At 43.2% G+C, this 55,794-nt stretch overlaps 2 protein-coding genes across 6 annotated transcripts; one reads left to right on the top strand and one right to left on the bottom strand.

Annotated features, from left to right (window-relative positions):
* Positions 1–6,528: 6,528 nt before the first annotated feature.
* Positions 6,529–20,720, bottom strand: LOC133382423 (zinc finger protein ZFP2-like). Of its 2 annotated transcripts, XM_061622131.1 has the most exons (4): positions 20,665–20,682; positions 19,234–19,359; positions 13,325–13,451; positions 6,529–9,717 (listed from the first exon to the last, which is right to left on the bottom strand). In XM_061622131.1, the coding sequence occupies exons 3-4, from the start codon at positions 13,338–13,340 to the stop codon at positions 8,042–8,044; spliced, it is 1,692 nt and encodes a 563-aa protein (XP_061478115.1). In that variant the 5' UTR covers positions 13,341–13,451; positions 19,234–19,359; positions 20,665–20,682; the 3' UTR covers positions 6,529–8,041. The 2 variants fall into 2 exon arrangements, with proteins under 2 accessions (XP_061478115.1, XP_061478116.1); XM_061622132.1 differs by lacking the exon at positions 19,234–19,359 and having other exon boundaries at positions 20,665–20,720.
* A 606-nt stretch (positions 20,721–21,326) lies between these two features.
* On the top strand, positions 21,327–54,932 carry LOC133381274 (zinc finger protein 91-like). Of its 4 annotated transcripts, none has more exons than XM_061620168.1 (5): positions 21,327–21,460; positions 22,344–22,474; positions 39,324–42,232; positions 42,313–45,222; positions 50,204–54,932. In XM_061620168.1, exons 3-4 carry the CDS (start codon positions 39,640–39,642, stop codon positions 42,321–42,323), a joined length of 2,604 nt encoding a protein of 867 aa, XP_061476152.1. In that variant the 5' UTR covers positions 21,327–21,460; positions 22,344–22,474; positions 39,324–39,639; the 3' UTR covers positions 42,324–45,222; positions 50,204–54,932. The 4 variants fall into 4 exon arrangements, with proteins under 4 accessions (XP_061476152.1, XP_061476151.1, XP_061476150.1 ...); XM_061620167.1 differs by having other exon boundaries at positions 39,324–45,222; positions 50,204–51,680; positions 53,517–54,932; XM_061620166.1 differs by having other exon boundaries at positions 39,324–45,137.
* The last annotated feature ends 862 nt before the right edge of the window (positions 54,933–55,794 follow it).

The raw sequence follows: 55,794 nt of genomic DNA, 5'->3' as shown, positions 1-55,794 counted from the left end.
AAGCAGAGCCAGCATGGCTTCTGCAAGGGAAAGTCCTGTCTCAGTAACCTATTAGAATTCTTTGAGAGTGTCAACAAGCATATAGATAGAGGTGATCCAGTGGACATAGTGTACTTAGACTTTCAAAAAGCGTTTGACAAGGTACCTCACCAAAGGCTTCTGAGGAAGCTTAGCAGTCATGGAATAAGAGGAGAGGTCCTCTTGTGGATAAGGAATTGGTTAAGAAGCAGAAAGCAGAGAGTAGGAATAAACGGACAGTTCTCCCAATGGAGGGCTGTAGAAAGTGGAGTCCCTCAAGGATCGGTATTGGGACCTGTACTTTTCAACTTGTTCATTAATGACCTAGAATTAGGAGTGAGCAGTGAAGTGGCCAAGTTTGCTGACGACACTAAATTGTTCAGGGTTGTTAAAACAAAAAGGGATTGTGAAGAGCTCCAAAAAGATCTCTCCAAACTGAGTGAATGGGCGGAAAAATTGAAAATGCAATTCAATATAAACAAGTGTAAAATTATGCATATTGGAGCAAAAAATCTGAATTTCACATATACGCTCATGGGGTCTGAACTGGCGGTGACCGACCAGGAGAGAGACCTCGGGGTTGTAGTGGACAGCACGATGAAAATGTCGACCCAGTGTGCGGCAGCTGTGAAAAAGGCAAATTCCATGCTAGCGATAATTAGGAAAGGTATTGAAAATAAAACAGCCGATATCATAATGCCGTTGTATAAATCTATGGTGCGGCCGCATTTGGAATACTGTGTACAGTTCTGGTCGCCTCATCTCAAAAAGGATATTATAGAGTTGGAAAAGGTTCAGAAGAGGGCAACCAGAATGATCTAGGGGATGGAGCGACTCCCTTACGAGGAAAGGTTGCAGCATTTGGGGCTTTTTAGTTTAGAGAAAAGGCGGGTCAGAGGAGACATGATAGAAGTGTATAAAATTATGCATGGCATTGAGAAAGTGGATAGAGAAAAGTTCTTCTCCCTCTCTCATAATACTAGAACTCGTGGACATTCAAAGAAGCTGAATGTTGGAAGATTCAGGACAGACAAAAGGAAGTACTTCTTTACTCAGCGCATAGTTAAACTATGGAATTTGCTCCCACAAGATGCAGTAATGGCCACCAGCTTAGACGGCTTTAAAAGAAGATTAGACAAATTCATGGAGGACAGGGCTATCAATGGCTACTAGCCGTGATGGCTGTGCTCTGCCAGCCTAGTCAGAGGCAGCATGCTTCTGAAAACCAGTTGCCGGAAGCCTCAGGAGGGGAGAGTGTTCTTGTACTCGGGTCCTGCTTGCGGGCTTCCCCCAGGCACCTGGTTGGCCACTGTGAGAACAGGATGCTGGACTAGATGGGCCACTGGCCTGATCCAGCAGGCTCTTCTTATGTTCTTACCCTGTCGATAACATGTTCTGAGATCATTCACCAGTTGTAATTCAGATCATGTAGTTTATATTATGATGTGTTCTTGTTCCAAATGGTATGTGGGACAGACTTCAAGATCTTTTAGAGCATAAAAGCAAAATTTGCACCCAGACTACGGAAGCTCCTCTCACCATGCATTTCATTCAACATCACCATACCATGGATCGGTTAAGATTGTTTGCATTGGAACATGTCCAATCAACTTCACTAATTTATTGCTTAAGAGAGAAGCATTTTGGAACCACAAATTAAACTCTTTATTTCCTATTGGCCTTAACGACAAACAGATTTGTCTGTTTTTCTATCAGTTAGCCTGATATGACTGAATTCCCTCTTAGTCAGTGCATCTTCTCCTAGATGATGATCCTAAGCCTTGTGAGGGTGCAGGGAGACGCACAAAGGTCTCCTTGTCAGCATTTCTGCTTCTCACACTACAGGAAGAAAAACATTTTTACCCTCAATGCAAGTATTCAGGCTCACATTAGGCATAAATTTCTTGACCGGTTTTTATCCATTCCACTCCACAGCTCTTTCGTTCCACGTCACCTTCACTATGCACACCAATTTGCCCCCAAAGCTGAGCACAGTAATAAGCTTCACTGCAGCTTTCCCAAGAGACCAAACCTTTTAATTAATTAATTTATTATTTAATTTATATCCCGCCCTTCCTCCCAGCAGGAGCCCAGGGCGGCAAACAAAAATACTGAAAACACATCAAAACGTCATAAAAACAGACCTTAAAATACATTAAAACAAAACAAATTTAAAAACATTTTTTTAAAAAGCTTTAAAAACATCTTTTAACAAAGAGTTAAAAACATATTGTATATAAAAAAAAAGTATTAAAAAGCAATTCCAACACAGACGATGATGATTCCTTAAACTGATATCTTTCATATAGGGGAGGTGTAATGAGAGATGAATGGCCAAAATTTTCACCAATTTGAACATTAACTATTAACTTTTTTGTACAGCGGTATTGATGGTTTCTTCCTTTTAATAACCTTTGAATGTGAATGAAGAATGTCATGCCGTTTCTTCCTGTAAATTATTTGATGCAAAACATAGCTGGTATGCTAAATGAAACTCCTTCCACACTCTGGACAGTTATATGGTTTCCCCCCAGTGTGCTTTTTTTTTAATGAGTAGCAAGAGTATGACACTGACTAAAGCTCTTTCCACATTCCAGACATTATAAGGCTTTCCCCCTGTATGGATCCTTTGATGTGTAAAAACTTGCACTCTCTACACTCTACATGCATTGATAAGTTTTGTACCCTCTGTGGAAGAGGAGTGGAGGCCATTATTACCTGTTCCCCCTACAGTCACCCACACAACTCTGTACCCTGTTCTAGTGGGTTCCTCAACCCTCTGCAGCCTTCTTCCATTGGCAGATGCCTCTGCTGGACCTATAGGTCTGGCAAGTCTTGATGTATAAAAATATTCCTGTTTTCTTTGTTTATTAACTCAGAATATAGCAGAGGCAAAGGAGGCACCGAGCACAAGAAGATTTCTCATAGCCACATCACACATTGTCTTCTGTTATCTGATCAAACATAAACTCCTCAGACGGACAAACAAAACTGATTTTGAAATGTTTGTAGCGTCCAGTTTGGTCCCAGGAAATCCCACTGTGGATCTTTCTGCTCTTTCCCACAGTATTTTTCCTGTTTACAAAGTGGGTTCAAAAAACTCCCCAGACTGAAAAGTCCTTGAAACAATCAACATGTCTTGGGTGTTAGTGTGCTGGCAGAAGTGAGCTAACTCCCACTCTTGACTGGAAGTACTTCCAAAAGATGCCTTAATCTTGTAAATAGGCTGTTCAGATATAACAAATGGGTCACTGCCAACAGGTTTTCTTTAAAGAATTATCAGCGTTTTGCTGCTGTTATATGCCTTCAGGTCAATTACGACTTATGGTGACCCTATGAATCAGTGACCTCCAATAGCACCTGTCATAAACCACCGTGTTTGTGGCGTAGTGGCTAGAGTGTTGGACTACGACCTGGTTCGAATCCCCACACAGCCAAGAAGCTCCCTGGTGACCTTGGGCCAGTCACTGCCTCTCAGCCTCAGAGGAAGGCAATGGTAAACCACCTCTGAATACTGCTTACCATGAAAACCCTATGAATATTAAATTCATATTAAATATTAAAATATGAATATTTTTAAAGGATCCTGGCAGACAAAATATTTAGAAAGTGAAGCTTTTCCCAAATCGGATGCAAATTGATGGGAACAACATGCTGCTCTCTCTTCATATTTGCCAGGGGGGTGTTAAAAGCACAGGGGGAAAAAGTTGTCAAAACTGATCCTTCCACACCTTTTAAAGATGTTTTTAAAGCTTTCTTTTAAAGATGTTTTTAAAGATGTTTGTTTTAATGTTTTTAAGATGTTTTAGAGGGCTTGTAGTGTTTTGTTTCCCGCCCTGGGCTACTTCTGTGAGGAAAGGTGGGAAAGAATTTTAATAAATAAAACAATGTTATCCTCACAACAACCCTGTGAGGTAGGTTAGGCTGAAAGACAACGTCCAGCCCAAAGTCACACAATGAGTTTCACGGCCAATTGTAACAATTTCCTAGGTTCTAGTCCACTAAATATCCCTCCACCTTATTCCACATACTGGACAATAAGTGTAGAAGTTATTCAGCTGGGGAAGGGTCATAATCTTTCCCCATAGGTCTGGAAATGGATGGCGTCCCTTGTGAACAGCCGTGTGTGGCACTTTTGAGACTAATCAATTCAGACTGCAATCTCATGCATACTTATCAGGGAGCGATCCCAGGGGAATTCAGTGAAGCTTGTTTCTGAGTAATGTACAGTTATTGTGACATGAACCCACATTAGAAATTGTGACAGCAGTGACCACTTCTGCACCAGGTATTTAGGTGTCCGGTTTCTTTGCAAAGGAGGAGGGTCGGGAGAGAATCAGAATGGGTGAGGGGGAGAAAACCCGAACTTGGCCATGTCCCCGTGACCTCCTAGCAGCCCAACAGGTCCAGTGGGGACAAGAAGTTACGGACAACAGCCCTCTCCTCACTGGGGATTCCCAGCAACTGGTATCTGGTGGCACGCTGCCCTTGCCAATGGAAGCAGAACATAGCCGCTCTGGCTAGTAGCCGTTGGCAGCCTTGCCCTCCATGCCTTGCACACGTCAATGAATTGGGTGTATTCTTTTTCATCATCACTTTTTATCTCCAGGCTGGGAAAAGCAGGGCCTTCGGGAAAAGTATTTACTGAGGTGGGAAACTTGGGAGAGAGCCAGGAGCAGCTCGGCTGGTGGGGCGGAGCTGCAGCAAATCCCCTGCCAGTTCATCCCCAGCCTCCCTGCCAAGTTGCCCCTGTTGGGCGGTTAGTGCTGCAGCTCCATCCACTGGGCAAACTGCTCCTGCAGATGGGGGGTAGAGAAGGTCACGTGGAGTTGTGTCCAACTAATTTATACTCAGAGTAGACCCATTGATATTAATGAACTGAAGTTAGTCATGCCTATTAATCACAATGGCTCTGCTCTGCAGAGAACTAACAGTGGATGCAGCCCATGAGCCAAAACCCCTCCATAAAGGAGACTCTCTCCACATAGAAGAAAACGAGGTGCAGGGACGTATTTATCTTAGTAGGGAAGAGTATGCCATCACACGAGCCTGAAGCTGAACACTCGGTGCCCAGACACCGCCTTACCGCCTAGACTTAAAGATACCCTGGAGATGGCTTTGGAGTCTTCCCTGTGGGGAATTTTTGAGATGTCAGAAGATCTACACTTGAATTCTGAGATTGTCCAGGGTGGCGTTTAATGTAGATTTGAAGCTGCTTGTGTCTCAATTATTGATATTTGAGGCATCCACACAAGTTCCTCCTCATCCATGTGGCATTTCCCTTCCCTAGTAAAATAAGATTTTCCCAATCTACAGATAACCCAATAAGGGCGGGGGGAGCAATCTAAAATGGCATATTACCCTACTGGGGTGGGACTGAAGGGGGTTGTATATGGGTGGAGGTAATTATGTGGTGGTGTTTCACGGGATGCCATCTATTGCCACGCACTCCGACTTCCATTTTGTTTCCCACAGCCCAAAGGAAAAGAGGCCGCCTGCCTTTTCCCACTGGCTGTTGCTGAAGGGACATTGGCGACAATTTCATTTAATTTTTTTTAAAAAGCTCTTGCAGACAACTTCTCCTACACAAAACAGCTGCAAAAATTAAAAACAGAATTTGCCCTTACAGGTACAGTAGGGCCCCACTCATACGGCGGGTTATGTTCCGGACCCCCGCTGTAAAGCGAAAACCGTTGTAATGTGGAACCCATTGAATAGAATGGTGCGCAATGCCCGAAAACCGCTGTAAAAGCGGAACAAGCACCATATGAGTGGGGCTTTAGTCTAATTGAGTCTAATTGAGACCGCTGTATTAGTGAATCGCTGTAAAGCGAATCGCTGTAAAGCAGGCTTCTACTAAAGGAAAAGGGGAGGAAATTCAAATCTTTGCCTGCTTGGAGCAACACACATAGTTTTAAAACGTTTGAATACTCTCTTATACAAATCCAGAACATCAAAAAAGGTATATTCAAACATGTTTTTAAAAAAGGCTCATGTGCACAGGTCAACAAATACCCGTTTGTTCCCATAAGGGGCCTGTTTTCCTAGCTCACAGGAGGAAATGCTTTTTTTAAAAAAAGTTGTCTTTTGTGTGAATCTAGCACATATAAAAGCTTGCGTGCACATAGGTCAATAAATACTTGCATGCATGTGCACAACGGACTTCAGGTTTCAAGAACTTATGGTGGGCAGGGAAAGTATTAATTGAGGTGAGGGGGCAACAACACACAGCACAGACACGTCCCATCAAGCACCGCCCACTAGTCCGGACAGGAAACAGCGAGATTTGGGAATCATAACATTGGAAGTGCTCATGTGAGGATGAATCACCCTTGTCTCGACACAGCCTGGAAAATGAATGCACCTTCTAAACTGTGACGGTGTCTTTCTTGACTAGGTCGTGAGGTTTATTCAACATGTTTTTAAACAACATTCAGGCACACGAGGCCAAAAGCAGCTAAAACATTATCAGCCCAGATTACCTGACAAACATAGAAACAAACATCAATGTGTTGCCAAAAAATGTTTTAATGGACCTTTAACAGACCTATCGCATGTTCAGAGCATTTTTTTACAACTTGGAAGCCAGAAATATTTGTACATGTCAATTAAGTGTGTGTATATATATATACGCATCAGTTCTATCAGGGATGGGGACCCTGTGGCACTCCAGATGTTGCTGGATTAGCCCCCCCACCAATCCTCCCTGAACACTGGCCATGCTGACAGGGCCGGCTGGAGTTTGGGGACAAACAATATCTGGAGGGCCACAGGTTACAGAATGAGGTAGGGAAGAAAGTCATCAAGCTGTGGCACTAACACTGACTAGGCCCTGTTCCTCACATCCTGGCTCTGATGGTAGCTGGATCACGTTCCCCGTTTTTTCCTGGAAACAGGCAATCCCAATCTTCCACCTGAAGATTTCCTCAGCTGGAGCAGTGACATAATTCAGCTCCTGTCCTTTGGGAATTCTTTCATCAGTTAAGAGGAGTGATCTGAAAGGCTATACTCCCTTTGGAAAGATTTACTTTAAATAAATCAGGAGAATACCAGCAAATGCATTTCAGTCAATCAAAGATAGGAGCATGATAATATCAAAGAGAAAGTCACAGCACATTATCAAATCTTGGGGAAGGGAGAAATAAGGATCAGTAGCTGCAAATAATGATTACTGGAAAAACAAAATAGAATATGGATATACAAGCTTCTCTGCTCAGAAGAACAGTGTGCAACTTAACTGTTACAATTATTATGGCAGGCAAAGCTAGTAATCATTTCAACTATTATGCAATTCTACTTTCATTTACCTCCTTCCACCAGTCCAAAGTAGGTAAACCTTTACTATTAGCTATATAAGCATTCATCCTAACTAGTAATAATAGAGAACAGAAAGAATAGGATAGCTACCTACCCAAGGAGGCATTCAAAGGACCCAGATGAATGTAGGGTCCTATGGACTGGACCCAGAAAAACAGCGATAAAGGGGAAAGGTTGGAAAAAATAAAATAGCAAAATGGAAACCTCACCTGGAATTAAGAAATGATATTAAAAAAAGAAATGTATGTATATCAACACTCGAAAAGCAATATCTGCTCAAAGTTTTTATGAGCCAGAACTCCAGCCCCAAAGGACTGACTTAGAGGAGACTGGTCATAAACAGCCTTCCACAGTCCAAGCAGCGACAAGGTTTGTGCTGATATGAGTTCTTTGATGTCTAGAAAGTGTGCCACTCTGACTGAAGCTCTTTCCACACTCCAAGCACTTATAAGGTTTGTCCCCTATATGAGTTCTTTGATGTGCAGTAAGGGTTTGCAATTGTTTGATGCAAAATAGGGCAGGTATGCTAAATTAAACTCCTTCCACACTCTGGACAGTTATATGGTTTTCCCCCAGTGTGCTTTTTTTATGAGTAGCATGGGTGTGACACTGACTAAAGCTCTTTCCACATTCCAGACATTATAACGCTATTCCCATGTATGGATCCTTTGATGTCCCAAAAGATGGCCATGCTGACGGAAGCTCTCTAAACACTCCAGGCATTAATAAGGTTTGCCCCTTTATGAATAATTAGATGTGAAGTAAGGTGGTGGCTACAACTGAAATTCTTTCCACACTCCAAGCAGCGATAAGGTTTGTTCCTGGTATGAGTTCTTTGATGTCTAGAAAATGTGCTACTCTGACTGAAGCAGTTTCCACACTCCAAGCACTTATAAGGTTTGTCCCCTGTATGAGTTCTTTGATGCACAGTAAGGGCACCATTCCAACTGAAGCTCTTTCCACACTCCAAGCATTTGTAAGGTTTCTCCCCTGTATGAATTCTTTGATGTGAACTAACAGAGGTACTCCAAGTGAAGCTCTTTCCACACTCCAAGCATTTATAAGGTTTCTCCCCTGTATGAGTTCTTTGATGTGCAGTAAGGGCACTATTCGTACTGCAACTCTTTCCACACTCCAAGCATTTGTAAGTTTTCTCCCCTGTATGAGTTCTTTGATGTACCTGAAGACCGCCATTCTGACTAAAGCTCTTTCCACACTTCATGCATTTATAAGGTTTTTCCCCTGTATGAGATCTTTGATGTAAAGTAACAGAGGTACTCCGAGTGAAGCTCTTTCCACACTCCAGGCATTTATATGGTTTCTCCCCTGTATGAGTTCTTTGATGTTTAGTAAGGGTGCTACTGTCACTGAAGCTCTTTCCACACTCCAGGCATTTATATGGTTTCTCCCCTGTATGAGTTCTTTGATGTGTACTAAGGGAGCTACTGTTACTGAAGCTCTTTCCACACTCAAAGCATTTATAAGGTTTGTCCCCTGTATGAGTTCTTTGATGCAGTGTAAGAGTATTACTGTGACTGAAGCTCTTTCCACACTCCAAGCATTTATAAGGTTTCTCCCCTGTATGAGTTCTTTGATGTGCAGTAAGGGTGCCATTCTCACTGAAGTGCTTTCCACACTCCAAGCATTTGTAAGTTTTCTCCCCTGTATGAGTTCTTTGATGTCTAAAAAGTGTGCCACTCTGACTGAAGGCTTTTCCACACTCCAAGCATATACAAGGTTTGTTTCCTGTATGAGTTCTTTGATGTACTGTAAGGGCTGCACTCTGTGCAAAGCTCCTTCCACACTCCAAGCACTGATAAGGTTTGTCCCCTGTATGGATGCGTTGATGTACCTGAAGAGCACCATTCTGTCTAAAGCTCCTTCCACACTCCAAGCATTTATAAGGTTTGTCTCCGGTATGAGTTCTTTGATGTCTAGAAAACGTGCCACTCTGACTGAAACTCTTTCCACACTCCAAACACTTATAAGGTTTGTCCCCTGTATGAGTTCTTTGATGCACAGTAAGAGTTTTACTGTCAATGAAGCTCTTTCCACACTCCAGGCATTTACAATGTTTGTCCCCTGTGTGCCCAGATTTTAAGCATTTATATGGTTTCTTTCTTGTATGCCTTCTCCAATATGTACTCAGGGGTTTCTGGCCATTTATGTTTTCACTGCGCTGAGGAGACATTCTTGTTTCCTTTACATAAAGAATACTCCCTTGAATTTTATTTTCACCACCTTCAGAAGCACTGGATTCATCCACCGGCTTTTGCATTTGTCTCCCCTCTTGTCTCTTTGCTTCATCTTGACTCCCCAATTCCCACTCCTTCTGCTCCTCAACTTTTCCCAGTGACACTTCTGTGATCCCCTGGACATCTCCTGAGGGAATAAAAAGCAAAGCTGGTAAAGCGCTATGGAATATATCTGTCTGTTTATGATTTGTACTTTGAAAAAACATTTGTTTGTTCTCTTGATGTCAGGGTGTAATTGCCAAAATTCAAGGCCTTCTACAGTTACTATGTTACAGACCTGTTTTAGCCTGGATCAGGTAAATTCATTTTGGTCGGTCTGGAAAACAACATGCTCTGATTAGCTGGAGGTTCTGGAGAGCAAAGGATGGGCAGTTAACTGTCAGTTGTGAAAGACAGTTGATGAGAGAGGAGTGAGGCAGAGGCCAGAGACAGCTGGGTTGAAAGTGGAGACCAGAGCGGTGGCAGGCTGGCTACTAGCTAGAAACCTGGAAGACACTCCACCCCGGTATGATTTTTAAAATGGCTTCAGTTTGGTTTGCTTTGCAAAGAGGCTGTTTGAGACCCAATGGGAAAAGTAGCTGAAAGAGTTATGTTTGTCACCTCAGTTGAGATGATGTCACTAGTCATATGCACAGGACATGGCCTTTGACAATCTCATCAATGCAATCCAAAAATAATTGTAAGTTTGGCTCTCAGGAGAGGAGCCCATTGTTAAAATCTAGATCTAATCAAAGTAGCTGAAGGATGAATATCACCACCTGCTTCCACAAAAAGAAATCCCAACAGCCTGATCACATGACTTAAACTAGGTATAGGAAATGCGGAAGGACACTTCCTTGAGCCCATCAATGCTGGGATTTCATTTGGGGTTTTTGTCCAGAGAATATAAAAACGGGACCCTTGGAGCCATTTTTTGGTTCTGGGTTCTGGCTATCCAGTTCCACTATGAAATCACTTGGTGAATCATTTGTGCAGGGCCTGGATCCCCAGATCCACTCTGCTGAGTATCGCTCTGCCTGAATTCACTTGCTCAATCACTTGGCCAGCCAGAACCCAGTGGTCTGACTCCCCTGCTTTTCCTCCACTATCTCTGGCCCCTACCTGCTGCAGCTGCTTCAAAAGCCCCTTTCAGGACTCCACTACTTCTCCTGCTTTCCCCTGGGTCTTTGCCAGCTGAAGCAGACATCCAAGAAGCCATTCGCAAGGCCTGCCTGCTGCCTTTGCTGTCTTCCTGACTGACCCAGGAATTTCAACGCACCCCTCTTCTACTACTTCAAGAGTGCCTACTAGGGCTGAGAAAGGTCTATCCTGCTCTCTCTGCAGTCTTCCACTTCCTAAAAGTTGTAGCCTCCGCATCTGGTCCCTGTGCCCATCTTTGTATGTGGGAGAGACTGTTTTAAGAGCAACCCTCTAGTCCTCACTGCCCAGCTGTACATGACTGAGGCCTAGTCTGCAAAGGGAGCCCGGAGACAGAACGGGCAGCCCAGTGTGCCTTCCTCAGTCATGCTGAACTCAAGTCCCCTCCTCCATCTCCTTTCATGCCTTGTGCATTTGCTCCTTCGTGTGAGTGCATGTTGAGTGTGTGTGCGTGTGTTACTTTAGTTATGTTTGTGTATATTTTTACTGAACTCTTTGTAGTTTACTCTTTTAATGTACATAATTTTGGATTCATTTTTATGAAGAAAAGCGACAAATAAAATAAATAAATAAATAAATAATAAACCTAAACAAAGCCATCTGTATGTATCTCTTGAGAAGGCTAACCAAGTATTATGTAAGAACGTAAGAACAGTCCATCTAGTCCAGCATCCTGTTCTCCAGGTTGTTCTCAACCAGATGCCCACGGGAAGCCCGCAAGTAGGACATGAGTGCAAGAGCACACTCCCCTCCTCCGGCTTCCAGCTACTGGTTTTCAGAAGCATTGATAGCCACAGATTCCACATGTGAGGGGCCCATACAGAGAAGGCCCAGTCTCTGGTATCTGTCAAGCTATTATTTTATTAAGTGCACTGCTTAGAGAGGTTTGTGACAGAGTGGTCTACAAAACTCTCTAAATAAATCAAAGTAAATAAATACAACCTCAAGCAGCACACAGGAGACCCCTTGAGCCTTCTGCTTCCAAATCAGATCATTTGGGGAAGGGGAAATCTAAGGTGTTTTCTCCTGGAAGAGGAGCCCAGAGCACCCAAAGAGGAAAGTTGTTAGAGGCTGAAGAAGTGGATGTAAAAAAACCAAGGAGGAAGGATGAAAGATGTGAGGGGATGGGAGAGAGTAAGGTACACGATGAGTGTGAAAGGAGAACTGGAGAAGGAATTACAAGAGATGGGTAAAAATTGTTTGAGAAGCATGTGGGAGTGGGAAAAGGGAAACATAAAAGAAAAAGGCTTTTCCATTTTGATCCCATGAATCAGCAAATTCTGCCTAAAACAGAGCGGCTGTTGCACTATTGCCATAGCAAATGTAAGCTTGAGGAAACTCATTGACATAATGCAAATGGAATCTAACTATTTCCAAAGATGGATTAGTTGAAACTGCCAGTAAGTGCTAACTCATTATTTATTATTATTTATTTTATTTATTACATTTATGTACCGCCCTGAAGCCAAAGGTCTCTGGGCGGTTTACAGCAATTAAAAACATCAAAACAAATAAAAATTTAAAAACACATTTTTTAAAAAACAATTTAAAAACACAATTCTAAAAAATTAAAAAGCAATTTAAAAACACATGCTAAAATGCCTGGGAGAAGAGGAAAGTCTTGACCTGGTGCCGAAAAGATAAGTGTTAGCGCCAGGCTAACACTTTATACCATGTTTTACTTCCATCTGCCACCGTTTTGTGACTGGTGGGCTTCAGTAATTATCTGGTGTTCCAAGCGGGCATTTGGGGTAGAAAGTTTGAGAACCTCTGTGCTAGGTAGTGCTGATGGGTGAAACATCTCATATTCTACAGCTAAGTCACAATTCCCAGATACGAAGTATACCAATCACACATATGAGTATCTACCTGATCTCTCCTCTTCTGCTAAACCCTGGACAAAGGGGTCATCTCCTCCATCTCCTTCCAGCCTGGAGATGAGGTTAGGTTTTGAATTCAGATGTCCGTTTTCAAACAAAAAACATGAACATAAATTTGCTTCAAAAAGCATCACTCTTTTGGGCTATCCAGGACCAGCCAACTTGGACGGGTGTCACTCACCTGTGACTTTGCCACCACTTTCCATAAGGAAGTGGAGCAAGGCAGATGCAGAAGTGCACATGCGCACTGGGGGAAGCAATCTGGTACTCCTCCTGGTGTGCCCACACAGACCCAAACTGCCAGATGCCATACCCCTACCTCTTCCTGCCGGCCACTTGTGGATCTATCTGCCTTTGTGCTGTGTACTCTGAAAGAATGGGAAGCTCCCCCTACCCCGTCTCAACACGAGAGGTGCTCGGCCAGGAGAAAGAGAATCAAGAGAAACAACTCATAGCAGATGCATCCATTTGCCACCATTATCCGAGGCAGTACAGGGATCATGAGCGAGGAGAGCGTTGCTTCCCAGGGGCATCTGGCTGGCCACTGTGAAAACAAGAATCCTGGACTACAGAGGCCTTTGGTTTGATCCACCAGGTTTCTTCATATATTCTTATGCCCTGGCTAAGTCCATCACCACCTTTCTAATTATCGCATTGGTAACACCACCAACAAGAATTCTTACCTTCCCTAGCTACTAAGGGCAAAAGGACTCTTACCCAGAGAGGTTGCCATCTCATGAATCTCCCATACGACCTCCTTGTACAGAGCTCTCTGGCCTGGATCCAGCAGGACTCACTCCTCCTCAGTGAAATGAAAGGACACCTCTCCAAAGGCCACTGGTCCCTGGAACAAGAAAACAATTGCCTTCCTCATGAATTCTCCCAGGCAAGGTGTGGACATCACCTGCCCTCAACTCACAGACTGAAGAGAGATGTGGCAAGTGGGGATTTTTCCTTCATTGTTCACAAATCATCTGAAGTCCAGATGGCATCTACCCGAGAGGTCTTAAACAACTCAAATGTCACATTGCTGATCTTCTAATAAAAATATGTAAATTCTCCAGAAGATCAGCTTCCATATCTGAGGATTGGGCCAATGTATTACAACTGATTTTTAAAAAGGGACCCAGAAGGTATATTGGAAATTCAAAGTCAATTAGCTTACTATCTGCCTCAGGGAAACTAGTAGAAAGGATTATTAAAGACCGAGATAGCATACATATAAAAGAATATAGCAATCATTGGATAAGAGGAAAGATGCTCTTATGGATCAGTAACTGCTTAAAGATCAGGAAAGAGAGAGTAGATATAAGGACAGTTCTTCCAATGGAGGGATGTAAGAAGTCCGTCCCCCCCAATCAGTATTAGGACCTGTGCTTTTTAACTTGTTATGAAATGATCTGGATTTAGGGGTGAACAACGAGGTAACCAAGTTTACTGATGATACCAAATTCTTCTGGGTGGTAAAAACAAATAGGGATTGTAAGGAGCTCTAAATTGATTTTTCCAAACAGAGTTGAGCATTACAACCGGAAATGCAAATAACTGTAAGCAAGGGTCAAGTAATGTACACTGAAGCAAAAAATCCTAACTTTGCCTATCTACTAATGAGATCTGAACTGATGGTGACTGACCAGGAAAGAGATTCCTTGGGGTCACAGTGCATGCCGCAGTGAAGATACTGATGTAGTGTGCGACAGCTCTGAAATCAGTGAATTGCATATTAGAGATCATGAAGAAAAGGACTGAGATGAAAACTGCCAAGTGAGAAAGGGCAAGTAAGAAGAGAGACACACCACACATCTCATGGCTAAACCCTGTTTCATTTTATACAATTCAGACACATAATTACAACCTGATGAACACCAGGCAAATTTCCAGTAGATTTAATTGGATCTGAATATAAGTAGTTGCTGCACCATTTTTAAACAATTCACACCAATACTGAGATGCCAAAAACAGAAACTTTTTATGTGGCACCCCTGATTTGCAGGGGGGGAGGTTGGAAGGGGGGAGGGTCATCTAAAAACTGGCGCTCCAAGGGTTTGCACTCTCTTTAATTTCTCTGCTTCTATAAATGATATCAGCTCCAGCCAAAAGGGGTTTTATTCACCATAGCCTGGATTTCATAGCCTACAGGGAGGAAGGGCGGCATATAAATTTTATAAATAATAACAATTTTATGTAGTTGTTAACTACTTTACACCAAGTACAGGGTGAGCAGTAAGCAAGTAAAAAAAGGGAAAAAAAGGTGGTTTTTGCTAAATTTGACCCCACCAAAAGGCCCTTAATTTCAGTACAGTAGGGTCCCGCTTTACAGCGCTTCATTCATGCGGCGGTTTTCAATAGGGAAAGGCCCCGATCTTACAGCGCTTGTTCCGCTAATATGGCTTTTTTCCCCATCGCACGGCATTTTGACGTCATTTTAACGCGACGCGGCCCATCAGTCTTGTCCCCCATGCTTTTTAACATCTACATGAAGCCATTGGGTGAGGTCATCAGGAGTTTTGGAGTGCGTTGTCATCAGTATGCTGATGACACGCAGCTCTACTTCTCCTTTTCATCTTCTTCAGGTGAGGCTGTCAATGTCCTGAACCAATGCCTGGCAGCGACAATGGACTGAATGAGGGTTAACAAGCTGAAGCTCAATCCAGACAAGACTGAGATGTTGTTGGTGGATTGTTTCTCTGATCAGATGGTGGATATATACCCTGTCCTGGACGGGGTTACACTCCCCCCAAAGGAGCGGGTTCGTAGTCTGGGAGTCCTTTTTGACTCTTCCCTCTCACTTGAGGCTCAAGTAGCCTCGGTGGCAAGGAATGCGTTCTACCAACTTCGGTTGGTAGCACAGCTACGCCCCTATTTGAGTAAAGAGGATCTTACATCAGCGGTACATGCTCTAGTAACCTCACGCTTAGACTACTGCAATGCGCTCTACGTAGGGCTACCTTTGAAGACTGTTCGGAAGCTACAGCTAGTGCAAAATGTGGCAGCCAGACTGCTAACAAGGACCAAGCGGTCCGAGCACATAACACCTGTTCTGGCTCGCTTGCACTGGCTGCCAATAAGCTTCCGGGCTAGATTCAAAGTGTTGGTATTAACCTATAAAGCCTTATACAGTGCAGGGCCACGATACCTGTTGGAACGCCTCTCCCGATATGAACCAACCTGTACACTGCGTTCCACAACGAAGGCCCTCCTCTGGGCCCCGACTCATAGGGAGGCCTGGAGGGTGGTGACAAGATCTAGGGCCTTCTCGGTGGTGGCCCCCAAATTGTGGAACAGTCTCCCCGTGGAGGTGCGCTTGGCGCCGACGCTGCTTTCTTTTCGGCGCCAAGTGAAAACCTTTCTTTTCACCGAAGCATTTTAACTTAGTTTAACTTAATTTTATACAAATTGCTGTAATTGATTTTTGATTGTTTTGTCCTGTGGTATTGTATTACGATTTTACTGTACTTTGTTCACCGCCCAGAGAGCTATTGCTGGTTGGGCGGTTTATAAGCTTAATTAATTAATAAATAATAATTATTATAGTCTATGGGCCCCCACTTTACGGCAATTTCCGCTTTACGGCGGGGGCCTGGTCCCTAACCCGCCGTATTAGCGGGGCCCTACTGTATCATCATTGCCATTTTTTTTTTACCATTTCGCTACCCAGAGGAGAGAACGCTAAACCCCACAGAGTTTAATTGAATTATCTTCTTCTATGGGGGAAAAAAATCCTAAAGTTGGCAGTTTTGTAAAATTGTCAGTAAGTTGAATCCTCATGTCTCAAAAGGAAGTTAATTTTAAAATTTGACATTTTGCTCACAGAAAGACTCAGTCAGTGCAAGGATCAGCACCAATTTTCATCATGGTGTCTTGACCAGGGTTTCAGCTTTTTCCCCACACACCCCATTGGCCATTGTGGCTGAGTTGTCGTAGTCAACAATGTTACTGAAAAAAATCTTAAGATGCCTGAGCCTTTAATTTTGTGTTATGTTGATAGGTGATCATGTCAAAGATGTTCACTTGTCTGTTGACACTGTTTATATTCTACGGTTTGTGAACCAGTTCTAAGGGAAAGGTTGTAGCCCAGTGGAAGAGCAGCTGCCCTGCATGCAGAAGGTCCCAGGTTCAATCCCCGGCATCTCCAGGCAGGGCTGGGAGAGACTCCGTCTGAAATCCTGGACAGCGGCTGCCAGTCAGCGCAGACCACTGCTCTTCAACCTTGCGTCCCCAGGTGTTGCTGGACTACAACTCCCATCATCCCCAGACAGCATGATCAATGGCAAGAGATGATGGGAGTTCTAGTCTCTCAACATTTGGGGACCCAAAGTTGAAGAACAGAGACGTAGAATATACTCAGCTAGATGGACGAAAGGCCTGACCCAGTATAAGGCAGCTTCCTATGTCTCCATGCAGCGGCGCTGGGCTAAATTAGCTGCCTTCCATTTCTGAGCCCACATTATTATAACTGCTGCCAGTAGATTTGTAATAAACTTCCAGTCTTTTGAGTTCAGTCATCCTTTTCCATAACTCAAGATAATAGCCTTAGGACTAACAAGCAAATTATATCTTCTTGACATATTATGATTAATTCAACAGTATCTTCTACCATAACTGAAAAAATCCCCATTGTCTTTCAAGAGAACATTAGTTTCATAGATTCATTTTGAATTAGGCTGTGTCAACAGTCACACCATACATTTAAGCACATGGCTTCCCTTAAAGAATCTTGGGATTTGGAGTTTACTGCTCACAGAGCGACAGTGCCCAGCACCCTTCATAAACTACAGCTCCCAGAATTGTTTGGGGAAAGCCATGTGCTTGAAATGTATATTAAACCGGATAGCAGGCTCTTATTCACGAGGGCTCTTACACCTGGCCTGTAGGAAGAGAGAGTGGGAAGTCGTACCCACCAATTTGCATCAGTTTCAGGAAAAGCTTCATTTGCTAAACCTTTTGTCTGCCGTGATACTTTAAAAAGCGTGAGGGCAGGGCCACCTGTTTGCTTTGTTAAATCAAGTGGCAACCTAAACTCTGGGGGGAAGGAAACTGAGGAGGGCTAGCAAGAGGGTATTTAAATAATACTCTCTTTATTAAAATATCAAGGCAGCACCAAAGAGCCAAGCAAGAATGTCAAGCTGCCTTATCATGAGTTACACCTTTTAGGTCAATGTTCTCCATTGGGATATCCAAAGCTAAGCTATATTCAACATCAAATTCCAAGCTGAAGAAAAACATGGCACTCTGCTCTCTGGGCCAGGACAAAACATACACCCCAGGAAAGGGCAAGGTGTCCTCTGTGAGATGCCAGTGCTTCCCACCTGGCCCAAAGCTATTGCTGGGCGCTGGGCACAGATAAGGACATTTACGCACAACCAAAATAGACAAAGATGTACAGAAAAAGTAAGTAACTGGGGATGCCCACCACAAAATCTGCTCTGGGCCAGGACAACTCATATACCCCAGGAAATGGAAGGGTGTCCTGTGTGAGAGTGTGTTCTATGAGATACCATCCATGCATCCTTTAGAGTGTCATCTATGAAACTACATCTTCTTCAAGAAATCATTGTTTGTTGACCCTGCCACGAGTCCTCCTCTCACGAACACCAATGCCTTTTTAAAATAATAATAACTGAGCCAGTGTGGAGTAGTGGTTAAGGTGTTTGACTATGACCTGGGAGACCAGGGTTTGAATCCCCACATAGCCATGAAGCCCACTGGGTGACCTTGGGCCAGTCACTGCCTCTCAGCCTCATGAAAATCCTATTCATAGGGTCACCATAAGTCGGAATCGACTTGAAGGCAATACTTTTTTTTTCATAACAAGATAAACAACAGGGAAGACTAATACAAAAATTAAACATTAAAAAATTCCACCAGAGATCACCGGCCATAAGCACTGGAGTGTCACAGACGACACCCTGTTATTTTCTGGGGTGTTTTTCTTGGCCAAGAGAAGATTTTGTGGTGAGCACCCCCAGATACACAATGCTGAAGTTGGCCACTAGTTCCCAGTCCCTTATTTTCTTGAATGTTCAGAATACTAAAAAAGAAAAGTTCACAGCTACAGCAACTCCAAAGCAAAGTTAACATGTATCTAAACCCAAAAATGTATGTTGGGGTACCCCATATCATATATCTCCATCATCTGGGGACTCTCCCCATCAGGAACAATAAAATTTTTGCATCAAAATGATCAGGCTTCTGAAATGCTCAAAAATGCATAATGATGTCATAAAATCACAAAAAATAAGTAACTGAGATTGCCTACTCCAAAATCCGCTCTGCAACAGGACAAATCATACACCCCAGAAAAGGGCAAGGTGTCCACTATGAGATGCCAGTGCTTCCAGCCTGGCCTAGAGCTTCTGTTGGGCGCAGGGCATGAGTAAGTGCATCTATGCGTAACCAAAATAGAGAAAAGCATGCAGAAAAAAATGGGGTGTCCACCACATAATCTGCTGTGGGCCAGGACAAATCATACACCCCCCAAAATGATAGGGTGTCCTCTATGATACTCCAGTGGTTATAGCCTGGCCTAGAGCTTCTGCTGGGTGGTAGGCATGGATAAACGCATCTATGCACAACTCAAAGAAACAAAAACATGCAGAAAACAATAAGTAACTGGGGGTGCCCACCTGGATATCTGTACTGTGCCAGGACAAGTCATACACCCCAGGAAAGGGGAGGGTGTCCTCTACAAAATGCCAGTATTTCCCCATGGCCCAGAGTTCCTGCTGGGCACAGAGCACTTGTAAGGGCATCTATGCAGAAGAAAAATAATGAAGGAATAAGTGGAGAAAAATATGTAATTTGGGGTGACCACTCCAAAACCTGCTTTGGGCCATGAAAAATCATTCACCTGAGCCAAAGCGAGAGTGTCCTCAACAAGATGCCATTGCATCCTGCCTGGCATGGATTTTCTTGTGGACACACGGAACAGATATGGGCATCTATGTTCAAAGTATATAAGGAACTGTGGGTTACAACCCCAAAACATGCTTTGGGCACTACAAGTCATACACCTATGCACACGGGAGAGGGTTCCCACCCAGATCAAAGCTTCTTTTGTATGTATGGCATATATATATATATTGGAAAAATAGCAAATATGTAGAGGAAAGAAAATAAGGAACTGGGGTGCCCATCCTAAAGATGATTTGGGGCACCACATATCATACTTCCATGCATCTGGGAGAGTGTGTTCTACGAGATGCCATCCATGTGTACTTTAGAGTTTCATCTCTGAAATGTCTTCTTTTTCAAGAAATCATTGTTTGCTGACCCTGCCACAAGCCCTTCTGTTATCAACACCACTGGCTTTTGAAAATAATAAAGACTGAGGTATAACAAGATAAGTAACAGGGAAGACCAATACATAAATTAAACATTAAAAATTCCACCAGTGATCATAAGCACATATAAATATATACATGTAGGTTTCTTGGTTTGTTTGTATATATATGCTTATGGTATTTTATGTATTTTAAATAATTGTTTATGTATTTTAATTTACTGTTTTGTCTTGTGTAATTTTATTATGTATGTGTGCGATTTTATTGTAAGCCACCCTGAGTGCCCCACTGTGGGGTAGAAGGGCAGGACAGAAATATTTTACATAAATAAATAAAAATAATAAGCATATAAAACCATACCTTTTAAGCTCAATATTGTCTACTGGGATATATTAGAACTATTCTATAGTATACATCCAAAGCTAAGCTATATTCAACATCAAATCCCAACTGAAAAAGAAAAACGCAGCGCTTGAGATTTACATCGCCATTTTATTTATCACCAAAAATAGGAGATGTTGGCAAGGGAGACTCAAACCTGACCTCAAACACGGTAGCCTTCGGGAAGGAGGCAGATGGGACCCAGCAGTAGGGCAGAGCCAGGAGCCACCGGGGTGGCTTGTGTTTCCAAACACTGGGAGTCGGATGGGGGGTGTCCCCGCTTTCCTTCAACATCCCCCTCCTCCCTCCCCACCACACCCAATTGTGCCCCTTGATCTTGGGGATCCCTCCATGCTCCCTCCCGCCTATCTCTGCAAGCACGAAGAGACTCACGTGCTCACTCGCCGCCATTCTTCCGGAGAGACCGGACAGGAAAGGGAAGTCCCTCTTTTGCAACCGTCCCTTCTGCTCTAGGAACGGCAGCTCTATTGCTGTTGTTAACCATTAACAACACGGTTCACTCTGAGAGCAAAGGGAGGTGGGCAGCAACTGACAGCAAGTTTCTGGACTGTGGTATATGGGGGTGGAAGGAAAGTAGCACCAAAGACAGCCCAGTTTGTTGACTGATTTTATTGCCGTGATATTCCACCTTTCCTCCAAGGAGCTCAAGGTGGCACACCTAGTTCTCCACTTCCTCCATATAATCCCCAAGATAACCCTGTGAGGTAGGTTAGGCTGAGAGCAGTGACTGGCCCAAGGTCACCCAGCGAGCTTCATGGCTAAATGGGGATTCGAACCCAGGTCTCTCCCAGACTGTAGTCCAACACTCTGACCACTACACTACACTGGCTCTCAATCTACTCAGAATCAAGTTCCTAGTAAGTGTCCATACGACGGAAGCCGTTAAAAATAAATTGATTGTATGGCCACAGAAGAAGAAGAAAAGAACGGTTTTTTGAACCCAGAAACTGGCTGTGTCTGCTCAGTCTATCTCAAAGTCTATACGGGAAATGACTCCGTCGCGGGAGAAGCGATGCAATCGGGGCGCTCTTTGTATGTCCAAGACACACGCGGGCAGCCCTTTGCGGTCAGTCCTACTGGCGGCAATAAAGGTTTCAGAGGCTCCGGCTGCTCCAGAAGGGTGAGGGGGCGGCAGGTGAAGAGGGGGCTTGCGAGGAAAGAAGGAAAGGTGTGTGGGAGAGGGAGAGGGAGGGGTGGTGAGTTTGGGGGCACCCCCTTTCCATCTGGTGGGGGTGGGGTGATACAGCACCACATCAATTGAGCATTGTTACACTCGCATGAACCAGGTGTTCTGTTTTATACTCTTTTCTTCCTTAATATATTCAATTTTGCACTGCGCTGGCTTTCTGCAAAAAACAAAACAAAACCAACCCCTTCCAGATGTTGGTGTGCAATAAAGTAATATTGTTTAAAAAGCAGAAAACAACCCAGCCAGTTCAGGACACCTCACTTCAAGAAGGATGCTGAGCAACTAGAACGCATTCAGACGATGACAATAAGGATGATCAGGGGAAACAGTCCTGGAAACAAATCCCGGTGAGGAGAAACTGAAAGAACTGGGCACGTTTAGCCTTGAGAAGAGATGATCGAGGGGAGCTATGATAGCACTGATCAAGTATTTGAAAGGTTGCCACAGAGAGGAGGACCAGAATCTCTTGATTGTCCCAGAGTGCAGGAGATAGAATAATGGGCTCAAGTTGCAGGAAGTCAGATTTTGACTGAACATCAGGAAAAACTTCCTAAAGACTGTGGAAGCAAATGTTAGACTTACCATGAGAAATTCCTTTTCTGCAGGAGAGGAGGGGAGTTGCCCCACTAAGTGTTTTTTGACCACTGTGGGGTGGTGGTGAGAAGGAATTTGACCAGTAGACAGGGAAAGAGATCATATTCAGGCTGTCTGGGAGGCCCCACTTACAGCCTTGCTTTTTTGTGACTTGTAACCAAATCAGCCTTTCCTGCAGCTTTATTAAACTGCCTTTTTACCACTTTAAAAAAAAGGATAGACTATGATTATGATGTAGGGTTTAATATGTGTTTTGTTTTGGTTTTAGACAACGAGCAAATCTGGGGAGGGGTTTCCAGCCCACTCAGGTCTCCTGAAGAATTCTTCTTCCAATGGAGTGTGTGGGTCGTGACAATCCATCCTAGACTCTCTTCCCCTGCAAAATAGAAACTTATTGTGGTAAGTCCAAAGTTCCTTTCTTTGTTGATTAACTCAAACAGAGGCACAAAACAGAGGAAGACTTCTTATAGTCCATTCGCACATCATCTTATTTTATCTGATAATAATAATAATAATTTAATTTCTGTGTCGCCTATCTGGCCAATGGCCACTCTAGGCGATGTACATGTAAACAATTAAAATACAATGTGATAAAGTACAATAATACAATATAAAACAATACAGCAGCAACAACAGCACTAATGCAGGGTAAGAGGCATTACAGTCATAACAGTTAACCCTCCCCGGAAATCCCAAAGGCCTGTTGAAAGAGCCAGGTCTTTAAGGCTTTACGGAATACATTTAGGGAAGAGGCGTGCCGTAGATCTTGGGGGAGGGAGTTCCAGAGAGTGGGGGCCGCCACTGAGAATGCCCTCTCTAGTTCCCACCAATCTAGCTGTTTTTGTCGGCGGAATTGAGAGAAGGCCCTGTGTGGCTGATCTTGTCGGGCGGCATAATTGGTGGCGTTGAAGGCGCTCCTTTAGATAAACTGGGCCGAGACCGTATAGGGATTTAAAGGTTAATACCAACACCTTGAATTGGGCCCGGAAGACAACTGGAAGCCAGTGAAGATCGAACAACACTGGTGTGATGTGATCCCGGCAGCGACTATCCGTAAGTAGTCGAGCCGCCGCATTTTGTATAAGTTGTAGTTTCCGGACCATTTTCAAGGGTAACCCCACGTAGAGCGCATTACAGTAATCCAAACGAGAGGTGACCAGGGCGTGTACCACCAGTGGGAGCTGATGAACAGGAAGGTAGGGTTGCAGCCTTCGTATGAGGTGTAGTTGATACCAGGCTGCCCGGCTCACTGCCGAAATCTGAGCCTCCATGGACAGCCTGGAATCAAGCACAACCCCAAGGCTGCGGACCTGGTCCTTCAGGGGTAGACTCACCCCATTGAACTTCAGGTCAACATCTCCCAACCTTCTCTTGTCCCCCACGAGTAGCACCTTGGTCTTATCGGGGTTCAACTTCAGCCTGTTCCTTCCCATCCATCCACTCACGGATTCCAGGCACTTGGACAAGGTCTCCACAGCCATCAGACATCAGACATGATCAGACATAAACACCTCAGATGGGTATAAACAAAACTAATTTTGAAATGTTTGTGCAGTGCAGAAAGAGGGTTCAAAAAACTCCTGGACTGAAAACTCCCTGAAACAATTAACATTTCTCAGGTGGCAGTGTGCTGGCAGAAGTTAGTTAACCGCTGCCCAGACTGGAAGTACTTCTGTATGGTGGCTTAATCTTGTAAATGGGTTGTTCAGATATCATATATAGATCATTGCCAACTGTATTTTTTTTAAAAAACCCACATTATTAGAGCAGTGTATATTTAAAGCACATGACTTCCAAAGAATCCTGGGAACCGTAGTTTACCTCTCACAGAGCTACAGTTCCCTACACCTTCAAAAAACAGTATTTTCCAGGATTCTCCGGGACTGTTAAAGTTGTATAAGAGTGCTTTAAATGTGTGGTGTGGATGTGACCATAGTTGAATGTTCCTCCATACATGTCATCAAAAAAGTTTCTAAGCACAGAAACTTAGCAGGTAAGGAAGATGAGGAGGGGAGGGTGTTTTTTAAAAACTCATGTATGGAAGAGTGACACAGTCCAGAAACATGCTGACCACCTCCATGTGAAGCAAGCAAGTGATTCCTGCCACTGGGCTCTTTAATGATTAACAACTACAACAACAGAACATCCATTGCTAGAGCAGAAGGGAAGACTTCAGAAGGGGGACTTCCCTTTCCTGTCAGACCTCCCTAAAAGAAATCCCGTGTGTGAGCATGTGAGTCTCTTTTTGCTTGCAGATGTTAGACGGGGGCTGCTTGGAGGGAGACCCAAGATCGAGGGGCACAATTTGGGGCATTGGATGGGGAGAGAGATAGATCCTGGAAGAAAGCGGGGACCTCCTTTAAGTTCTCCGGCCAGGAGACTCCTGGGGTTTGAGAATGCAATCCTGCCCAGCTCTGCCCTACTCCTGGGTCCCACCTATCTCCTCCTCCCCACAGGTGGCTGTGTTTGGGGACAGATTTGATCTCTCAGGGACACCTGCATTTTTGGTGATGGATAAAATGATACTCGTAAATGGCAATCGAGCTCTTTCTTCTAAAGCTCTGTCTTCTTTTTTAGCTTGGAATTTAATCTTGGATATACTGACTCTCTTGATAAATAGATGTGGTTAGGGTGTATCTAAGCAGACAGTACTGAGCTGGACAGGTCAGCGGTCTCACTCGGTAGAAGGCAGTTTTTTCATGTTCCTTGTTTCCCTCTTTAGTTCAGCCTTGATATTTTAATAATGAGATGATTATGTAAATACATTCTTGCCAGCCCTCCTCAGTTTTCTTCTGTACCAGAATTAAGGTTGCCATGTGATTTAACGAAGCAAAGAGATGGTCCAGCTCTCATGCTTTTCAAAGTAGTCAGGCAGACAAAATGTTTAGAAAGTGAAGTTTTTTCTTGAAATTTATGCAAATTGGTGGGAGCAGCATCCCACTCTCTATTTTTATATGCCAGGTGGGTGTTAAAAGCACAGGAGGGGGGCCAGGAAAAAAAGGTTGGCAAGACTTCTCCCTCCACGCTTCTCCCAGGTGGATGATAAAAGCACAGGAGCGGAACTGGAGGAAAAAGTTGTCCAGACTGATCCGCGCTCATGTGAAGTAGACATTGAAAGGTTTTGTGTTTCTAAAAACACCTTCAGACTTTTTTAGTTATTTGGTAGGCGTAACCTGGTTCAACTGGAACTCGACACATGCCCCAAGACCTTATGCGTGATTTGGCTTTATTCTGAGCGTTGGGTGAGTCATTCTGCTAACCAGGGAAAAGTGTCAGTAGAATCATAGAATAGTAGAGTTGGAAGGTACCTATAAGGCCAACAAGTCCAACCCCCTGCTCAGTAGTGTCTGAGCTTGTCTATATCTAACCATCAGAATATAAACAGGAAGCAATAGCATCTCCCCACTTGCCAAATCGTCTCTCATTAAACCAGCCCCCTTCCTTTCAAGCCAATATAAAGCCCCCTCCTCTCTCTTCCCTCCTTGAATTACAGCTCTTCAGAATATTGGGCAATTTCTCCTATTGTGGTGGTGGTGGTGGTGGTTCCCTGAAAGCAGCAGGAGGAAAAGACCCCTAAGCAGCAGCTTGGTCCTTTCTGTGCTCAGCCAGTCAATGAACCTGGTTGTTTCAGCACCTGAAGAGGAACTCTGTGGGGGAGGCAGTGGGGAGGAGAAGAACCATCACCGGCTGAGAGGGAGACCAGGTTGGGTCTGGAGCCTTTCCTCCCATTGAGAAGCAGGGAAGGTGGGTCCTTTCTAAAAAATCATTTTAAAAGAATGATGATTCTAAGTAACAGCTGAGAAGAAAAAGTCAGGAATGGCTGAGGATTTGATTTTGGGGGGGGGAACAGGGTACCAAATAAAGGGCAACGAAGGAGAGAAAGGAGGTTTGCTGATTACGGAAGAGAAAGGGAAATGCAGGAGGGATGCTCTTCTCTTAAATTAAATGGCAGTGGAGATAGGTCAGCGCAGATAATGTGGGAAGCTTTACCTAGAGTGCTGGAGGAGTTTAGGTGGGAAAAAGCAAGGAGGGAAGCACCCAGAAATGCTCCAGCCAAAGCGAGGAAAACCTTCAAGGTGCCAAACCAGCAAACAGCAAAGAGTGAAAGTGGGAATTTTGTGTTGCAGCCCATCGTGTTTCCAGTGTGACACAACCCTATTTCAAGGGCAATCTGCAAAGGTATATATATATAACACCACTAAAATCAATTACATAAATTCTGAAATATATAAAAGTACATAAATACATCTGTTCAAAATGAACAAAACAACACTCTGCATAATGCTGGCCAAAAACGACAATTAATAAGGAGATGACAACCAAAATGAAAGATAATGAGAAATAAACACTAAAAACTTCTCAAAAACTTAAACTGCTTACACATGCACCTCAACTTCTTACAGAGGTTTTAATTGGTTAAAATAAGCCAACTTATTTGCATTAGGTATTCCAACACATTTATTTTAATCCTTTTTATCCATTTTCATTGTTATGGTTTATCTTTGTTATGCTTCCTCTTTCTCCCCCCCCCCCCCCGCCACAGTGTGCTGGGAGGAAGAGTGGGATATAAATACATAAATAAATACCAACAAGTCTCATAAGAGAAAAGCCTCTAAGAAGGCAAAAACAGGTCCCCAGAAACCTCTTTGGAGTCATCTCCCAGGGACTCGCATCTGCCTAGGATGCCTGGCAGGAGGCGGCCAAACTTCCCCCATACCAGATGGGAGGGGCGCCACAGAATCCTCCAGTGGGGCTACTAGCAGTAAACGTTCCAGAAGGTGATGTTACTATGTAGGAGAATTCTTTCTCCATTGGGATCTTTTGCTGGGGGTCCATGAATAAAAATTGAAGACACAGGCTTGAAGCAAAAAGGTAGGTCTTTATTCTTTACATGCACATGCGACACTGTGTGCAAGCTCTTTTATACCTTAATATTACAACATGTGACAGTAATTCACCAATCTTATGAGTCCTTGCCTACCCAACATTACAGTTCCTCCTCTCTACATTCATTCCAAACCAATCAGAAAGCATTAGCTAACTCCAGTGGTGATTTCCAAAATTCTGTCCATGTCATAAATGTTACCATTGTCCTACTGGACAAATGAATTTTGGGACTAGCTGGAACAGTTCTTTCCATGGACATGCTTTCAAGCATTTTTGTACATCCATTGTTGCATTGTTTCTGATCGGTCAGGCTGACTCTGGCACACCTAGAAATATTTTGGACAAGTTCCCTGAGTTAAGTTTGGGAACTTAACTCGGTGTTTGTGAATGTATGAGCACCCCCAGTTCTAATTTCTTTGCCACAGGGGTTCTTGTCCTTCTATTTTTCTCAGAAATCCCTTTTCCTTACTTATAAAATACATAGCTCATGAAGGAGGATTTTATTTAAAACACTTGGGCTCATTTTGAGGTCACACAAAGAAAAAGAAAGAACTGGTTAACTACTATTTGCTTCTTAGTCACTTAGATATATAGACAGACAAGCAGGCCACCCCAGATGTACCCTTTTCTTTATGGAAAGACACCTATAAAGTGTTAATACACTTATTTAAAATCTAAAATCTATTTCTCCTTATTAAAACATTTGATTACTTATCCCCTAGATGGCATTCAAGAATCAAACATTGGAAATCCCTACTCATTTCCCAAAATTTAAAAAAGCACTCTTTGATTCTGAACAATAGGTAATTAATTTTCTGCCTCGGCCAGGTCTTGGCAAAGAACACAAGAAGGTCTCTCTGACCGCCGCCATGGCAACAGGTTTTTGAGTTAAATATTAAGATCCAGGTTTTCTCTACAAGCTTGAATCTCAGGGCCCCATTAGGCCTGAAGTTCAATATTTAACTCCTCATGATTATAAAACGTATAAAATTCCCCATTAATCAACAACAATATGATGTTAATCCCAGATGTTAATCCTGCAGAGATTTCTGTACTCTCCAAGCCCCCCGTACTGTGGTGCTTGGGAGCGAAGAGGGACAGTGGAATCCCATGTCTGACCAGGAGGGTGTCCTGAGCCATGCCTTTTCAAACAACAAGAACATGGGCCACTTTTTCACAAAGTCTGTTCTGCCTTAAAACTGAAACAATCAGAACAACCCAGAGGAAAGGGGAGGTGGTCCTTTCTTCTGTGGTGATATCCTTTAAGTCCATCCCGTTACCTGAGTCATTCAAAAGGGTAACTTACAGTGGGATGCCCCCTTCACCAATAAAAAACACACGATGCACGCCAGTATGCTAACAACATATAAGGCTCCTGCCTGCTTCTCTTTGGTCGCTTGCTTCATGTGGATCTCCCAAGAAATGGCTGATCTGGATGTGGATGCTGCAAAATAATCACCTTATTGTATAAATTGATGAGGCTCCAGGAGTTTGTCAGATGCTCCTCTAGAAGCACTGATTTTCACAGATAGGAATATGGCCACCAACATTACTAAGTGAGTCCTCTGGTTAACTTATGGGATAGTTGACGGCGCTTCTAGAAATAATCTGGCTGCAGCTTCTTTCAAAGTATTCAGACTGTTGAGGAAGAAGCTTTAAATAAAATTCTCTTTTTTTTTTTTCCAATTAATTTTTATTCCAATTTTCAAAACCAAAACAATACAAAAGAAAACAACACAAATCAATAACTAGTACAATACAAAAAGAAAGAAAAAAATATATATATATAAAAAAGAAAGAATATTGACTTCCGATTTGTCATAGTTCAGCTATAAATCTATAATATATAACAAACCTATCTCTTAATAGATTATAAAATCACCTTCCTCCAACGGTTATCTTAGTTGGTTTCAAATCTCATTAACATCATATCATTTTAATCTTCCACAAAAAGTCAAAGAGAAGTTTCCAATCCTTGAGATATATGTCAATCAATTTTTTTTCTAAATAAACATGCCAATTAATCCAACTCATCAAATCTACTAAGTCCAGTAATTTTAAATCGCTCTTCTGTCATTATCCATATTGGGTCCATCTTCCATCTTTATGCACCCAAAAATCTTGCTGTCATAGTCATATAATAAAAGTCTGATAGGAATTTCCTCCATCACAAATGTTTTCTTACCATCAAATCCAAACGTATCACTGAAGTGTTGTTGCAAAGCCGCATCTCTGTTCCTCTTTTCCACATGATACACTAGTACATCTCTTGAAGGTTTTTCCATTGACACAAAACAGGGATTAATTCTGTTAACTTTCTCCATTTCAAGTTCCATCAAATCCTTCCAGTCCAAGAATTTTCTTGAACCGATAATATCTTTATCTCCAATCTCTTCAATTCCTTCAAGGACAGCGCTGAATTCCAAACTATAATATTTGTCTCCAGGATCCATCACAGCCAGAAAATCCAAATCTTTTTTCATGTCCATAATTAAGCCAATCTCCATAGTTTGAACCTTGCCTTTAATTTCTCTTCCATCCTTTTTTTGTTTTCCAGATCTATCTTTATTCTCCTTTCTCATAGAGTCCTGAGTTTCTTTCAGCTCCTGTCCCATTTCGTGAAATTCAATTCTCCACGCTTGTCTATTATTTCTCAGTTCTTGTTTTATTGAGTTAATCCCTTTCATTATTTTCTGAAACATGTCTAGAGATAAAGTCCCTTCTTGTACATCCATGATCTTCTTAATTGTCATTCTTAAAACCAAAGGAACAAAACTCCTTCAATTTTCAATGTCCCAAACAGAGAGCAGCTTATTTCTTTAACCAGTTACAAAGGAGTTAATCTTTCCAGCAAACTAACGTCACACGCTAGACAGCCCTTATCTCTTATCTGCCCAGAAGTGTAAGAACGGCTTTAGTTCACAGCGTCGAAATAGCTAGTAGCAGAGAGAATGAGCAGATTCGTCAAAAAGAAAAAAAAAAGTAGATCAAGAAAAATAGTCCCAGTCTTATCTCTTTCAATCAGAAATCTCTCATCCGTTTAATCTTTAGAATGCTATTTTCCATGTCAGCTTTTTGCAATAAAAAAAAAGATACGCTATTTATATTTTCTTCCCCCTTAGTTCCGTGAATAAAAAAAGGAAAGTCTTACCTCACCTAGGTTATCTCAATTGCTGTTACTTTGACAAATCTCTTTAGCTGTATAGATAAGAAAATGATGAATGTAGACAGGAGGATGTTTGCCTGTTAATCCGTATAAAAGAACGGGTCACTTATCCAGCTGAGCTAGCATAAAAATCCTCGCTCTGTCTGAGCTGCTGGAAGACAGACAATTCTGACGAATTCCAGACTCCAACAATCAAAACAAAGCTATGTAGGAAATCTCACGTTTCTTCTTTAACCGGAAGAAATTATTCCCAGTCAGAAAAGAGCCTTCTGACTGAATTTAAACTGGAAAAGTTTCATCCAAGACGAGAGCTCATCTCAGAGGCTGCACAGGCGTAGGGATCCTCCTGGGAAGTCGCTTTAAATAAAATTCTCGATGAGACAAATGACAAGCTATACCTTCGCTCTTCCTCCCCCCCCCCAGATGATAAGTGTCCTAACAAAAGACCTTCTTACTCCTTTCACCCCCAAAGAGAAGGCTTTTGTTACAGGGGCTTTTGTGGACAGTCTGAATTCCACCAGAAGCCCAGCCTTCAGCAACCCCAAGCCTGACCCCCAGCCAAAAAGTCCCATCAGGGGACATGTTCTGACGCCAGGCCCCAGAGGTCAGGGGACAAGCTGCAGGACTTTGCCCAGGTTTGGCAGCAGACCTCAGATGTGTTGGTAATACAGACACTGTCCCAGGGACTCAGACTGGAACTCTCGCTCTTCCACTCACTCATTTCTATCCCACACCAGTCTTCAAGGACTGGATCAAGGCTCAGAACATGTCCCGTGAGATAGAACTCCTATTGGGAGCGATAGAGCCAATCCCAGTGTGGAAGGAGGGGTTGGAGATCTACTCCCACCTGTTCCTAGTCTCCAAGGATGAGTGGGGGTTGCTCGGGCTGTCTATAAGCTCAGCTCCCTCCTCAAGATATTCTTTAGAGGTGGTTCTGCAGGAAATGTTAGAAGTCCATCACAGAGATTTTCTTGCATCCGTGGGCCTCAGGAGGCCTACCTCCACATTCCAATATTCCCAGCTCATTGGAAATTTCTCAGATTCACTTATGCAAACAGACATTTTCAGTGCAAGGCAATGCCATTAGGCTCACCTGAGCACCTTGAACGTTCACTAAACTCATGATTAGCTTGGAGCTACATCTCAGGCAGCAGAAACTTCACATTTATCAATATTTAGATGACCTCTTGATCAGGGTTCTGTCACTACTTCAAGCACAGGTTCCTCATTGTTGAGAAGAGCTACTGCCTTCCTCCCATCAGCTGATCCACCTGAGGGCCCTGATAGACATCTCCACAGGGTTCATCACCCCGGCCCTACATAGGCTAACCAAGATTCAGTCCACAGTCCAGGCCTCTATAGTCCGCAGTTCAGCAGATCTGATGAGCTTGGCTCTATGTACAAACTGTTCTCCTGCATAGATTAAACCCCGTGGGTCAGGATTCACACCAGACACCTGCAGTGTCTCCTGCTACCTCCCCAGGCAGACATAACAGCCAAATGCCACAAGCCCAGACTCCAATTCTTTCAGCTGGAGGTGCAGAGCATCATGGAATGGGTGGAACAAAATTTGGCCCAGCTGACAATCCAACACATCCAGGGGAAGGTGAATGTAACAGCAGACTTTCTTTGCAAACGTGACTCACCCAGGGGAATGGACCCTCAGCATCATTCAGACTTGTCCAGTCCCAACTAGGCCACCCAGTCCTTGTCCTTTTCATCTCATCTCAGTCACAAGACTCCAGGTTTTTCTTCCAGGTACCTATTCCCAGGAATGGAGGGAAGATGTTCACTCAACACCTTGTGGTCGCAGGGCCTCCTGTTTACCTTCCCTCCGACTTATCACATGAGTACTGCAAAAGGTCAGGCTAAAAGAAGCAAAGATCACACTGTTGCTCCTCAGTGGCCCAGGAGACCATGGCTCTCTGACGTTCTACACCTAGCAATGTTTTCACCACTAGTGCTTCCTCTGTCCGCACATCTTCTCACGTAAGGGCCCATCAGGCATCTACATATGTATATCTGGGGTGACTCAACCTAGGTGCCTGGAGATTGAGCCGCAGACTCTCAGCAAGGCAGGGCTTGCGTCAGCAGTCGTAAACACCATGCTAGACTCCAGATTGGTGGCCACTTATAACGAGTTATATGAGGCGACGTGGAAAGTGCTTGCCAGATGGTATAAAAGGAAAAAAGGGGACTTTCAGAAACGTGACACTCTACATTTTCTACAGGATGGCTTGGGCCAAGGTGTTAAACCTGGAAGCGCCAACTCGTGGCACTTTCTTCAGGCTGTTCCAGGACAGGTCAGGCTATGCTGTCCACCCATCCTCATATTAACTGCTTTTTAAAGGGGCAGCACTACTTTCTCTGTTTGCTATTCAGAGGTTTCCTGCATGGAACCTTCTCAAGGTGCTGAAGTACCTTACTGTAGCCCCAAGTGAACCTCTGGCCTCAGTCTCCCCAAGACTCCTGACTCTCAAGGTGGCTTTCCTGATGGCTATCACCTCGGCCAGGAGAGTAGCAGAACTGAGCATCTTCTCAGTTCAGGGCGACCTTTGCACTTTTCATACAGACAGAGCGATACTCGGAACTAATCCTTCTTACATTCCTGAAGTTAATTCCACTTTTCATAGGTCTGAGGAACTGATCCTTCCTTCCTTTCGCCCTAACCCCTCACATTCCACAGAAATGTTATGGCACCAGTTGGATGTGACCACAAAATATACAGAAATAGTCACTACCCCAAATTTGCAAAAGAAAATGAAATGCAGCTGAAATACAAATTAGCAAAACAATCACAATGGCTGTGAATAACAGAATAGATAAATATATTGAGAGGCCCAGAACGTGGGACCTGAAACAACAATATTGTAACAATGCAAAATGCTGCTGCAGTGAATATAGTCACATGAAAAAATAGACAGTGATGACAAGCAATGGAAAATGACACAAAAATACAAAGATGACAGTTATTCCGGATTGTTAAACTGTTTCAGTGCTTCTTGAGACATTCATGATAGTCAAATTTCAGCAGCCAGCCTTGAGTCTTCCACAAATATAAAAATGTGAGAAATGTTACCCACATACAAGTCTATGAACAGTAAAGATATTCAAACAGCAACTTATTAAAAGTTTATTGTTGTTATGTGCCTTCAAGTCGATTACGACTTATGGCGACCCTATGAATCAGCGACCTCCAACAGCATCTGTCATGGACCACCCTGTTCAGATCTTGTAAGTTCAGGCCTGTGGCTTCCTTTATGGAATCAATCCATCTCTTGTTTGGCCTTCCTCTTTTTCTACTTCCTTCTGTTTTCCCCAGCATTATTATCTTTTCTAATGAAACGTCTTCTCATTATGTGTCCAAAGTATGATAATCTGTTTCATCATTTTGGCTTCTAGTGACGGTTCTGGTTTAATTTGTTCTAACACCCGATTATTTGTCTTTTTTGCAGTCCATGGTATGTGCAAAGCTCGCCTCCAATACCACATTTCAAAGGAGTTGATTTTTCTCTTACCCACTTTTTTCACTGTCCAACTTTCACAGCCATACATAGAGATTATGAATACCATGGTCTGAATGATCCTGACTTTGGTGTTCAGTGATACATCTTTACATTTGAGGACCTTTTCTAGTTCTCTCATAGCAGCCCTCCCCAGTCCTAGCCTTCTTCTGATTTCTTGACTATGGTCTCCATTTTGGTTAATGACTGTGCCGAGGTATTGATCCTTGACAAGTTCAAGGTCCTCATTGTCAACTGTAAAGTTACATAAATCTTCTGTTGTCATTACTTTAGTCTTTTTGACGTTCAGCTGTAGTCCTGCTTTTGTGCTTTCCTCTTTAACTTTTGTCAGCATTCGTTTCAAATCTTTACTGGTTTCTACTAGTAGTATGGTATCATCTGCATATCTTAAATTATTGATATTTTTCCCTCCAGTTTTCAAACCTCGTTCATCTTGGTCCAGTCCTGCTTTCCGTAGGATATGTTCCGTGTATAGATAAAATAAATAGGGTGATAAAATACACCCCTGTCTCACACCCTTTCCGATGGGGAACCAATCGGTTTCTCCATATTCTATCCTTATAGTATAGGTTGCGCATCAGGACAATCAGATGCTGTGGGACCCCCATTTCTTTTAAAGCGTTCCATAGTTTTCATGATCTACATAGTCAAAGGCTTTGTGTAATCTATAAAGCACAGGGTGATTTTCTTTTGAAATTCCTTGCTCCATTCCATTATCCAAAGTATGTTTGCAATATGATCTCTGGTGACTCTTCCCTTTCTAAATCCAGCTTGGACGTCTGGCATTTCTTGCTCCATATATGGTAAGAGCCTTTGTTGTAGAATATTGAGGATTACTTTACTTGCATGGGATATTAAGGCAATAGTTCAATAATTCCTGCATTCCCTGGGATCCCCTTTCTTTGGAATTGGGATGTATATGGAACACTTCCAGTCTGTGGGCCATTGTTTAGTTTTCCATATTTCTTGACAGATTTTTGTCAAAATTGGGACAGATTCAGTCTCAGTAGCTTGTAGCAGCTCTATTGGTATGCCATCTGTTCCTGGTGATTTGTTTTTTCCAAGTATTTTAAGAGCAGCTTTCACCTCACATTCTAAAATTTCTGGTTCTTCATCATACGGCTCCTCCATGAATGAATCTGACATCCTTGCATCTCTTTTATAGAGTTCTTCAGTGTATCGCTTCCATCTTCCTTTTATTTCATCTTGGTCAGGCAGTGTGTTCCCCTGTTGATTATTCCACATCCCTACTCTTGGTTTAAATTTCCCTTTTATTTCTCTAATCTTTTGGAATAGGGCTCTTGTTCTTCCCTCTTTGTTGTCCTCTTCTATTTCTATACAGTAACTATTGTAATAGTTCTCTTTGTCCCTACGTACTAGTCGCTGTATTGTTGCATTTAGGGTTCTGACTGTGTTTTTATCTCCTTTTGCTTTTGTTTTCCTTCTCTCTTTAACCATTTTAAGAGTTTTTTCAGTCATCCATTGAGGTCTTTCTTTTTAACAAGAGGTATTGTCTTTTTGCATTCTTCCCTGATAATGTCTCTGACTTCAATGCATAGTTCTTCTGGTTCTCTGTCAACTAAGTTTAAAGCCTCAGACCTGTTTCTCATTTGATCTTTATATTCTTCTTAGATGTTATTTAAATTGTATTTTGGCATTATGATTGCTTTGTTCTTCTTCTTTAGCTTTACTCTGATTTCCGATACGACCAGTTCATGATCTGTACCGCAGTCTGCTCCTGGTCTTGTTTTTGCAGAAAGTATGGAACTTCTCCACCTTCTGCTACTAATTATATAATCAATTTGATTCCTTTATTGACCATTTGGTGATGTCCACGTGTACAGTCGTCTTTTCGGTTGCTCAAAAAATGTGTTTGCAAGTGAAAGTACATAAATACCTCCACTGAAGAGAATGCAATGTATATAAGTTGCCAATACTGTAGCTCAATCACTATGTTCTTGTGGGGGTGATATGCCCTACAATTACATAAATCATTAAATATTATAAAGAAGCCAATCAATAAAACAGCCAGTGTATATGATGAAGCATCTATCTATTTACATGCCTTATGTGAGAAAATAGCCAATTCTCATTGGGAGAAAAGCAAACCCTGCTCTCAGGGCTGTGGAGTTGGAGTCGGAAGCAATTTTGGGTGGAGTCAGTAGAAATGTACTGACTGACTTCAACATAATATTAATATTAATTTGTTAATATTAATACATTAATATACACTTGCCATTTATGAAGGAGTCAGAGTTGGAGTCAGACAGTAGAAAAATTAATATACATTTGCCATTTATGAAGGAGTCGGAGTCGGACAGTAGAAAAATAGAGGAGTCAGTAGGAGTCGAAGGTTTGATATACCGATTCCACGGCCCTGCCTGCTCTGAACCAGGCTGAGATCTCAGCTGTAATTATGGTATAATCAAGGTCAGCTGCTGGCAACAGTGAAAGAGACCAGGTAAATGATACTGGTGTAGATCACTATAACAGGAACCCAATTGAATGTACGGGAGGGAAAACCAGCCACAATAGACTGGTCCAACTGCAGTGTTAAACAATGATAAGAACATGAGACATTGCAATAACCTGAAAATTGAATTTTGCCAAGAAGGATTATTTTACAATATGATATAAAAATTAAATATTATTTTAACAATATACATATGGTATGAAAATTTAAAGGATGAAATGCTAGTGACTACACAAATTACAGAAACACAGACAGATCCAAGCAATCATTAAGACCCCTAGGAAATATAGATTTTAATTTGTATATCCAGAAGGCCTCTTGTTTAAGTAAGATGTCTGTGAGTGAAACCCTTTTGTAGGGAGAAGGTTGCACCCATTCCAAAGCCAAAAATCTTAACTCTTCAGGTGAATGTTAATATTGATGAAAATGCATAGTAAGCAGAGCTTCCAAAGAGTTAGTGCGTATTTTGCTTTTATGTTCAGTGACCCTGGATTTTAAAGGTCTGGATGTCTGTCCAACATAAATCTTGGCATATGGGCACCTGATAATATAGATGACATAATGCGAATTGCAGTTAGTAAAAGATCTAAGGACATAGGTCTGATTGTCAATAGGATTAGAGAATTGCTTCACTTGAAGGCTTTGACAGCAACATGAGCAATGTCCATAGGGAAAATGGCCAGTAGTGTCACGGGAAAGAGAAATTCTGGGAAGATAATCAGAATGAACAAGTCTATTAGCCAGGTTTGAAGTTCTCCTGAACCCAATAACGGGAACAATGCTACAACCAGGTATATCTTGTACCAAATGCCAATGTTTCTATATGATGCGTTTAAATTGCTGGGCGAACCTATTAAACTCAATGGACCAAAATAATTGTCAGACATCTGTTTAGACCAAGAGTGTAATAAGGATGGTCTAGGAATCAAATCTGCCCCGGCTCTGAATGCTGTGATGACACTTTTAGGAAAACCCCTTGATGATAATTCTCTAGAAAATTGATCAGCCTATATGTTGTAGATATGAGTAAAAGTGCTGTTCAGTTTCAACCTTAAAAACTGCCCATATGGTAAATTATTACGAAGATGACTGGGATGAATGAATTCCTATCAGCTGATTTGCTATAACCTCATACGCAAATGTGATTGGAATGAATATACACCAAACATCCAAGAAAGGGATTTGTTGATGATGCACATGACATGTAAATTTGATGTCACTACTGATGGAATTGATCCAAACTACAGCTACAAAATACAGCTGATCAATTTTCTATTTTCTCACATGAGGTATGTAAATAGTTAGATGCTTCATCACATACACAATTGACTGTTTTATTGATAGGCTTCTTTATAATACTAAATGATTTATGTAATTGTAGGGCATATCACCCACACAAGACACAGACACACCGCCATGTTTTGCACCACCTTCAGCTTCCAAATGAACCTCAAGGGAAGCCCCACATAGAGTGCATTACGGTAATCCAGCCTGGAGGTTACCAGTGCATGGACAACGGTGGTCAAGCTATCCTGGTCCAGAAACGGCCATAGCAGTCTAATCAGCCAAAGCTGGTAAAAGGCACTCCTAGCCACTGAGGTCACCTGGGCCTCTAGCGATAAAGATGGATCCAGGAGCACCCCCAGACTACGGACCTTCTTTTTCAGAGGGAGTTCTACCCCATCCAAAGCAGGCAACTGACCAATTATCCAAACTCAGGAGTCACCAGCCCACAGCGTCTCCGTCTTACTAGAATTCAGACTCAGTTTATTGGCCTTCATCCAGCCCACCACCGTGTCTAGGCACCAGTCCAGGGCTTGCACGGCCTCTCCTGATTCATAAAAATTGAGCTGGGTATTGTCAGCATACTACTGATACCTTGCCCCAAATCTCCTGATGACTGTTCCCAAGGGCTTCATATAGATGTTAAACAGCATGGAGGACAAGATGGGACTCTGCAGCACCCTGTGGCACAACTGCCAGGGGGCCGAAAGACAATCGCCCAATGCTATTCTCTGAAAATGACCCTGGAGATGGGACCGGAACCACTGTAAAACAGTGCCCCCAATATCCAGCTCACCAAGTCAGCCCAGAAGGATACTATGGTCAATGTTATAAAAGCCACCGAGAGATCAAGTAAGAATAACACAGTCACGCTCCCCCTGTCCTCCCAATAAAGGTCTTTCATCAGGGCAACCAAGGCAGATTCAGTCCCATAACCAGGCCTGAACTCAGACTGGAATGAGTAAAGATAAACTGTTTCATCCAAGAGTACTTGCAATTACTGCGCCACAACCCTCTCAATCAACTTCCATAAGAAGGGAGTACTTGTGACTGGGCTGTAGTTGTCGCAAATCATTGGGCCAAAGGTGTTTTTTTTTTAGGAGCGGTTGAATCATCACCACTTTCACTTGGTGACCTTTACTGCATATTGTGATAGTAAATTCCGCCCTGGGCTCCTGCTGGGAGGAAGGGCGAGATATAAATCAAATAAATAAATTCCAGAGTTTAGCTCTGCACTGTATGAAGACGTGGCTTTATTGGATTGCCCTTGACTATAGTATCAAAGAGGGAGAAAAACTTTCTTCTCTCCAATTTCCCCACACCATCTCTATCATGTCTTTCCTTACTCATCTTATTCTAAACTACAAAGCTGCTGATATTGTAACCTTTCCTCATAGGGGAGTTGCTCCAACCCCTTGATCATTTTAGTTGCTTTTTTTGAACCATTTTACAGCTCCTCGTCCTTTTTGAGGTGAGACAGCTAGAACTGTATACAGTATTCTAAGGGTGGAAGCCATGCAGGTTCTGCTTCAGAAAGACTGGATTTGTCTATATGCTTGGTAACTCTCTTTAATAATGTTTTCTACTAGTTTTTCTGGAACAAGTATTAAGCTAATTGCCTCTAATATCCAGTATATCCTTTGGATCCTCCTTTTTTGACTTTTGTATTTCATTGGCCACTAACCAGTTTCTGAGATAAGATAGCCAACCTCATGGTCAAGTTAAATATTTGTTAGAAGATAAGCAATTTTACTTCTTTAACAACTCTTGCATAGATGCCATGACAATCCAGTAATTTGTGAACACTGAAGGAAAAATCATTTGCCACATTTCCAGATTGTGAGTGTAGGATAGATAATTTCCACACCTTTCCCAGGAGTGTTTATGAGGAAGGTATTTGTTTTCTTATTACAGGATCCAGGCACATGTGAAGAGGTGGGCACGCAATTCACCGAAGAGGAAAGTGTCCTGCTTGATCCAGGACAGACAGCTCTTCACAAGGAGGTCACAGTAGAGTTTGATGCAATGATAAACTCTTTTGGTAAGGATCCCAATTAGATCACTAGAATGGTATTGATGGGCTTATCCTGGATATAAGAACATAAGAAGAGTCCTGCTGGATGAAGCCAAAGGTACATGATTCTGTTCTCACAGTGGGCAACCAGATACCAAAGGGAGGCTCACAAGAAGGACACTTAAGGGGGGTACTCATCACCTAAAAACAACAAGAATGTCTTCTGACTGCAGTAAAATCTGGCAAAAAGCCCCAAATACATATTGGAGAAGACATACAGGAAAGAAACCATATAAATGCTTAGAGTGTGGAAACAGTTTCACTCAGCTTTGTCTCCTTAGTTCTCATCAAAGAATTCATACAGGGGAGAAACCTTTTAAATGTTTGGAGTGTGGAAAGAGCTGCAGTTGGAGTACCTCTCTTACTTTACATCAAAGGACTCATACAGGGGAGAAACTTTATGAATGTATGGAGTGTGGAAAGTGCTTTAGTCGGAATGGCGATTTTCAGGTACATCAAAGAACTCATACAGGGGAGAAACCTTATCAATGCTTGGAATGCGGAAAGAGCTTCAGTCAAAGTGGCAACCTTACTCTGCATCAAAGAACTCATACAGGGGTCAAACCTTATAAATGCATGGAATGCGGAAAGAGCTTCAGTCAAAGTGGCAACCTTACTCTGCATCAAAGAACTCATACAGGGGTCAAACCTTGTAAATGCTTGGAGTGTGGAAAGAGCTTCAGTGAAAGTGGCGCCCTTACTAAGCATCAGAGAACTCATACAGGGAACAAACCTTATAAATGCTTGGAGTGTGGAAAGAGCTTCAGTCAGAGTAGCCACCTTTCTACACATCAAAGAACTCATATAGGGGCTAAACCTTATCAATGCTTGGAATGCGGAAAGAGCTTCAGTCAAAATGGCAACCTTACTCTGCATCAAAGAACTCATACAGGGGACAAACCTTATAAATGCCTGGAGTATGGAAAGAGCTTCAGCCACAGTAGCCAACTTTCTACACATCAAAGAACTCATACAGGGAACAAACCTTATAAATGCTTGGAGTGTGGAAAGAGCTTCAGGCACAGTAGCCACCTTTCTGCACATCAAAGAACTCATACAGGGAACAAACCTTATAAATGCATGGAATGTGGAAAGAGCTTCAGTCAAAGTGGCCACCTTACTCTGCATCAAAGAACTCATACAGGGGTCAAACCTTATAAATGCATGGAATGCGAAAAGAGCTTCAGTCAAAGTGGCAACCTTACTCTGCATCAAAGAACTCATACAGGGAACAAACCTTATAAATGCTTGGAGTGTGGAAAGAGCTTCAGTCAGAGTAGCCACCTTTCTACACATCAAAGAACTCATACAGGGGACAAACCTTATAAATGCTTGGAGTGTGGAAAGAGCTTCAGTCGTAATGACCGCCTTACTTCACATCAAAGAACTCATACAGGGGACAAACCTTATCAATGCTTGGAATGCGGAAAGAGCTTCAGTCAAAGTGGCAACCTTACTCTGCATCAAAGAACTCATACAGGGGTCAAACCTTATAAATGCATGGAATGCGGAAAGAGCTTCAGTCAAAGTGGCAATCTTACTTTGGATCAAAGAACTCATGCAGGGGACAAACCTTATAAATGCTTGGAGTGTGGAAAGAGCTTCTGTCAGAATAGCTACCTTATTAAACATCAAAGAACTCATACAGGGGACAAACCTTATAAATGCGTAAAGTGTGGAAAGAGCTTCAGTCGTAATGACCGCCTTACTTCACATCAAAGAACTCATACAGGGGACAAACCTTATCAATGCTTGGAATGCGGAAAGAGCTTCAGTCAAAGTGGTAACCTTACTCTGCATCAAAGAACTCATACAGGGGACAAACCTTATAAATGCCTGGAGTGTGGAAAGAGCTTCAGCCACAGTAGCCACCTTTCTACACATCAAAGAACTCATACAGGGAACAAACCTTATAAATGCTTGGAGTGTGGAAAGAGCTTCAGGCACAGTAGCCACCTTTCTGCACATCAAAGAACTCATACAGGGGTCAAACCTTATAAATGCATGGAATGCGGAAAGAGCTTCAGTCAAAGTGGCGCCCTTACTAAGCATCAGAGAACTCATACAGGGAACAAACCTTATAAATGCTTGGAGTGTGGAAAGAGCTTCAGTCAGAGTAGCCACCTTTCTACACATCAAAGAACTCATACAGGGGACAAACCTTATAAATGCTTGGAGTGTGGAAAGAGCTTCAGTCGTAATGACCGCCTTACTTCACATCAAAGAACTCATACAGGGGACAAACCTTATCAATGCTTGGAATGCGGAAAGAGCTTCAGTCAAAGTGGCAACCTTACTCTGCATCAAAGAACTCATACAGGGGTCAAACCTTATAAATGCATGGAATGCGGAAAGAGCTTCAGTCAAAGTGGCCACCTTACTCTGCATCAAAGAACTCATACAGGGGTCAAACCTTATAAATGCATGGAATGCGGAAAGAGCTTCAGTCAAAGTGGCAACCTTACTCTGCATCAAAGAACTCATACAGGGGTCAAACTTTGTAAATGCTTGGAGTGTGGAAAGAGCTTCAGTGAAAGTGGCACCCTTACTAAGCATCAGAGAACTCATACAGGGAACAAACCTTACAAATGCTTGGAGTGTGGAAAGAGCTTCAGTCAGAGTAGCCACCTTTCTACACATCAAAGAACTCATATAGGGGCTAAACCTTATAAATGCTTGGAATGCGGAAAGAGCTTCAGTCACAGTGGCAACCTTACTCTGCATCAAAGAACTCATACAGGGGACAAACCTTATAAACGCTTGGAGTGTGGAAAGAGCTTCAGTCGTAATGACCGCCTTCACATCAAAGAACTCATACAGGGGACAAACCTTATCAATGATGGCTTGTGGAAAGAGCTTTAGTGTCAGCGGGCACATTACTAATCATCAAAGAACCCATACAGGGGCCAAACCTTATAAATGCATTGAGTGTGGAAAGAGCTTCACTTGGAGTATCTCCCTTACTTTGCATCAAAGAACTAATACAGGGGACAAACCTTGTAAATGTGTGGAAAGAGCTTTATTCACAGTGGCCATCTTACTATGCATCTAAGAACTTGTCAGCTCTTCACTGAGACAGCAGTGTCGGTGGGGGTGCAGGCAGGGCTGGAGATTCCTTGGTAATTGCCAGGCCGTAAGTCCTCAGCCGGTAGCTTGACTATAAATCTGCCAGGCTAGCAAGGAGGAAGCAAGATAAGGGCAGAGGCCATTCAAAGCTTACGTGCCAAGCCAGAAATCCAGAAGAGACGTCAGTGAAGGTCCAGGTCTAGGTTGCCGAGAGATCAGTCCAAGTCAAGGTTCAGGGGATAGGAAGACACACAATGGTCACGCCTGACGTTGTAGTCACCAACAAGCTGAAGCCAAGGTTTGACTTTTAAGGAGCAGGTTTGTCAGCAGGTGTGAGCCATCAGCGTTTTGGCCTTAAGTGGACAGGCCTGCCCCTCTTCTGCCTGACCTCCTGTTGTCTACGTTCTGCCGGTGAGGGGGGAGTATCCTGTTCACTGTCTGCGTCTGGCTGAAGGGCTTCAGCTGTGTCTGGGGTGCTCTGCAGCTGAGGGGGAGAAGGAGCTGGGTTCTCAGGAGTTTCCTCCATTTCTCCTTCTGGGTCTGCTGCTTCTGGGTCTGCTGCTGTTACTCCCGAGTCATCCTCGTCTGATGAGTCCTCTGACGGGGCCATGACAGACCTCATACAGGGATCAAACCTTATAGATGTGTGGAGTGTTGAAAGAGCTTCAGTTGGAGTAATTCCCTTACTGTACATCAGAGAATTCATACAGGGGACAAACCTAATTAATGCATGGAGTGTGGAAAGAGCTTCAGACACAGTAGTCACCTTTCCTCACACCAAACAACTCATACAGTGGCCAAACTTTATAACTGATTACAGTATGGAAAGACCTTCAATCAAAAGTAGCCACCTTTCCTCACAGCAAAGAACTCATACAGGAACCAGACCTTATAAATACTTGGAGTGTGGGAACAGCTTCAGTGAGAGTCACATGCTTATTAAACATCAAAGAATTCATATGAGGGACAAACGTTATAAATGCCTGGAGTTTGGAAGCATCTTTAGTCAATGTTGTGCCCCAGACGGAGGTAGAGCTAGCTCAGGGAGAGGAGTCAGATGAGGACGAGGTTCCTTGAGGAGCTGGAGGTAGGGAGATGAGCAGGGAGGGTTCTGGCAGACCTCAAACCCCCATTCCCAGCACTGCCACAGAGGCAGTTCCTGCCCCTCCTGCAAGTAAGAGACTTAAGCGTCTTCTGGACAAAGCCTCCAGGTCCACACCATGATCGATTCTCGGGCTTCCTTGAGTTTTATGGACTGGGGTCTTGCTAGGGAGCATGCAGTGCCAATTCGGACACTAGAGAAGCCCTTGTCTGTCAAAACTATTGATGGGTGGTCCTTAAAGTCCGGAACTCTTACTCAGGCTACAGAGATGCTGAGAATGGACATTCCGGGACACATGAAAAGCCTGTCATTCTACATTGCCACCCTGCCCTGCTTTCCAGTGGTGTTGGGAATGCCCTGGCTAGTTCAGCACAACCCCACCATTTTCTGGGATGAAGCGGTGCTAGTATTTACCTTGGACTATTGTCATCAGTGTGAGCCAGTGTGGTGTAGTGGTTAGTGTGTTGGACTATGACCTGGGAGGCCAGGGTTCGAATCCGCACACAGCCATGAAGCTCACTGGGTGATCTTGGGCCAGTCACTGCCTTTCGGCCCCAGAGGAGGGCAAGGGTAAACCACTTCTGAATACCGCTTACCATGAAAACCCTATTCGTAGGGTCACCATAAGTCGGGATTGACTTGAAGGCAATCCATTTCCATTTCGTCATCAGCACTGCCAAACGCAGAAGGAAATTTCCCCTGCCTGTGGGTTGGAACTGTGCTGCAGGAGGGAGCCATTTTGTCTGGAAAATATGAGGAGTACAAGGACGTATTTGACAAAAATGAAACTGACCAGTTGTCCCACCACCACCCCTGACTGTGCCATAGATCTGATGCTGGGGGTGCACATCCCTTTGGGACTGATCTATTCCTTGTCTGAACCGGTGTTGGCGGCACTAAGAGAATTTCTGGAGACCAATTTAAAAAAGGATTTCATTTGACCATCTCAGTCACCTGCAGGGGCGCCTTTGGTGTTTGTTAAGAAAAAGAGCGTGGAGCTACATCCGTGTAATGATTACCAAGAGTTGAACAAGATCACAATCCCCAACAGCTACTCCTTGCCACTCATCACCAAGATGCTGGAGTGGCTGCGCTCAGCCAAGATCTATACCAAGTTGGATTTGAAGGGAGCTGACAATCTTGTGTGAATCACGGAGGGGGATGAGTGGAAGACTGCGTTCAAGACTCGATATTGACAGTTTGAGTACTTAGTCATGCCCTTTGGGCTATGGAATAGCTCTGGGGTCTTCCAGAGTTTTATGAATGATATCTTTAGACTATCTAGATTGCTTCATGATCATGTATTTTGATGATATCCTCATATCCTCAGACTCCCCAGCCCAGCATGAGGGGCATATGCGGGTGGTGCTGCAGCACCTCAGAGAACATCACCTCTATGATAAGCTGGAGAAGTGCAGTTTTGATCTAACCATGTTGGACTTTTGGGGGTATCCCATTTCTCCCACAGGAGTCAAAATGGACCCAGGTAAGGTCCACTGTATTCTCACGTGGCAACCTCCCAAAACAAAGAAGGATCTCCAGTGGTTCCTGGGGTTCACTAACTACCAGAGGTAGGTAGAGAGTGGATGTCATTCAATGAAACAGTTGAATGGAGGGAGGTGCCCAGAATGACGAAAAAGCTTGAGTAAAAAGTCACAGTTTTATTCCATTTATGTAAATTAAAATTGTATTAATAAAGCCCAAAGCGTTTCGGCTAATCTTATATAGCCTTCATCAAGGGCTGAAAGAAATAGATATACATTGAAATCACTAAACATTCTGTACAAACTTGTAACTTACAGTTTCTGTTTTTTGAAAAGGGGGGTGGGATGGGAGTACATACATTTCTTTACTCACATGCTTATTTTAAATTCTTCATTAAAAGTAATATGATTCAGGTTTTATCCAAAAGATTGTTGATTATCAGCAGCACATTCGTCAGGCCGAATCTGGTGAGCGTGTTTGTTGAAAGCTGCAGAGTAAAATATAGTCCGTCTCAAGTGCTCTCAGATGGAGTTTGTAATTGTTGAGTGATTACAGCCTCTCGTTTCTTAGGGATCTTGTTACAATTACGTGTATTTACAACAGGGGAAAAATTTTATGCATGTTTATTGGAAGTTTGCAGAGTAAAATATAGTTCATCTCAAATGATCTCGGTTGGAGTTCAAAATCGTTAAATAATTGCAGTCACTCTTATCTTAGGGATCTGGTTTCAATTCTGTGTGTTTATAACAGGGGAAGAAAATCCAGGTCTTCATTCAGTCCACATGGGGAAAGGGTGTCTAATTTAAGAATCCATGCTATTTCTTTCCTCATGAGTATGTTGGAATTGGGTCCACGTGTTTTTTCTAAACCCCAGAAAAGAAAATCTTTGTGGGTATGGTTGCAGTCTATAAAATGATTTACTAGTGGCGCGCTTCTCCTTTTGCATCTGATGTTGCTTAAGTGCTCTCCAATTCTTACTTTCAGAGGTCTGCTGGTTTGGCCAATATATATTTTAGGACAGCTACATTGTATAATATAGACTACATGCGGTGTATTGCATGTGGTAAAATGTGTGAGGGAATATGATTGATGGTTATTAGGGTTGATGAACTGAACCCTTTTAGAGGTATATTTACAGTACACACAATGGCCGCTCGGATAATGTCCAATAGGTCCTGATGAACTCAAAAAAAGCCTGGGTGAGTGATTGTTATCTCTAAAGGTGCTCCTTACTAGTATATCCTGGATGTTTTTAGTCCTTTTAAAGGAGACCATGGGTTTATCGGAGCAGCCGGGAATCTGTTGTATCAGGTGCTAGTATTTTTGGATGCTGTTTTGCAACCTGTTGGTGATGTTATTGTATATTATGTTGCAGTGTATCCGTCCTGAAGTCATACGTTGTGTAGGGTGTAAGAGATCCTGGCGTTTTTGATTTAAAGCCTTCTAATAGTTGTTTTCCACAATCTGCTGTGGATAACCTCTCTGTACCAATTGTTGTTTGAGGGATCCCGAGTGATATACGAAGTCTTTGTGTGAAGTACAGTGTCGTTTTATTCGGAGAAATTGACTGTATGGAAGGTTTTGTCTGATTGTTCTGGGGTGTGAACTGTCATACCTTAAATATGTATTCCTGTCAGTAGATTTCTTATATAGTGATGTATGTAGCTGATTTCCACACTTGATAATGCGGAGATCTAAAAAATGGATATAATTACTGCTATATTGTGTATCAAATTTTATGTAGCTGTTCCTATTGTTGACCCATGTAAAAAAAGTCTGCAAACTCTGTGTGTTACCGTTCCATACTAAAAAAACATCGTCTATATAACGAAGCCAGCATTTTAACTGGACCGCAAAGGGACTGTGTGGAGAAGTTATATCTTTTTCAAAATGTCCCATATATAAATTCGCTACTTCTGGAGCCATGGGGCACCCCATGGCTACTGCCTTGATTTGCCAGTAAAACTTATTGTCGAACTTGAGATAATTCTTCTCCAGTGCTAACTCCGCCAGGGAACATAGATAATGTGTCGGGGGATGTCTGGCAGTCCTTTGATCTAGTGTGTTTCTAATGATGTTAATGGCTTGTTCTTGTGGAATGCTTATGTACAGCGAATGGACATCCATGGTGACTAATATGTCTCGAGATTCAGTGTGGATATGCTGTATTTTGTTAATAAAATCCGTAGAGTCACGTACGAATGAGGGAATGTTAGGTATAAATGGTTTCAGAAAAAAATCTACAAATTGAGACAAGGGTTCTAGGAGGGAATTACAACCTGATACAATGGGTCTTCCCGGGGAAGGTGAAATGCCCTTGTGGATTTTAGGTAGTGTATAAAACACTGGAATCCTTGGTGTGGGATTGCTCAAGAATCTTTTTTCTTTTTCAGTGATGTAACCTAAGCACAAGCCCTCCTCAAGGGTGACTTTGATTAGCTGTGCGATGTTTGTTGTAGGATCTTGTGTGCATGGAGTGTAAGCTGTATTATCTGCCAGTTGTCTGAGGACTTCTGTTTTGTAATCCATGATGTCTTGGATAACAATTGCTCCCCCTTTGTTTGCTGGTTTCATGATTATACTGTTGTCCCTGGATAATTTTTGTAGGGCGAGATGTTCTTCTCTGCTTAGATTATGCCACGAGTTGGATGTGGATGTTTCTAATCTTTTAAGATCTGCGAGGAGAAGTCTTTCACAAGTGGCAATAGAGGGATCTGTAGGTCCTGGTGGCATAAATTTGGATCGTGTTTTAGGAAAAGTGTGTGAGTTCGTAGATGCAGAGTTTCTGAAGAAGTGGCACAGTTTGATGCTTCTGACAAAGCTGAAGAGGTCCAGACGAACTTGAACCGGATCATGTGCGGGGGTGGGAACGAAGGAGAGTCCTTTTTCTAAAATGCACATCTCTAGGGCGGAAAGTAAGATAACTACTGGAGGAAAGTGATTTTATAATATGACTTAAGAGACAGGATTGTTATATATTATAGACTTATAACTGATTTGATCTTTGACAAATGGGAAGTCAATATTTTACTCTTTATTTTTTTATTTTTGTTTTTTTTTTCTTTTTTTCTTTTTGTTTAACTATTTTTGATTTTGTTTTTTGTCTTTGAATGTTTTATGATTTTGTCTTGTATGTTTTATGAAAATCTGAATAAAAATTATTGGAAAAAAAAAAAAAAAAAAAAAAAGATCTGCGAGGAGAAGTCTTTCACAAGTGGCAATAGAGGGATCTGTAGGTCCTGGTGGCATAAATTTGGATCGTGTTTTAGGAAAAGTGTGTGAGTTCGTAGATGCAGAGTTTCTGAAGAAGTGGCACAGTTTGATGCTTCTGACAAAGCTGAAGAGGTCCAGACGAACTTGAACCAGATCATGTGCGGGGGTGGGAATGAAGGAGAGTCCTTTTTCTAAAATGCACATCTCTAGGGCGGAAAGCTGTCTACTGGACATAATAATCAGCGTTTCTTGCGTAGACGATACGGGGGGGACCGATGATTCATGTGGCGTTTTCGACGAGGTATGTGGATTGCATTGGAATTGTGTTTCCCTCTGTCTTCTAAAAAAGAGGTGGAGGCGCAATGGATACTATTGTCACTGCTTTCCGCGGTAGTATTTTCCCAGTCTGTGTTGGATCCTTTGGAGGAATCATTTAAAGAGAAAGTGACCCTTTTATGCTTTTTATATAGCCAAGGATATACTCTTTGTTGTTGATAATCTTTCTCATCTCAGATGAATTTTTTATATTTGAATGTTTTCACATCCTCTTGAAATTTTTTAAGGTCTGCGTCTAATGATGCCAGTTTTTGGGTCAAGTCTGGAATATCTGACCTTTTGTATGTTTCCATAGTTGTTTGAAGAGATGTCTTTAATTCTTTGTTGACTTCTGTAGTGGTTTCTATCAGCAGAATCATAAGGTCTTGGGAACATTTATTTAATATTGAACACCATTTGTTCATAAACTCTTCATTTTCTTGAAACATACCAGGTGCTTTGAGGATACGTAAGCCCCTAGGTATGCGTTGGACACGGCAATATTCCAACAATGTAGAGGCATGTAGTTCATTTCTGATGAGATCCTTGTGCTGTTTTATTATATGGTCCCAGTCTAAGAAACGAGAGGCTGTAATCACTCAACAATTACGAACTCCATCTGAGAGCACTTGAGACGGACTATATTTTACTCTGCAGCTTTCAACAAACACGCTCACCAGATTCGGCCTGACGAACGTGCTGCTGATAATCAACAATCTTTTGGATAAAACCTGAATCATATTACTTTGAATGAAGAATTTAAAATAAGCATGTGAGTAAAGAAATGTATGTACTCCCATCCCACCCCCCTTTTCAAAAAACAGAAACTGTAAGTTACAAGTTTGTACAGAATGTTTAGTGATTTCAATGTATATCTATTTCTTTCAGCCCTTGATGAAGGCTATATAAGATTAGCCGAAACGCTTTGGGCTTTATTAATACAATTTTAATTTACATAAATGGGATAAAACTGTGACTTTTTACTCAAGCTTTTTCGTCATTCTGGGCACCTCCCTCCATTCACCTGTTCACTAACTACCACCATTGGTTCATTACAAACTACTCTGACAAAACTGCACCACTCACAGACTGTCTGAAGGTCCAGGTCCCTTTCACTGGACAGAAGCCACGCAAAGAGCCTTTGAGGAGTTAAAAGTCCTGTTTGCCTCTGAGCTCATACTGCAGCATGCAGATCCTACACACCCTTTCATGGTAGAGATGGATGCATCAGACATGGCCATCAGAGTGGTGCTTTTACAACCAGCCCAGAGAGGGGAGGGTCTGAGGTCATGTGCATACTTTTCATGGAAGTTAACAAGTTCCACCCAAAACTATACCGTGTGGGAAAAAGAGTAGCTGGCAATCCGTGATGCCTTTGAAACTTGGCAGCATCACTTAGAAGGGGCGCCGCATGAGATAGTTTTGCACAGACCATTGGAATTTGGAAAGTCTCCACATTGCACGTAGCTGAACCAGAGACAAGTGTGTTGGGCTTAGTTCTTTGCTCCTTTTCACTTCAAAATTCATTACATTCCACAGGCGCAGAATAAGTGGGCAAATATGCTGTCCCGCAAGCCAGAGTATCTGGAGAATCAGACTCAGAGACCGCAGCAACTCATTATACCCCTTGAGAAGATGGTGGCAGCTGCGTGCCAGGACTCCTGGTTCAAGGAATTGTGTTTGACGCACAAACTAGATCCTTTTGCTAAAGGAGTTGGAGAGGCAGCCTCCTGGAAGCGCAGCTGACTTTGCCCTGCGAGAGGGGTGCTGTATCATTATGCAGCTGTGTATGTGCCCCTGGAAGACTTGAGAGCCAAGGTCCTACGTCAGTGTCATGACTCCCCTACCGCTGGACATTTTGGACTTTTTAAAACCTTGCAAGCAATTATGAGGGAAATTTGGTGACCAAGGATAAAACATGATGTGAAGCGTTACATCCAGTCTTGCCCCACCTGTGGCAGAGCCAAACATGCTATGGGGTGGCCAGCAAAACTTTTACAGCCACTCCCCACACCCAAGAGACCCTGGCAAATGGTAACCATGGATTTCATCACTGACCTCCCTTTCTCCCAGGGGAAAATGACAGTTTTGGTTGTCGTGGATGCTTTACTAAAATGGCTCATTTCATTCCATGCTCAGGGCTCCAAAACGCACAGGAGATGGCTCAACTATATGTTCAGAATGTTTACCATCTACATGGACTTCCTGACAGTTTGGTTTTGGATCGGGGCCTGCAATTTACAGCCCGATTCTGGCGTGCTATGTGGCAACTCCTGCAGAGTGAGCTGAGACTGTCATCGTCTCACCATCTGCAAACGGACAGACTGAGTTAATACCACGTTGGAGCAGTATCTTCATTGTTATGTCAGTTACCAGCAAGACAACTGGATGTCCTTCCTGCCCTTAGTGGAATTCGCTTACAACAGTGTGGTGCAGGCTACTACCCAGCAGATACCTTTCGTTGCTAACCTGAGGTATCACCCTCGAGCCTTTGCCACCCCTAATGCCAGGCCAGTCATCCCAGTGGCTCAGGACTTTCTACAGGAGCTTCAGGCTATGCAGCAGTTGCTGAAGGAACAATTGGATAGAGCTAAGACAGACTACAAAAGAGTAGCTGATCAACAACGACAGGAGGAACCCAAAATTCATGTAGGAGACAAGGTGTGGCTATCCACTCACTATTTGCCGATTCTGGCACAAAGCCATAAATTGGAAGCCAGAAGATTGGGACCCTTCGAAGTCAAAGCCCAGATCAATCAAGTGGCCTTTCAATTGTGATTGCCTCCCTCCCTCAAGATTCACCTGGTGTTTCATCGCTCTTTGGAGCACCCCCCTCGACCCCCAAAGGATACAAGAGGTGCTGTCGCCACCTATAATTGTAAATGGGCAAGAGGTGGAGCAGATTTTGGACTTGTCAAAGTGCCATGGGCGACTGCAATACTTGATCCATTGGAAGGGGTATGATCAGGCTGAGTGTTCCTGGGAGCCAGCTACTGACATCCATGTGCCGGATCTGGTGAGAGAGTTCCATGAAGCCTACCCAGAAAAGCCCAAGCCCATGGGGTGGGGGAAAATGGAGCATGGAAGGGGGATGATGTTGTGCCCCAGACAGAGGCAGAGCTAGATCAGGGAGGGGAGTCAGATGAGGATGAGGTTCCTTGGGGAGCTGGAGGAAGGAAGACAGGTGGGGAGGGTTCTAGCAGTCCTCAAACCCCCATTCTCAGCGCTGCCACAGAGGCAGTTCCTGCCCCTCCTGCGAGTCAATTGGGAAGTGACTCTCTGATCGTGCCATGAGATAAAACTTTGATTTTAATACTGATTTTTACATTAACCCAGTGTATTTAATTTCACTTTTAATAAGTAGAATACAACTTTGTAAAAGTGTTTTTATGGTAAAAAGGGGTTCTGAGGTAGTTTGCCTTTTCTATTCCTCTGAGGCTGGGAGATAGGGGCTAATTCAGAATCACCCACTATATTCCCTATCTGTGTGGTTCCCAGTCACAGTCCAGCATTATAATCATAACCCTTTCTCCATAGCTATGTACTTTTACAGTTAGGAATTTCTAAGAAATCTCATAAGGTATAAGAACCCCTATAGCTGGAGCTCCCGTCGAAACCCTGGTTGAACTGTGGAAAACAGAAATGACCTGGGCGGTTGACATGATTGCTCCTGAGCGCCATCTCCTGTGTAGAGCTCGTACGGCTCCATGGTATACCCCAGAGCTGAGAGCGATGAAACAATATCGGAGACGGCTTGAGTGCAGATGGAGACGAACTCCTAGCGGATGCAATTATACACTGGTAAGTGCCTATGGTAAGCTGTATTTAGGGGCAGTGAGGACAGCAAAAAAGCAATATTTTGCTGCCACTATCATATCATCACTCTGCCGCCCAGCGGAGCTCTTCAGAATTGTCTGGGGGCTATTACACTCTGGCCCCAGGGACATGGTAGAACCATCTGAGGCCCGCTGTAATGAATTTGCTAGGCACTTCCAGGATAAAATCTTTAGCATCCGCCAGGACTTAGACTCCAGTGTTATAGCAGGTGAATCAAGCGAGGTATCCAGAGCACAGCCTTGTCTCGATTTCTTGGATGAGTTTCAGTTGGTACAGCCTGAGGACGTCGACAAGGTGCTTGGACAGGTTCGTGCAACCACTTCTGTGCTGGATCCTTGCCCTTCTTGGCTAATAAAAGCTAGCAGGGACGGAACAGCTGGCTGGGCCAGGGAAGTGCTTAATGCTTCTCTGTGAGAGGGGGTGGTCCCTGGCTAGAGGCAGTAGTGAGACCACTCCTGAAGGGACCCTCCTTGGACCCAGAAGATCTTAGTAACTATAGGCCAGTAGCAAATGTTCCATTCCTGGGCAAGGTCCTTGAACAAGTGGTTGCGGGCCAGCTCCAGACACTCTTGGATGAGACCGATTATCTGGATCCATTTCAGTTGGGTTTCAGGCCTGGTTTTGGCACAGAAACAGCCTTGGTCGCCCTGTATGATGACCTTTGTTGGGAGAGAGACGGGGAGTGTGACTGTGTTGATTCTCCTTGATCTCTCAGCGGCTTTTGATACCATTGACCATGGAATCCTTCTGGGAAGACTGGCTGAGTTGGGAGTGGGTGGGACTGCGTGGCGGTGGTTCCGCTCCTACTTGGCAGGTCGGCTCCAGAAGGTGGTGCGTGGGGAACATTGCTCGGCACCCTGGATTCTCCAGTATGGGGTTCCACAGGAGTCAGTTCTGTCCCCCAAGCTGTTCAACATCTACATGAAACCATTGGGTTCGGTCATCTGGAGCTTTGGAGTGCGTTGCCATTAGTAAGCTGATGACACACAGCTCTATTTCTCCTTTTCATCTTCAGGTGAGGCTGTCAATGTGCTGAACCGGTGCCTGGATGCAACATTGGACTGGATGAGGGCTAATAAACTGAGGCTCATTCCAGACAAGACTGAGATGCTGCTAGTGGGTGGTTCTTTTGACCAGATGGTGGATGTCCAACCTGTCCTGGATGGGGTTGCACTCCCCCTGAATGAGCAGGTTTGTAGCTTGGAGGTTCTCCTAGAACCATCTCTGTCACTTGAGGCTGAGGTAGCCTCGGTGGCACGGAGTGCCTTCTACTAACTTTGGTTGGTGGTCCAGCTATGCCCCTATCTGGACAGGGATAACCTGGCTTCAGTTGTCCATGCTCTGGTAACCTCCAAGTTAGAGTACTGCAATGCACTCTACGTGGGACTGCCTTTGAAGACGATTTGGAAACTGCGGCTTGTGCAAAATGCAGCGGCCAGATTGGTAACAGGGACCAGACGGTCCAAACATATAAAACCAATTCCGGCCTGCTTGCATTGGCTGCCTGTCTGCGTCCAAGCTTGATTCAAGGTGCTGGTTTTAACCTATAAAGCCTTACACTGCTTGGGACCACAATACCTGATGGAACGCCTCTCCCGATATGAACCCACCCGTACATTACACTCAACATCTAAGGTCCTCCGGGTGCCTACTCCAAGGGAAGCTCGGAGGGTGGCAACAAGGGAGAGGGCCTTTTCAGTGGTGGCCCCCAAACTATGGAATGATCTACCTGACGAGGTGTGCCTGGCGACATCACTGTTATCTTTTCAGCGCCAGGTCAAGACTTTCCTCTTCTCCCAGGCATTTTAGCATGTGTTTTTAAATTGTTTTAAATTGTGTTTTAAATCGTTTTAAAAGATGTGTTTTAAATTTGTATATTTGTTTTTAATGTTTTTAGTTACTGTAAACCGCCCAGAGAGCTTTGGCTATGGGGCAGTATATAAATACAATAAATAAATAAATAAAATATAGCAGGTAATAGAACTGTGATGTTCATGAACATTCAGCCATCCTAAATTGAGGCAAACCCAACCTGGCATTGTTAAGGAACATGTTAGCCTGGCCGATCAAGAACAATGGATGTACCGGGTTTGCTTGAAGGCACATTCACAATAGTAACTGATCTCAACTGGCCCCAAAAACCACCAATAAGGTGGGACAGCAGAACAATGGTGAAATTAATGAGATGGGCAGAATATTGGAATAAGAAGTAGAATTACTTTCTGATTGGTTTGGAATGATTGCAGGGAGAAGGAGCTGTGATGTTATGTGGGCAGGAACTTGTGGGATTGGTGAACTAATGTCACATGCTGTAACTGTAGTGTATAAAAGAGCTTGCAGACAATGTCTCATTGCAGTCTCTCCTGGATATCTCAGGGGGACTGACCCTGCATATGCTTGTAAAGAATAAAGGCCTACCTTTTCGTTTCAAGCCTGTGTCTTCAAATTTCTTCAAGGACGCCCAGTCAAAGATCTCAAAGGAGAAAATTCTCCTTCACTGTCACCTAGTGAAGCGTCGCTGTCGGATGTGCTGTCTGAGACTCGCCCCGCGAGAGGAGGCGTGAGAAGAGAGACTTTCAAACTCAGGCGGAGAGGACTTCCGGGAAGGGTGACTTAGCCTGTGCCTGCTTTTGAGACGGGCTCCTGCCTCAAAAGAAGCTTATTCAGATATATCAGTCAGTTTTTTCTTTTTTTTTTGACTGATTAAACTTCTCCCGGGCAGGGAGAAACGAAGAGATTAACCTCAAAGCCTATTTTTGTTGGGACGACCAGATCTCATTAATTTATGGGACGAGGTCCAGCCGACGAAGGTGGGACGGATTTTCAACAGCAAGCTCTATCTGTTAAAGCGAACGTTCATCTTATCTTCTAAGAGAGAACGCATTAACAGGCAAGCACCCTTCTTTCTATATTTTTCTTTTACTTGACTTAAATTGTTGCTGTTTAAAAGAGATTTGCCAGATTGATCGGTTTTTGACATCTCACTGGGGAGCCGTAACTTCTCTCTGCTACGCACTAATTAATAGCTTATCTCTGTTTTTGTTGCAAAAAGCTGTCCTGGATTTGCATTCTAAAGATACACACAGAAGAGGGATTTCTATTCCAGATTTTTATTTTGAAAAATATTATACTGTTTTGAGACTACTCTCTTTTTGGTCTATTTTATTTTGACGAATCTGTTTCTTGACGATTGCCATTAATTGTTTCGATCCTGGGAACTGCATTTTGTTTACTTAACTATTGGAGAGATAAGGCTGTCTGCTCTGTTTATACTGTGATGTCACCAAGTTTGG

The sequence above is a fragment of the Rhineura floridana genome, chromosome 3, assembly GCF_030035675.1.
Source record: "Rhineura floridana isolate rRhiFlo1 chromosome 3, rRhiFlo1.hap2, whole genome shotgun sequence".
Lineage (NCBI taxonomy): Eukaryota > Metazoa > Chordata > Lepidosauria > Squamata > Rhineuridae > Rhineura > Rhineura floridana.
This window is presented reverse-complemented; position numbering and strand designations above follow the sequence as displayed.

Excerpts from the sequence above, each read along its gene's own strand:
- LOC133381274 (XM_061620166.1), top strand. The coding sequence starts at position 39,640 with ATGTCTTCTGACTGCAGTAAAATCTGGCAAAAAGCCCCAAATACATAT.